The following is a 53912-nucleotide window of genomic DNA, read 5'->3' as shown; positions in this document are numbered from 1 at the left end:
ATATACAGTATCTCTACCATATACAGACACCAACTAGTATCCCCTTTATGATATAGCCAGGTCATTACAGTATATACAGTATCTCTACCATATAGAGACACCAACTAGTATCCCCTTTATGATATAGCCAGGTCATTACAGTATATACAGTATCTCTACCATATACAGACACCAACTAGTATCCCCTTTATGATATAGCCAGGTCATTACAGTATATACAGTATCTCTACCATATACAGACACCAACTAGTATCCCCTTTATGATATAGCCAGGTCATTACAGTATATACAGTATCTCTACCATATAGAGACACCAACTAGTATCCCCTTTATGATCTAGCCAGGTCATTACAGTATATACAGTATCTCTACCATATACAAACAGCCTTCCATCTGACAGACACCAACTAGTATCCCCCCTTTCATTATATTACATTCATATTATTACTATTACAAGGCAATACTCTGTAAAAGGAGGTACTTGCCGCTGGTCTGTTGCGCTGTTCTACAATGTGCTCCACATGGCTGCTATCAACACGTGTTGTACAAGCAATGCCTTGTCAAGACAGTCAGCAGGAGAGATTTCATCATGGATCTGGCATGTGAGCTTCATGAGAACCACATGAACGCAGAGAAAGAAGCTACAGTCACCAAACAGGCAGCAGGCCCTGTTCTCCCTCTTCCCCGAGCACCACAGCACCAAGCAGGCAGCAGGTCCTGCTCTCCCTCTTCCCCAAGCACCACAGCACCAAGCAGGCAGCAGGTCCTGCTCTCCCTCTTCCCCAAGCACCACAGCACCAAGCAGGCATCAGGTACTGCTCTCCCTCTTCCCCAAGCACCACAGCACCAAGCAGGCAGCAGGTCCTGCTCTCCCTCTTCCCCAAGCACCACAGCACCAAGCAGGCATCAGGTACTGCTCTCCCTCTTCCCCAAGCACCACAGCACCAAGCAGGCAGCAGGTCCTGCTCTCCCTCTTCCCCAAGCACCACAGCTCCAAGCAGGCAGCAGGTCCTGCTCTCCCTCTCCCCCAAGCACCACAGCACCAAGCAGGCAGCAGGTCCTGCTCTCCCTCTTCCCCAAGCACCACAGCACCAAGCAGGCATCAGGTACTGCTCTCCCTCTTCCCCAAGCACCACAGCACCAAGCAGGCAGCAGGTCCTGCTCTCCCTCTTCCCCAAGCACCACAGCTCCAAGCAGGCAGCAGGTCCTGCTCTCCCTCTCCCCCAAGCACCACAGCACCAAGCAGACAACAGGTCCTGCTCTCCCTCTCCCCCAAGCATCACAGCACCAAGCAGGCAGCAGGTCCTGCTCTCCCTCTTCCCCAACCACCACATCTCCCACTGGGGAGAAAGGAGAAACAATGTCAAGTCGGCAGATTCACACCAAACAAGGCCGATGAAAACTGTGTGCAGGGCAACCGATTTGACTTGTTTGTGGACCTGAAGCATAAAGAGAAGAGGGGATTGATTCATGTGTAAAGGAGCTACAGTGTCTGATAGCATAAAGAGAAGAGGGGATTGATTCATGTGTAAATGAGCTACAGTGTCTGATAGCATAAAGAGAAGAGGGGATTGATTCTATGTCTGATAGCATAAAGAGAAGAGGGGATGAGCTACAGTGTCTGATAGCATAAAGAGAAGAGGGGATTGATTCATGTGTAAAGGAGCTACAGTGTCTGATAGCATAAAGAGAAGAGGTGATCTACAGTGTCTGATAGCATAAAGAGAAGAGGGGATTGATTCATGTGTAAAGGAGCTACAGTGTCTGATAGCATAAAGAGAAGAGGTGATCTACAGTGTCTGATAGCATAAAGAGAAGAGGGGATTGATTCATGTGTAAAGGAGCTACAGTGTCTGATAGCATAAAGAGAAGAGGGGATTGATTCATGTGTAAAGGATCTACAGTGTCTGATAGCATAAAGAGAAGAGGGGATTGATTCATGTGTGAAGGAGCTACAGTGTCTGATAGCATAAAGAGAAGAGGTGATCTACAGTGTCTGATAGCATAAAGAGAAGAGGTGATTGATTCATGTGTAAAGGAGCTACAGTGTCTGATAGCATAAAGAGAAGAGGTGATCTACAGTGTCTGATAGCATGAAGAGAAGAGGTGATCTACAGTGTCTGATAGCATAAAGAGAAGAGGGGATTGATTCATGTGTAAAGGAGCTACAGTGTCTGATAGCATACAGAGAAGAGGTGATCTACAGTGTCTGATAGCATAAAGAGAAGAGGTGATCTACAGTGTCTGATAGCATAAAGAGAAGAGGTGATCTACAGTGTCTGATAGCATACAGAGAAGAGGTGATCTAGAGTGTCTGATAGCATAAAGAGAAGAGGTGATCTACAGTGTCTGATACAATCAACACATTATTGTTTTAATATCTTGTCATAAATATTTTTCCACAAATATTTATTTATGCAATTCATCCTTTACAATTGTTCATGCACTGGTGCTTTTGTTTAGGAATACATAATACATTCCTCCTGTGCACCTGGCTGGTTATATTATTCAAATATGATATATTTTTGTTTCTAATTTGTCAAAATAAAGTAAATGGACTTATTAAGTACTATAACTGTATTACTAATCAAATATACAAATAAAGTTGATCAAATGGATTACACTGTAATGTTTTTATTGTCAGGGAAACAGAAATAGGCTGTAGGACGATTTATTTTCTACTTTGTAGAATTAACAATTGTTATTTTATTGATATATTTCCACTAATATGTCTTCATGTAATTAATCCTTTACAATAGTTTATACACTATTTATTAAGTGTTTATTTAACAAACCATGCCTTCACACCTGGCACCTTGCTGGTTGATATGCATCTGATGCATGTGATAAAGTGGACGCCTGGCAACTTTCTCTAGCGTGGACTTATATGCTGAAAGACCAGGTGGTTGTAGTGTTATTAAGGACTGGTAGATGGGTGTTCTGATAGGCTGAAAGACCAGGTGGTTGTAGTGTTATTAAGGACTGGTAGATGGGTGTTCTGATAGGCTGAAGACCAGGTGGTTCTAGTGTTATTAAGGACTGGTAGATGGGTGTTCTGATAGGCTGAAGACCAGGTGGTTCTAGTGTTATTAAGGACTGGTAGATGGGTGTTCTGATAGGCTGAAAGACCAGGTGGTTCTAGTGTTATTAAGGACTGGTAGATGGGTGTTCTGATAGGCTGAAAGACCAGGTGGTTCTAGTGTTAAGGACTGGTAGATGGGTGTTCTGATAGGCTGAAAGACCAGGTGGTTCTAGTGTTAAGGAAAGGTAGATGAGTGTTGGTCATGCATTCACTCATGCTGACCGGCTCCAGTACTTTGTTCTTGACTAATGCCTCCAAGTCAGCATTGACTTTTGGTCGTGGTAAAGACTTATACAGGTGAATCTGTCGCTGTGAGAGGCATCACTGATGTCACAGTTCAGGTAAACAGACAAACTCTATGTTGTGAAAGGAGACTATCCATCACTACTGGGATGTTCATAGTTGAACTGTGTGCAGGGCAGGTCCTGCTTTCAGAACCTTTGGTTTGCTGTCTGACTTAATGCCAAGCTTCCCTGTAATGTCATTCATACTACCTATACCCATTCATACTACCTATACCCATTCATACTACCTATACCTATTCATACTACCTATACCCATTCATACTACCTATACCTATTCATACTACCTATACCTATTCATACTACCTATACCCATTCATACTACCTATACCTATTCATACTACCTATACCCATTCATACTACCCATACCTATTCATACTACCTATACCCATTCATACTACCTATACCTATTCATACTACCTATACCTATTCATACTACCTATACCTATTCATACTACCCATACCTATTCATACTACCTATACCTATTCATACTACCTATACCTATTCATACTACCTATACCTATTCATACTACCTATACCCATTCATACTACCTATACCTATTCATACTACCTATACTATATCTATACCTATTCATACTACCTATACCCATTCATACTACCTATACCCGTTCATACTACCTATACCTATTCATACTACCTATACCCATTCATACTACCTATACCCATTCATACTACCTATACCTATTCATACTACCTATACCTATTCATACTACCTATACCCATTCATACTACCTATACCCATTCATACTACCTATACGTATTCATACTACCTATACCCATTCATACTGCCTATACCTATTCATACTACCTATACCCATTCATACTACCTATACCCATTCATACTACCTATACTATATCTATACCTATTCATACTACCTATACCTATTCATACTACCTATACCTATTCATTCTACCTATACCCATTCATACTACCTATACCCATTCATACTACCTATACCCATTCATACTACCTATACCTATTCATACTACCTATACCTATTCATACTATCTATACCTATTCATACTACCTATACCTATTCATACTACCTATACTATATCTATACCTATTCATACTACCTATACCTATTCATACTACCTATACCCATTCATACTACCTATACCCATTCATACTACCTATATCTATTCATTCTACCTATACCCATTCATACTACCTATACTATATCTATACCCATTCATACTACCTATACCCATTCATACTACCTATACCCATTCATACTACCTATTCATTCTACCTATACCCATTCATACTACCTATACCCATTCATACTACCTATACCCATTCATATTACCTATACCTATTCATACTACCTATTCCTATTCATACTACCTAGACCCAGTCATGCTACCTATACCTATTCATACTACCTATACCCATTCATACTACCTATACCTATTCATACTACCTATACCCATTCATACTACCTATACCCATTCATACTACCTATACCCATTCATACTACCTATACCCATTCATACTACCTATACCTATTCATACTACCTATACCCATTCATACTACCTATACCTATTCATACTACCTATACCTATTCATACTACCTATACCTATTCATACTACCTATACCCATTCATACTACCTATACCCATTCATACTACCTATACCCATTCATACTACCTATACCCATTCATACTACCTATACCCATTCATACTACCTATACCCATTCATACTACCTATACCTATTCATACTACCTATACCCATTCATACTACCTATACCCATTCATACTACCTATACCTATTCATACTACCTATACCCATTCATACTACCTATACCCATTCATACTACCTATAACTGTTCATACTACCTATACCTATTCATACTACCTATACCTATTCATACTACCTATACCTATTCATACTACCTATACCCATTCATACTACCTAAACCTATCCATACTACCTATACCTATTCATACTACCTATACCCATTCATACTACCTATACCCATTCAAACTACCTATACTATATCTATACCTATTCATACTACCTATACCCATTCATACTACCTATTCCCATTAATACTACCTTTACCCATTCATACTACCTATACCTATTCATTCTACCTATACCCATTCATACTACCTATACTATATCTATACCCATTCATACTACCTATACCTATTCATACTACCTATACCCATTCATACTACCTATACCCATTCATACTACCTATACCTATTCACACTACCTATACCTATTCATACTATCTATACCTATTCATACTACCTATACCTATTCATACTACCTATACTATATCTATACCTATTCATACTACCTATACCTATTCATACTACCTATACCCATTCATACTACCTATACCCATTCATACTACCTATATCTATTCATTCTACCTATACCCATTCATACTACCTATACTATATCTATACCCATTCATACTACCTATACCCATTCATACTACCTATACCCATTCATACTACCTATTCATTCTACCTATACCCATTCATACTACCTATACCCATTCATCCTACCTATACCCATTCATATTACCTATACCTATTCATACTACCTATTCCTATTCATACTACCTATACCCGTTCATACTACCTATACCTATTCATACTACCTATACCCATTCATACTACCTATACCTATTCATACTACCTATACCCATTCATACTACCTATACCTATTCATACTACCTATACCCATTCATACTACCTATACCCATTCATACTACCTATACCCATTCATACTACCCATACCTATTCATACTACCTATACCCATTCATACTACCTATACCTATTCATACTACCTATACCCATTCATACTACCTATACCCATTCATACTACCTATACCCATTCATACTACCTATACCTATTCATACTACCTATACCTATTCATACTACCTATACCTATTCATACTACCTATACCTATTCATACTACCTATACCCATTCATACTACCTATACCTATTCATACTACCTATACCCATTCATACTACCTATACCTATTCATACTACCTATACCCATTCATACTACCTATACCTATTCATACTACCTATACCTATTCATACTACCTATACCTATTCATACTACCTATACCCATTCATACTACCTATACCCATTCATACTACCTATACCCATTCATACTACCTATACCCATTCATACTACCTATACCCATTCATACTACCTATACCCATTCATACTGCCTATACCTATTCATACTACCTATACCCATTCATACTACCTATACCCATTCATACTACCTATACCTATTCATACTACCTATACCCATTCATACTACCTATACCCATTCATACTACCTATAACTGTTCATACTACCTATACCTATTCATACTACCTATACCCATTCACACTACCTATACCTATTCATACTACCTATACCCATTCATACTACCTAAACCTATCCATACTACCTATACCTATTCATACTACCTATACCCATTCATACTACCTATACCCATTCAAACTACCTATACTATATCTATACCTATTCATACTACCTATACCCATTCATACTACCTATTCCCATTAATACTACCTTTACCCATTCATACTACCTATACCTATTCATTCTACCTATACCCATTCATACTACCTATACTATATCTATACCCATTCATACTACCTATACCTATTCATACTACCTATACCTATACATACTACCTATACCCATTCATACTACCTATACCCATTCATACTACCTATACCCATTCATACTACCTATACCTATTCATACTACCTATACCCATTCATACTACCTATACCAATTCATACTACCTATACCCATTCATACTACCCATACCCATTCATACTACCTATACCTATTCATACTACCTATACCTATTCATACTACCTATACCCATTCATACTACCTATACCTATTCATACTACCTATACCCATTCATACTACCTATACCTATTCATACTACCTATACCCATTCATACTACCTATACCCATTCATACTACCTATACCCATTCATACTACTACTATACCTATTCATACTACCTATACCTATTCATACTACCTATACCTATTCATACTGCCTATACCTATACTCCTATACCTATACTACCTATACCATTCATACTACCTATACCCATTCATACTACCTATACCTATTCATACTACCTATACTTATGCATACTACCTAAACCCATTCATACTACCTATACCCATCCATACTACCTATACCTATTCATACTACCTATACCTATTCATACTACCTATACCCATTCATACTACCTATACCCATTCATACTACCTATACCCATTCATACTACCTATACCTATTCATACTACCTATACCTATTCATACTACCTATACCTATTCATACTACCTATACCTATTCATACTACCTATACCCATTCATACTGCATATACCTATTCATACTACCTATACCCATTCATACTACCTATACCTATTCATACTACCTATACCTATTCATACTACCTATACCTATTCATACTACCTATATCTATTCATACTACCTATACCTATTCATACTACCTATATCCATTCATACTACCTATACCCATTCATACTACCTATACCCATTCATACTACCTATACCCATTCATACTACCTATACCTATTCATACTACCTATACCTATTCATACTACCTATACCCATTCATACTACCTATACCCATTCATACTACCTATACCCATTCATACTACCTATACCTATTCATACTACCTATACCTATTCATACTATCTATACCTATTCATACTACCTATACCTATTCATACTACCTATACCTATTCATACTGCCTATACCTATTCATACTACCTATACCCATTCATACTACCTATACCCATTCATACTACCTATACCTATTCATACTACCTATACTTATGCATACTACCTATACCCATTCATACTACCTATACCCATCCATACTACCTATACCTATTCATACTACCTATACCTATTCATACTACCTATACCCATTCATACTACCTATACCCATTCATACTACCTATACCCATTCATACTACCTATACCTATTCATACTACCTATACCTATTCATACTATACCTATACCTATTCATACTACCTACTACCTATACCTATACCTATTCATACTACCTATACTATATCTATACCTATTCATACTACCTATACCTATTCATACTACCTATACCCATTCATACTACCTATACCCATTCATACTACCTATATCTATTCATTCTACCTATACCCATTCATACTACCTATACTATATCTATACCCATTCATACTACCTATACCCATTCATACTACCTATACCCATTCATACTACCTATTCATTCTACCTATACCCATTCATACTACCTATACCCATTCATCCTACCTATACCCATTCATATTACCTATACCTATTCATACTACCTATACCTATTCATACTACCTAGACCCAGTCATACTACCTATACCTATTCATACAACCTATACCCATTCATACTACCTATACCTCTTCATACTACCTATACCCATTCATACTACCTATACCTATTCATACTACCTATACCCATTCATACTACCTATACCCATTCATTCTACCTATACCCATTCATACTACCCAAACCTATTCATACTACCTATACTACCTATACCATTCATACTACCTATACCTATATTCCTATACCTATTATACCTATTCATACTACCTATTCACCTATTCATACTACCTATACCCATTCATACTACCTATACCCATTCATACTACCTATACCCATTCATACTACCTATACCATACTATTCATACTACCTATACCCATTCATACTACCTATACCCATACTACATACCCATTCATACTACCTACCTATATACCCATTCATACTACCTATACCCATTCATACTACCTTCATACCCTATACCTATTCATACTACCTATACCTATTCATACTACCTATCATACCCTATTCATACTACCTATACCCATTCATACTACCTATACCCATTCATACTTATACCCATTCATACTACCTATACCTATTCATACTACCTATACCCATTCATACTACCTATACCTATACCTATTCATACTACCTATACCCATTCATACTACCTAAACATACTATCCATACTACCTATACCTATTCATACTACCTATACCCATTCATACTACCTATACCCATTCATAACCTATACCTTCATACTATATCTATACCTACTACCTCTACCTATACCTATTCATACTACCTATACCCATTCATACTACCTATTCCCATTAATACTACCTTTACCCATTCATACTACCTATACCTATTCATTCTATACCTATTCACCCATTCTACCTATACATACTACCTATACTATATCTATACCCATTCATACTACCTATACCTATTCATACTACCTATACCTATTCATACTACCTATACCTTCATACTACCTATACCATACTACCTATACCCATTCATACTACCTATACCCATTCATACTACCTATACCCATTCATACTACCTATATATCATACTACCTATTCCCATTCATACCTATACCCATTCATACTACCTATACCATTCATACTACTACCTTCATACTACCTATACCCATTCATACTACCTATACCATTCATACTACCTATACCCATTCATACTACCTATACCTATTCATACTACCTATACCTATTCATACTACCTATACCTATTCATACTACCTATACCTATTCATACTACCTATACCTATTCATACTACCTATACCTATTCATACTACCTATACCTATTCATACTACATTCATACTACCTATACCCATTCATACTACCTATTTCATACTACCTATACCCATTCATACTACCTATACCTATTCATACTACCTATACCTATTCATACTACCTATACCTATTCATACTGCCTATACCTATTCATACTACCTATACCCATTCATACTACCTATACCCATTCATACTACCTATACCTATTCATACTACCTATACTTATGCATACTACCTAAACCCATTCATACTACCTATACCCATCCATACTACCTATACCTATTCATACTACCTATACCCATTCATACTACCTATACCCATTCATACTACCTATACCTATTCATACTACCTATACCTATTCATACTACCTATACTATATCCTTACCTATTCATACTACCTATACCTATTCATACTACCTATACCTATTCATACTACCTATACCCATTCATACTACCTATACCTATTCATACTACCTATACCCATTCATACTACCTATACCTATTCATACTACCTATACCCATTCATACTACCTATACCTATTCATACTACCTATACCTATTCATACTACCTATACCTATTCATACTACCTATATCCATTCATACTACCTATACCCATTCATACTACCTATACCTATTCATACTACCTATACCCATTCATACTACCTATACCTATTCATACTACCTATACCTATTCATACTACCTATACCCATTCATACTACCTATACCCATCCATACTACCTATACCCATTCATACTACCTATACCTATTCATACTATCTATACCTATTCATACTACCTATACCTATTCATACTACCTATACCTATTCATACTACCTATATACCATTCATACTACCTATACCTATTCATACTGCCTATACCTATTCATACTACCTATACCCATACTCATACTATTCATACTACCTATACCCATTCATACTACCTATACCTATTCATACTACCTATACTTATGCATACTACCTATACCCATTCATACTACCTATACCCATCCATACTACCTATACCTATTCATACTACCTATACCTATTCATACTACCTATGCCCATTCATACTACCTATACCCATTCATACTACCTATACCCATTCATACTACCTATACCTATTCATACTACCTATACCTATTCATACTACCTATACCTATTCATACTACCTATACCTATTCATACTACCTATATCCATTCATACTACCTATACCCATTCATACTACCTATACCCATCCATACTACCTATACCCATTCATACTACCTATACCCATTCATACTACCTATAGCCATCCATACTACCTATACCCATTCATACTACCTATACCTATTCATACTACCCTGCTGTCCATTAAATATGTTTCTTTAAGATGGCAGGTAGGTCTGTCATTGACTGCACTGATGGCCAGTCCAGTATGATTCTTTAAGATGGCATGTAGGTCTGTCATTGACTGCACTGATGACCAGTCCAGTGTGATTCTTTAGGTTGGCAGGTAGGTCTGTCATTGTCTGCACTGATGGCCAGTCCAGTGTGATTCTTTAAGATGGCAGGTAGGTCTGTCATTGTCTTCACTGATGACCAGTCCAGTGTGATTCTTTAAGATGGCAGGTAGGTCTGTCATTGTCTTCACTGATGACCAGTCCAGTGTGATTCTTTAAGATGACAGGTAGGTCTGTGTCTCCATGTGTCATTGTCTACTGGTCTTTTCTGTCATTGTCTTCACTGATGATGACCAGTCCAGTGTGATTCTTTAAGATGACAGGTAGGTCTGTGTCTCCACTGTGACCAGTCCAGTGTGTTCTTTAAGATGGCAGGTAGGTCTGCACTGATGACCAGTCCAGTGTGATTATTCATTTTCTGTTCTCTTTTTGTTTCTAGAGGTTTTGTCAAATGTGCATTTTCTTACCACAGGCTGGACCATGTCCTTACCTCAGCATGTAGAAGGCTGATGTCCCACCTTGCCACAGTGGAAGCATGTCCTTACCTCAGCATGTAGAAGGCTGATGTCCCACCTTGCCACAGTGGAAGCATGTCCTTACCTCAGCATGTAGAAGGCTGATGTCCCACCTTGCCACAGGCTGGACCATGTCCTTACCTCAGCATGTAGAAGGCTGATGTCCCACCTTGCCACAGTGGAAGCATGTGACTGACACTCTCTGATTTTCAGTTGAAACTCTTTTCCTTTTTTTGTGATCAACTTATTATTTATTTTAAAGGAACAAAGACAAGAACAAATAGCAGCAGGAATGGTTATACAGCTAGAGACACAATACTGTTAATATATATATATATATATATATATCAGAACAAATAGCAGCAGGAATGATTATACATCTAGAGACACAATACTGTTAATATATATATATATATATATATATATATCAGAACAAATAGCAGCAGGAATGGTTATACAGCTAGAGACACAATACTGTTAATATATAAATATATATATGTATTTTTATATATGATGTATATATATATATTTTTTTTTTTTTTGGGGGAGTATATATATATCAGTGTGTTATGTAAACCAGTTATTTTGGGGAAATACAAAAATATAATTAACCACATATACAATCACTCACCTGGGACCAAACCAACCCACCCTCCAACCCCTCCTGGGACCACCCCTACCCACCCTCCAACCCCTCCTGGGACCAACCCAACCCACCCTCCAACCCCTCCTGGGACCACCCCAACCCACCATCCAACCCCTCCTGGGACCACTCCAACCCTACTGGAATCACTTCAACCCTACTGGGACCACTCCAACCTACTGGGACCACTCCAACCCTACTGGGACCACTCCAAGCCTACTGGGACCACTCCGATCCTACTGGGACCACTCCAATCCTACTGGGACCACTCCAATCCTACTGGGACCACTCCAACCCACCCTCCAACCCCTCCTGGGACCACCCCAACCCACCATCCAACCCCTCCTGGGACCACTCCAACCCTACTGGAATCACTTCAACCCTACTGGGACCACTCCAATCCTACTGGGACCACTCCAACCCTACTGGGACCACTCCAAGCCTACTGGGACCACTCCGATCCTACTGGGACCACTCCAATCCTACTGGGACCACTCCAATCCTACTGGGACCACTCCAACCCACCCTCCAACCCCTCCTGGGACCACCCCAACCCACCCAACCATTAAAATAAATACTAAATGAAGATGTGATAAAATCAGTTAGGCCACATTTGGATTAAAATTATAATGAAGGTCAATCTGTTGAATAAAAAACACTTTATGGTTTCAGCTGCAGAGAACCAGCTGTCAATTGTTGTTTGGCCGCAAAGATCCCAGCAGTGGATGGTTGTTAATAAATTATATGTATAAAGTGCTGATCCAATGAGGTGTGGTGGTAGACCCATGGATCCTAACAGTGGATAAATGGATCCTAACCATGGATCCTAACAGTGTATGAAGTGCTGATCCAATGAGGTGTGGTGGTAGACCCATGGATCCTAACAGTGTATAAAGTGCTGATCCAATGAGGTGTGGTGGTAGACCCATGGATCCTAACAGTGTAGAAAGTGCTGATCCAATGAGGTGAGGTGGTGGACCCATGGATCCTAGCAGTGTATAAAGTGCTGATCCAATGAGGTGTGGTCGTGGACCCATGGATCCTAACAGTGTATAAAGTGCTGATCCAATGAGGTGTGGTGGTAGACCCATGGATCCTAACAGTGTAGAAAGTGCTGATCCAATGAGGTGAGGTGGTGCCATCTTAGTTCCAACATCATTTTAGCTGTTGTCAAACCTGACAACAATAATCTTATTTTCTGTAGTGATAGTGGTGAATTATCATTAATTCATGTAATTCATTAAATAATAAGAGACAATAGATGCAAAGCTGCTGCAGTATAGCTATTTTATTGTTATTTAACAAGGCCACATCATGGCCTGACCTGGTCTGTGGGTATGTCCCAATTATATCACCTTCCTCCTGAACAAGGCCACATCATGGCCTGACCTGGTCTGTGGGTGTGTCCCAATTATATCACCTTCCTCCTGAACAAGGCCACATCATGGCCTGACCTAGTCTGTGGGTGTGTCCCAATTATATCACCTTCCTCCTGAACAAGGCCACATCATGGCCTGTCCTAGTCTGTGGGTATGTCCCAATTATATCACCTTCCTTCTGAACAAGGCCACATCATGGCCTGACCTAGTCTGTGGGTGTGTCCCAATTTTATCACCTTCGTCCTGAACTGTACACTCGTTCACTACTTTACCCACAAATCTAAAAGAATTGGATTAATATTTTATATTGGTAAAATAATCTAGCCAGCTATCTAACCTTGTAGTAATCATGCTCAAATTACCGACTGGGGGGCCCCCATTTACTTTCGTAGGTCACTTTCAGATACTGAGAAGAGGACAGAACAGCCTCCTGACTGGTATTAAGGATTCCAATGTGTCCTACTATCAATTAGGGATGTAGAATTCAAATATAGATGGAAGATAAGCCTAGAAGTAGTGGCAGACAGTGGCAGGCAGCACTACTTGTTCTTTGTCAGATGTTCCAATAATGACGACCTCCTCTGTGCTAATTTCTTCTTCTTGTCTTGTGTGGAGGTGACCCAGGCGTCCAGCAGCTTCTTGTCTTGTGTGGAGGTGACCAGGCGTCCAGCAGCTTCTTGTCTTGTGTGGAGGTGAACCAGGCGTCCAGCAGCTTCTTGTCTTGTGTGGAGGTGACCCAGGCGTCCAGCAGCTTCTTGTCTTGTGTGGAGGTGACCCAGGCGTCCAGCAGCTTCTTGTCTTGTGTGGAGGTGACCCAGGCGTCCAGCAGCTTCTTGTCTTGTGTGGAGGTGACCCAGGCGTCCAGCAGCTTCTTGTCTTGTGTGGAGGTGACCCAGGCGTCCAGCAGCTTCTTGTCTTGTGTGGAGGTGACCCAGGCGTCCAGCAGCTTCTTGTCTTGTGTGGAGGTGACCCAGGCGTCCAGCAGCTTCTTGTCTTGTGTGGAGGTGAACCAGGCGTCCAGCAGCTTCTTGTCTTGTGTGGAGGTGAACCAGGCGTCCAGCAGCTTCTTGTCTTGTGTGGAGGTGACCCAGGCGTCCAGCAGCTTCTTGTCTTGTGTGGAGGTGACCCAGGCGTCCAGCAGCTTCTTGTCTTGTGTGGAGGTGACCCAGGCGTCCAGCAGCTTCTTGCTGTAGTAGATCTGCCAGCCGTGCACCTGCACCACCATCACCAGGTACATGATGGACACAGCAGAGAAGACGAAGATGAAGCGGTACAGCTGTTTGGCCTCCGGGAACGTCTCCATACCCCCGTAGATGAGCGGCACTATGCAGAAGAGGCCTAATCATGGAGATCACCAGGAAGCTGATGCTGTTTCTGGGCAGGGCCATGAAGCTGCAGATGGGGGGATGATACTGAGCAGATAGGGGTACTCCCACTGGCAGGGAGCAGCCACCACGCTGTGGGACACCAGGTAGATGAAGAGGGAGGGATGGTACTGAGCAGATAGAGGTACTCCCACTGGTAGGGAGCAGCCACCAGGCTGTGGGACACCAGGTAGATGAAGAGGGAGGGATGGTACTGAGCAGATAGAGGTACTCCCACTGGTAGGGAGCAGCCACCACGCTGTGGGACACCAGGTAGATGAAGAGGGAGGGGATGATACTGAGCAGATAGAGGTACTCCCACTGGTAGGGAGCAGCCACCAGGCTGTGGGACACCAGGTAGATGAAGAGGGAGGGGATGATACTGAGCAGATAGGGGTACTCCCACTGGTAGGGAGCAGTCACCACGCTGTGGGACACCAGGTAGATGAAGAGGGAGGGGATGATACTGAGCAGATAGGGGTACTCCCACTGGTAGGGAGCAGACACCACGCTGTGGGACACCAGGTAGATGAAGAGGGAGGGGATGATACTGAGCAGATAGAGGTACTCCCACTGGTAGGGAGCAGTCACCACGCTGTGGGACACCAGGTAGATGAAGAGGGAGGGGATGATACTGAACAGATAGGGGTACTCCCACTGGTAGGGAGCAGTCACCACGCTGTGGGACACCAGGTAGATGAAGAGGGAGGGGATGGTACTGAGCAGATAGGGGTACTCCCACTGGTAGGGAGCAGACACCACGCTGTGGGACACCAGGTAGATGAAGAGGGAGGGGATGATACTGAGCAGATAGGGGTACTCCCACTGGTAGGGAGCAGACACCACGCTGTGGGACACCAGGTAGATGAAGAGGGAGGGGATGATACTGAGCAGATAGGGGTACTCCCACTGGTAGGGAGCAGACACCACGCTGTGGGACACCAGGTAGATGAAGAGGGAGGGGATGATACTGAGCAGATAGGGGTACTCCCACTGGTAGGGAGCAGCCACCACGCTGTGGGACACCAGGTTCAGCTGGCTCACCGTCAACTGGGCAGCTTAGAGGAGCCAGATCATGTGCACATTAAAAAGGGCTGAAGCACCACGTCAGCCCTTCTCTCACTGTTACCAGTCAGTGTATATCCAGAGACCCTCCACTAATGTTAAACATCTGACTGAGATGTGATCTCTGACTCTAACTGAGACCCCTCCACTAATGTTAAACATCTGACTGAGATGTGATCTCTGACTCTAACTGAGACCCCTCCACTAATGTTAAACATCTGACTGAGATGTGATCTCTGACTCTAACTGAGACCCTCCACTAATGTTAAACATCTGACTGAGATGTGATCTCTGACTCTAACTGAGACCCCTCCACTAATGTTAAACATCTGACTGAGATATGATCTCTGACTCTAACTGACTCATGTATAATAGAAGTATACAGTCTGTCTCTATGTTCAGTCCAACCAAGGTGCACGGCCCTAATGAAAGCTCCAAGGCTGAACTCATTGTTTTTAATTCTAAATAAACACTTTTTATTGAAATGTCACTTGTTTCCCTATAATAGAGGGCAGAATGTATAGCAGTTCTCTAGGAAGGAACCCCCTATAGGAACCTTATGAAACAAATGAACTTTGAATTATTTTAATTAGACATAAGTGAATATGCTAAATGTGTTTTCATAAACATCTCTACCTATCTAAATGTTTTCATAAACATCTGCACATTAATGAGGAAGACTGGTGAACAGTTTGGATGGAAAGTTAAACCTCCATCAGAAACACCCTTCAGAGGAAGACTACTGGCTCCACCACATGGTAGTAGAAGGTCGACACAGAGGAAGACTACTGGCTCCACCACATGGTAGTAGAAGGTCGACACAGAGGAAGACTACTGGCTCCACTACATGGTAGTAGAAGGTCGACACAGAGGAAGACTACTGGCTCCACTACATGGTAGTAGAAGGTCGACACAGAGGAAGACTACTGGCTCCACCACATGGTAGTAGAAGGTCAACACAGAGGAAGACTACTGGCTCCACTACATGGTAGTAGAAGGTCAGAGGAAGACTACTGGCTCCACCACATGGTCAACACAGAGGAAGACTACTGGCTCCACCACATGGTAGTAGAAGGTCAACACAGAGGAAGACTACTGGCTCACATACTGGCTCCACCACATGGTAGTAGAAGGTCAACACAGAGGAAGACTACTGGCTCCACCACATGGTAGTAGAAGGTCAACACAGAGGAAGACTACTGGCTCCACCACATGGTAGTAGAAGGTCAACACAGAGGAAGACTACTGGCTCCACCACATGGTAGTAGAAGGTCAACACAGAGGAAGACTACTGGCTCCACCACATGGTAGTAGAAGGTCAACACAGAGGAAGACTACTGGCTCCACCACATGGTAGTCAGAAGGTCAACACAGAGGAAGACTACTGGCTCCACCACATGGTAGTAGAAGGTCAACACAGAGGAAGACTACTGGCTCCACCACATGGTAGTAGAAGGTCGACACAGAGGAAGACTACTGGCTCCACCACATGGTAGTAGAAGGTCGACACAGAGGAAGACTACTGGCTCCACCACATGGTAGTAGAAGGTCGACACAGAGGAAGACTACTGGCTCCACCACATGGTAGTAGAAGGTCAACACAGAGGAAGACTACTGGCTCCACCACATGGTAGTAGAAGGTCAACACAGAGGAAGACTACTGGCTCCACCACATGGTAGTAGAAGGTCAACACAGAGGAAGACTACTGGCTCCACCACATGGTAGTAGAAGGTCGACACAGAGGAAGACTACTGGCTCCACCACATGGTAGTAGAAGGTCAGAGGAAGACTACTGGCTCCACTACATGGTAGTAGAAGGTTGACACAGAGGAAGACTACTGGCTCCACCACATGGTAGTAGAAGGTCGACACAGAGGAAGACTACTGGCTCCACTACATGGTAGTAGAAGGTCGACACAGATGAAGACTACTGGCTCCACCACATGGTAGTAGAAGGTCGACACAGAGGAAGACTACTGGCTCCACCACATGGCAGTTGAAGGTTGACACAGAGGAAGACTACTGGCTCCACCACATGGCAGTTGAAGGTCGACACAGAGGAAGACTACTGGCTCCACTACATGGCAGTTGAAGGTTGACACAGAGGAAGACTACTGGCTCCACCACATGGCAGTTGAAGGTCAACACCTAGGACACTGCCATCAGAAACACCCCTCAGAGGAAGACTACTGGCTCCACTACATGGTAGTAGAAGGTCAACACAGAGGAGTGTCCTGTTAGGGAGTGTCCTGTTAGGGAGTGTCCTGTTAGGGACTGTAATGTTAGGGAGTGTCCTGTATACTTCAATGCATTGAGTCTTACTAACGGAGGGAATGTCCTGCTAGGGAGTGTCCTGTTAGGGAGTGTCCTGTATACTTCAATGCATTGAGACTTACTAACAGTGGGAGTGTCCTGTTAGGGAGTGTCCTGTTAGGGAGTGTCCTGCTAGGGAGTGTCCTGTATACTTCAATGCATTGAGTCTTACTAACGGTGGGAATGTCCTGTTAGGGAGTGTCCTGTTAGGGAGTGTCCTGTTAGGGAGTGTCCTGTTAGGGAATGTCCTGTTAGGGAGTGTCCTGTATACTTCAATGCATTGAGACTTACTAACAGTGGGAATGTCCTGTTAGGGAGTGTCCTGCTAGGGAGTGTCCTGTTCGGGAGTGTCCTGTTAGGGAGTGTCCTGTTTACTTCAATGCATTGAGACTTACTAACGGTGGGAGTGTCCTGTTAGGGAGTGTCCTGCTAGGGAGTGTCCTGTTAGGGAGTGTCCTGTATACTTCAATGCATTGAGACTTACTAACGGTGGGAATGTCCTGTTAGGGAGTGTCCTGTTAGGGAGTGTCCTGTATACTTCAATGCATTGAGACTTACTAACGGTGGGAATGTGCTACTTCGCTGGGTACCAGAGGATTGCAAAAAGCCGTGAACTTTCAATAAAAACCCTGTTTTTAGATATTAACTGTCATATACAGTGACAATACCTGTTGAGGTAGAGATGAACCACATCAATATGTAAATAAGAATTAGTATAAACTGCACACAGTGGCGACACGACATTCAGGGCAGGTGGGGTCACACATTTCTAGCAAACAAAAAAATATTATTTTATTTTTGGGGTATACTGTTTTGCATGTTATTTTAGCATTATCACATATCAGTTTGCAAACAAATAAAACATCATTGAGTTCATAAAGCCTCCATACAAACCAGGTCTCTTTAATGCTTTCTCCAGTAAGGCAGCTCTAAAATGCAGGTGTTTCAGCCTAACTCAGTGCTTTCTGTAGTGGTGGGGCAGCCGGCGGGAAATATGGAGTGTAGGGGTTGGTAATGTTCTGTAGTGGTGGGGCAGCCGGCGGGAAATATGGAGTGTAGGGGTTGGTAATGTTCTGTAGTGGTGGGGCAGCCGGGGGAAATATGGAGTGTAGGGGTTGGTAATGTTCTGTAGTGGTGGGGCAGCCGGCGGGAAATATGGAGTGTAGGGGTTGGTAATGTTCTGTAGTGGTGGGGCAGCCGGCGGGATATATGGAGTGTAGGGGTTGGTAATGTTCTGTAGTGGTGGGGCAGCCAGTGGGAAATATGGAGTGTAGGGGTTGGTAATGTTCTGGTGGTGGGGCAGCCAGTGGAAATATGGAGTGTAGGGGTTGGTAATGTTCTGTAGTGGTGGGGCAGCCAGTGGAAATATGGAGTGTAGGGGTTGGTAATGTTCTGTAGTGGTGGGGCAGCCAGTGGAAATATGGAGTGTAGGGGTTGGTAATGTTCTGTAGTGGTGGGGCAGCCAGTGGAAATATGGAGTGTAGGGGTTGGTAATGTTCTGTAGTGGTGGGGCAGCCAGTGGAAATATGGAGTGTAGGGGTTGGTAATGTTCTGTAGTGGTGGGGCAGCCAGCGGGAAATATGGAGTGTAGGGGTTGGTAATGTTCTGTAGTGGTGGGGCAGCCAGTGGAAATATGGAGTGTAGGGGTTGGTAATGTTCTCTAGTTGCGCTGTGATTGGCTCAGTGTTCTGTCACTCATGGTCACACTATGTCACTGCCAAATCTAAGAGTAGAGCTAGAAAAATTCAAGCCCCTTGGGTGCTGCCATAGTTACATTAGAATTGCCCATCCAAGAAGGCTCAAGGTCATTGGCCATAGATAAAATGACATCAAATCACGTTATATCTACAGCCGCTTTGATTGGACTGATCATGTCACCATCATACCTTCACAATCTTAGCTAGTTGTCATCATCATTAATCACGTCGACAATCTACTGGCAAATCCTTTTTAATCTTTGTCATATGAAGAGAAATCATAGATACAACGTGTCGGTGCTCATCGGCCATTGGACAGAAAGATTACACAACAATTTGGAAATCGCAAATTCAGCAATGAGTGGTTGGAAGAAATCAGTGTCTATCTGCAAGCATTGCAAAGCAATCACTCAGTGGAGTGGGTGTGGTCACAATTCTCAGTTTTCAGGGTCTCTTTTCCAAGCTGCTTGTTCAGATGATCAGATCAATGGAGCTGCTTGTTCAGATGGGTGATCAGATCAATGGAGCTGCTTGTTCAGATGGGTGATCAGATCAATGGAGCTGCTTGTGCAGATGGGTGATCAAACCAATGGAGCTGCTTGTAAAGATGGGTGAACAAATCAATGGAGCTGCTTGTGCAGATGGGTGATCAGATCAATGGAGCTGCTTGTTCAGATGGGTGATCAAATCAATGGAGCTGCTTGTGCAGATGGGTGATCAAATCAATGGAGCTGCTTGTGCAGATGGGTGATCAAATCAATGGAGCTGCTTGTTCAGATGCGTGAACGTTGCAACGTTCTGATATGCTAAAGAGAACACCCAGCAACATTCTCTAGTGGTTCTGATATGCTAAAGAGAACACCCAGCAACATTCTCTAGTGGTTCTGATATGCTAAAGAGAACACCCAGCAACATTCTCTAGTGGTTCTGATATGCTAAAGAGAACACCTGGCAACATTCTCTAGTGGTTCTGATATGCTGAAAGACAATTCAAACAGATCTAGATTAGAACCCATTCTCTACTGGGTTCTGATATGCTGAAAGACAATTCAAACTGATCTAGATTAGAATCCATGATCTAGTGGTTTCTGATATGCTGAAAGGCAATTCAAACTGATCTAGATTAGAATCCATTTTACCCTTGTTCCCTGAACAACAGCCGACACTATTGTCCCCAGATGGTACTAGTTGGTCGGAACTTGGATGTGGTGTGAGAACAGGTGGCCTCAGTAGGTGATATAAACACGTATGTGTGTGTGTTGAGTGTGTGTGAACGTGTGAACGTGTGTTTCCAATGTGTCAGTGTGTATGTGTGTGTGTGTGTGTGTGTGTGTATGTATCACTGACACAGGGACACTGAGGAAATCCCAAATAAATCATCCTCAATCCTAAACCCTGGATAGAGGGGCTCAGTGAATGTGGAGGTGAATGTGATCAGGTGGGTCAGTGTGTCAGAGGAGGCTCTGTAGAAGGACAGAGTGCCGGCTGGCCAGTCCAGATACACTCCTACTCTGTGGGAGCTGGAGGAGGGGACGTCTATGGTATTGTCGTTATTATTGTGCCTGGCAGCGTAACTGTTGTCAGAGCAGGTCAGACTCCAGGACTTGTCATTGTATCCAAGACAACAGTCCTTATCCCTTCCTCTCCTGTTGATTCCTTTATATGTCACTCCTATATCAGCCCCCATTATCCCACTCCACTCTACCTCCCAGTAACAGCGCCCAGTCAGACCCTCTCTACACAGCACCTGTCTACAGTCCTCAAATCTCTCTGGGTGATCAGGATACGGCTGCTCCTCTATCCTCCATGTGACCTTTCTGTTCTCCTCAGACAGAAAGAGGTGTCTGTTTACTGTGTTTGGGTCCAGTATGAGATCACAGACATCTGATGGATGAAACCAGACACAATATTAGAAATCATCATCATTCACATTAGAATGTTAACTCACTATTCACTAATTAATTTAATTTTTAATGTAGATGTTTGTAGGTATCAAAATTTGAGACTTGTAACTTGAGACTTGTTGAATGATCATATGTAATACTGTATGGTAATATAAACACACTTTTTCCATTAATTACACACACACACACACACACACACACACACACACACACACACACACACACACACACACACACACACACACACACACACACACACACAAAGCAACTCTTTGTAAACGTTGGTGTCCCTGATTTCTGCTTCTGTAGAACTACAGCTGATATTTAATATGACCAAGTAAGTAATGATGGTGGTCTTTGACTTTGACTTAACTTGAATTAAGACTTATTCTTAGTCATATTCTTCACAGCAGTCAACACTCACATTTTCTAAGCCCAGGTTTCATTCTGTTCTCTCCACCATGTTCCACACTGTAGCGGTAAGCAGAAGAACAGACAGTCATTGAGGGATACACCTGAACTCACACACACACACACACACACACACACACACACACACACACACACACACACACACACACACACAAGAATGGTCTGCAAATAACTAAGAATGGTTGTCTGTGGGTGTGTGTGCGTGTACAGTGTGACACACACACACAATGAACACACACTGGAGACAACCTGGACACACACACACGGGATAAACACACACAATGGACACACACAGTCAGTCATAAGTTGTCCAAGTGGTGGTAAGAATGTTTGTCTTAACTAGCCTGATGAGTCAAACATGTCTGATATGAACATTGACATAAACCCTCTACCTACTTGAGTTTCTCCAGTCTGCAGTGTGGATCCTCCAGTCCAGCAGAGAGCAGTCTGACTCCTGACTCTCCTGGGTGATTGTAGCTCAGGTCCAGCTCTCTCAGGTGTGAGGGGTTTGACCTCAGAGCTGAGACCAGAGAAGCACAGCCTTCCTCTGTGACTAGACAGCCTGACAGCCTGCAAAGAGTCAAATCATATTAAAATCACACTGCTATTCTTTGGTGGTGAAAATAGTTGCAAGAGATTTTTTCAACATATTCAGATACATCAGTGTTTTGAAACCGATATCTACTCATAAATGAATGTTGCATTATTAGAAATGACAAATGATCAAAGTATTGTTGTAGATAGAAAAATATATAGTACAAATATTTGAGTAGACTGAATAGTCCAGTTTAAAAAGCAGTATCAGTCAAAAGACAGACAGTGAGGTATCATATTTAGATTGTATTGAGTATACAGTCCACACCATATCTATTTAGACAGTGAGGGATCAGATTTAGATTGTATTGAGTATACAGTCCACACCATATCTATTTAGACAGTGAGGTATCAGATTTAGATTGTATTGAGTATATAGTCCACACCATATCTATTTTGACAGTGAAGCTAACATTTTAAATGTGGCTCTATTCTCCAACATTTTGGATTTCAGATCAAATGTTTCATATGAGGTGACCGTATATAATGTCACCTTTAATTTGAGGGTATTTTAATAAATATCTGTTTCACCTTTTAGAAAAATAAGATTTTATATATCTAGTCCCCCCATTTGAAGAAGTCATAAGTATTCTGACAAATTCACTGATTAGTAAAAAGTTTAGTATTTGGTTGCTTTTGCAGTTTGTTTTGTGTTATGTTTTGCCGAATATTAAAATGACGACTGGAGAAAAAACATGAATGATGAGTGAGTAAGTTAGAGGCTACAACAAAACATGCTCACCTCTCACCATTACCAATAACAGAGGCTACAACAAAACATGCTAACCTCTCACCATTACCAATAACAGAGGCTACAACAAAACATGCTAACCTCTCACCATTACCAATAACAGAGGCTACAACAAATACTAACCTCTCACCATTACCTATAACAGAGGATACAACAAAACATGCTAACCTCTCATCATTACCAATAACAGAGACTACAACAAACATACTAACCTCTCACCATTACCAATAACAGAGACTACAACAAAACATGCTAACCTCTCACCAATACCAATAACAGAGGATACAACAAAACATGCTAACCTCTCATCATTACCAATAACAGAGGCTACAACAAAACATACTAACCCCTCACCATTACCAATAACAGAGGCTACAACAAAACATGCTAACCTCTCACCATTACCAATAACAGAGGCTACAACAAAACATGCTAACCTCTCACCATTACCAATAACAGAGGCTACAACAAAACATGCTAACCTCTCACCATTACCAATAACAGAGGCTACAACAAAACATGCTAACCTCTCACCATTACCAATAACAGAGGCTACAACAAAACATGCTAACCTCTCACCATTACCAATAACAGAGGCTACAACAAAACATACTAACCTCTCACCATTACCAATAACAGAGGCTACAACAAAACATACTAACCTCTCACCATTAACCTCAAATAAAAGGTGACATTCTGTACTGTCTCCTAATATGAAACATTGTATCTCAAATCCAAAATGCTGGAGCAAAGCACCACATTTAAAACTGTAAGCTTCACTGTCCAAACACATATGGTGTGGACTATGTGTGTCTGGTAAACACATGTGGATCTGGTGAACAGTTATCACTTGTTGACCAACTACAGGAATACTGACCTCAGAGTCTCCAGTTTACAGTGGGGATTCCCCAGTCCAGCAGAGAGCAGCTTCACTCCTGAATCCTTCAGGTCATTGTTACTCAGATCCAGCTCTCTCAGGTGTGAGGGGTTTGACATCAGAGCTGAGACCAGAGAAGCACAGCCTTCCTCTGTGACTCCACAGCCTGACAGCCTGACAAAGAGATCATCATGACTTCACAAACACACTGTTGATTTAACGAGTAGTGTAGAAGGACAATGGCAGATGCATTTGGTTTATTCTCTCAAACAACATATAGATTCATCTTCTGTCTCGTATGGTCAATATGTTAAACTGTTGTGAAAATCAATGCACTGATATAATATAATTATCACGGGAGACTAGGTGTGTGAGGAATCAGGTGCAGAGAGCAGGGAGTACCAAGGGAGAAGTGCACTTTAATGTCACACCAAAAGCAATGCCCAAAACACCGGGTCCTTGAGCACGAACACAGCCAACAACACAAACACGTAACATAAGGACAATCCCACACAAAACAAGGGCGGGAATACTAGGTTTAAATAAGGAAGCCCATCAGGCAAACACAAAAGACACAGGTGCAACTAACAAGACAAAACAAACAGAAAACGGAAAAGGGTGGCGGCTAGTAGGCCGGTGACGACCGCCGAGAACAGGCAGGGGAGTCGTGACAATAATATTATATCCAAATTTGAGTACATATTTTTCTCTTAACGTAATATTTCTGCCCGATGATTAGTTCTTGAATGTCATTTTATGTACTCACAGAGCAGCTCTGGAGGCTTTGACCACTGGCAGCAGCCTCAGAAGACCTTCATCTGATCTGGAGAATTTCTTCAGGTCAAACACATCCAGCTCCTTTTCTGAAGTCAGCAACACAAAGACCAGAGCTGACCACTGTGCAGGTGACAGGTTGTCTCTAGAGAGACTTCCTGAGCTCAGGTATCTTTGGATCTCCTCCACTAGAGAATGGTCATTCAGTTCATTCAGACAGTGGAACAGATTGATGCTCCTCTCTGGAGAGGGATTCTCCCCGATCTTCTCCTTGATGTACTTGACTGTTTCTTCATGGCTCTGTGAGCTGCTTCTTGTCTTTGTCAGTAGACCTCGTAAGTGCTTCTGATTGGACTCCAGTGAGAGGCCCAGAAGGAAGCGGAGAAAAAGGTCCAGGTTTCCCGTCTCACTTTGTAAGGCTTTATCCACAGCACTCTTGTAGAAAGTAACTTCAGTAACTTTAGGCTTCTCTCTGAAGAGCGACGAAAAGTATCTGAACATTGATTGAGGTTCGTCCATTAGATTCTCATTGTTGTTGATGAATGAGAGGAACACATATACAGCAGCCAGAAACTCCTGAATGCTCAGATGAACAAAGCAGTACACCGTGTCCTGGTACAGCACACATTCCTCTTTAAAGAGCTGTGTGCACAATCCTGAGTACACTGAGGCTTCACTGACATCAATGACAGCCTCTTTCAGGTCTCCTTCATAGAAAATCTGATTGCCCTTCACAAGCTGTTGAAAAGCCAGTTTTCCCAGTGACAGAATGCTCTCTTTATTCCAGTGTGGACCTGTCTCTTCTTTCCCAAGATACTTTTCATTATTCTGTTTGGTATGAAACACCACAAGGTGTGTGTACATCTCCGTCAGAGTCTTGGGCATCTCTTCTCTCTTGAGTTTCAGCATGTGTTCAAGGACTGTTGCAGAAATCCAACAGAAGACTGGAATGTGGCACATTATGTGGAGGCTCCTTGATGTCTTTATGTGTGAGATGATTCTGCTGGCCAGGTCCTCGTCACTGCATCTCTTCCTGAAGTACTCCTCCTTCTGTGGGTCATTGAACCCTCGTACCTCTGTCACCTGGTCAACACACCCTGAAGGGATCTTATTGGCTGCTGCAGGTCGGGTAGTTATCCAGAGGAGAGCAGAGGGAAGCAGATTTCCCTTGATGAGATTTGTCAACAGAACATCAACTGAGGTTGACTCTGTGACGTCCCAACAGATCTTGTTATTCTTGAAGTCTAGATGCAGTCGGCACTCATCCAGACCATCAAAGATGAACAGAACTTTGTACTTGTCGTAGTTGGAGATTCTTGATTCTTTGGTTTCCATTGAGAAGTGATTGAGAAGTTCAATGAAAGTGTGTTTGTTCTCTTTCATCAAATTCAGCTCCCGGAAAGGGAATGAAAATACAAATTGGACATCCTGATTTGCTTTTCCTTCAGCCCAGTCCAGAATGAACTTCTGCACAGAGACTGTTTTTCCAATGCCAGCGACTCCCTTTGTCAGCACAGTTCTGATAGGTTTGTCTTGTCCAGTTAAGGGTTTGAAGATGTCGTTACATTTGATTGCAGTCTCTGGTCTTGCTTGTTTCCTGGTTGTTGTCTCAATCTGTCTCAGCTCATGTTCATTATTGACCTCTCCTGTTCCACCCTCTGTGATGTAGAGCTCTGTGTAGATCTTATTGAGAAGTGTTGGGTTTCCTTGTTTAGCGATCCCCTCAAATACACATTGAAACTTCTTCTTTAGATTAGATTTGAGTTCACGTTGGCAAATCAAAGCAAGCTCATCTGAATGAAGAAATAACACAGACGATATTAATATTATGTCTGTTTTAATGCCTACAGTATTGTAGGACTGTTATAACGTTTTACATTATAATAATTTATTCTCTTAAATGACTGTATAAATGTGTAAATATTTTCATAATGCATTACAGACTGGTGTGACTGATTATATCATTACCTGTATTATTGATGGTATTATTAATGTTCTCTCTCTCTCTCTAAATGAATCAACACAACACATCCCTGCTGCTACTTGACGAGGTCACTGGGTCTTGTGTTAAGGCTGACTACAATATCATTGAGTTACACAGCTACTTTAGCTGTACTTTAGCTACAGCTTTTAAATGTTATAAAACATCATTCAACATGAGGCAGACAGATCTTACTTTTCTCCAGTGTGTCAGCAAGCTCCTTCTGGTTCATTTTCCTCAGGATGTGCAGTGTGATCTTCAGAGCCCCCTCTCTGGCACTGCTCTCCTGCTTTTCATCTTCAGCATCCACCACTTCCTTATCCTGCTTCTGACTCTCAAAGCCTTCTGGGAGTTCTGGACTAAGAATCCTCTTGAACATCTTCAGCTCGTTCTTCACAAAGTCATAATATTCTCTTCAAGCAACTGAAATAAATCAAGTAAATAAGTTAAGCAAGAGAAGAAATGCTTTCTCATTAACACATTAACGAATGATTGACAGATCAACTTTACTTGAGGTAAACAGAAACAAATGTACATAACAGGACCACATACACTGAATATGGAGGCCAGGTCTGTTTGATGACTCTGGGAAGACTGACCACTGAGAATCTCTGACTCTGATCTCTCCTGTTGGTTTCTGTGGACAAAACATGAGATTACATCTCCTCATCCAGGGAGTAAAACACACACACAGACACACACACACACACATACACATACACACACACAGAGAGGGAATGTTGTGTTTGTTTAATATTGTTTTAGGACTATGAAAATGGACAAAAGGATTAGCCTATGGATTATGAAAACAACAACAATAAATGGGAAAATGGGAGAGGAGAAATGACTAGAGACAGTGTTGTTTAACTCACTGACCAGGACCCATGAGTTCTTCTTACCTTTGTTCAGTAGAAAAGTCTCCCTCTCTAAACAGTATAGGTAGACCCATAGACCGGTCACTCTTCATGGACACACAGCTGGGAACAGGGGAGGCTGGTCTCTCCTGCTGGATTGGACTTCAACACAACAGAGACAAACATTACATCTCTCATCTCCTCTGAGCTCAGATGGGGAAACATAAGAAGAGTTTCATTACAAAAAGCTATATATCCATTTTCAGAAATGTTCATAAATTAGCTTTTATTGTTTACAGAATTTATGAATGATATTGGTGTGTTTTTTCACTATGTAATCATGACATGGGGTTCTTCAATGACAGACATGTATTTGTTTAAAATCTATCACTTGAAGACAAAACATTATGTTTCTTTGCAAAATTATATATATCTGCCTTAATCTCAGATAAATAAATAGTACTGCTATGTTTTACACAGTCAAATGTGATCGACAGGCTCGATTCGTAGCACAATTTGAAGTGGTGTTTTTCACTGAAGCAGAGGCCATTTGCAGTTATCCCCTCTCAGCTAGGGCTCAGTCACCTGGGGCCCAGAGAGGGGTTGGCCATTTGCAGTTATCCCCTCTCAGCTAGGGCTCAGTCACCTGGGGCCCAGAGAGGGGTTGGCCATTTGCAGTTATCCCCTCTCAGCTAGGGCTCAGTCACCTGGGGCCCAGAGAGGGGTTGGCCATTTGCAGTTATCCCCTCTCAGCTAGGGCTCAGTCACCTGGGGCCCAGAGAGGGGTTGGCTTTGCAGTTATCCCCTCTCAGCTAGGGCTCAGTCACCTGGGGCCCAGAGAGGGGTTGGCCATTTGCAGTTATCCCCTCTCAGCTAGGGCTCAGTCACCTGGGGCCCAGAGAGGGGTTGGCCATTTGCAGTTATCCCCTCTCAGCTAGGGCTCAGTCACCTGGGGCCCAGAGAGGGGTTGGCCATTTGCAGTTATCCCCTCTCAGCTAGGGCTCAGTCACCTGGGGCCCAGAGAGGGGTTGGCCATTTGCAGTTATCCCCTCTCAGCTAGGGCTCAGTCACCTGGGGCCCAGAGAGGGGTTGGCCATTTGCAGTTATCCCCTCTCAGCTAGGGCTCAGTCACCTGGGGCCCAGAGAGGGCCATTGGCCATTCAGTCACCTGCAGTTATCCCCTCTCAGCTAGGGCTCAGTCACCTGGGGCCCAGAGAGGGGTTGGCCATTTGCAGTTATCCCCTCTCAGCTAGGGCTCAGTCACCTGGGGCCCAGAGAGGGCTTGGCCATTTGCAGTTATCCCCTCTCAGCTAGGGCTCAGTCACCTGGGGCCCAGAGAGGGGTTGGCCATTTGCAGTTATCCCCTCTCAGCTAGGGCTCAGTCACCTGGGGCCCAGGGGCCCAGAGGGGTTGGCCATTTGCAGTTATCCCCTCTCAGCTAGGGCTCAGTCACCTGGGGCCCAGAGAGGGGCCATTTGCAGTTATCCCCTGGCCATTTGCAGTTATCCCCTCTCAGCTAGGGCTCAGTCACCTGGGGCCCAGAGAGGGGTTGGCCATTTGCAGTTATCCCCTCTCAGCTAGGGCTCAGTCACCTGGGGCCCAGAGAGGGGTTGGCCATTTGCAGTTATCCCCTCTCAGCTAGGGCTCAGTCACCTGGGGCCCAGAGAGGGCTTGGCCATTTGCAGTTATCCCCTCTCAGCTAGGGCTCAGTCACCTGGGGCCCAGAGAGGGCTTGGCCATTTGCAGTTATCCCCTCTCAGCTAGGGCTCAGTCACCTGGGGCCCAGAGAGGGGTTGGCCATTTGCAGTTATCCCCTCTCAGCTAGGGCTCAGTCACCTGGGGCCCAGAGAGGGCTTGGCCATTTGCAGTTATCCCCTCTCAGCTAGGGCTCAGTCACCTGGGGCCCAGAGAGGGGTTGGCCATTTGCAGTTATCCCCTCTCAGCTAGGGCTCAGTCACCTGGGGCCCAGAGAGGGCTTGGCCATTTGCAGTTATCCCCTCTCAGCTAGGGCTCAGTCACCTGGGGCCCAGAGAGGGCTTGGCCATTTGCAGTTATCCCCTCTCAGCTAGGGCTCAGTCACCTGGGGCCCAGAGAGGGCTTGGCCATTTGCAGTTATCCCCTCTCAGCTAGGGCTCAGTCACCTGGGGCCCAGAGAGGGGTTGGCCATTTGCAGTTATCCCCTCTCAGCTAGGGCTCAGTCACCTGGGGCCCAGAGAGGGCTTGGCCATTTGCAGTTATCCCCTCTCAGCTAGGGCTCAGTCACCTGGGGCCCAGAGAGGGGTTGGCCATTTGCAGTTATCCCCTCTCAGCTAGGGCTCAGTCACCTGGGGCCCAGAGAGGGGTTGGCCATTTGCAGTTATCCCCTCTCAGCTAGGGCTCAGTCACCTGGGGCCCAGAGAGGGCTTGGCCATTTGCAGTTATCCCCTCTCAGCTAGGGCTCAGTCACCTGGGGCCCAGAGAGGGGTTGGCCATTTGCAGTTATCCCCTCTCAGCTAGGGCTCAGTCACCTGGGGCCCAGAGAGGGGTTGGCCATTTGCAGTTATCCCCTCTCAGCTAGGGCTCAGTCACCTGGGGCCCAGAGAGGGGAGAGGTCAGGCTTGTCTTCATATGTGAATGTATCTTTTAAACCATGTGAAGGGATGATTGAGGGGGAACCAACTATCTATTGGCTCCACAATGTCTGTGTGCCAGTCACTCCCTCCTTTTCTCATTGGGGGGAGGAGTATAGCAGTGTCTGGAACCATTGTATGTCTGACACGTGTTTTATGTACAGGACTGTTCCGGTTTCTTTTCGTTCTCTTTATTGTTTTATTATTTAGTGCTCTGAGTTATAAATAAATATAATGAACACTTACAATGCTGCGCATTGGTCCTCCGATCCTTCTTACTACTCCTCCTCAGAAGTGGAGGACGAGAATCGTTACAATGTCCCTCTGATGTTGCTCTAGTATATGACCTAAGAGGCTAACTGTCTCCGTGAGCTTGTCCAGGAGGGATTGTAATTTGAGATGGGAGTATCTAGAATTGACAATTGATATATGCCATTGGATGAGGTAATGGTTTGGTAATATGAATTACCAAGAACAAGAAGTAGAACCTCGTCTAAGAGAGCAAACTGAATGATAGTGTATAGCTAATGCTGTCTGGCTATGGGATACTCCTCTCTCAAGTAAAGTCTTCCTTTGTAATGTTCCTAAGATCTGTTATTTGAGTTGAGAGGGGTGTGTCTTGGATATAAATGATACTGAGTTTTTTTTAAAGAAAGAGGTGAGCGAACCACACACACTTGAAGTCAAGTTTAAAAAAAAAAATATGCCTCTGTTACGTATACTCTGAGTGTGAATTCCTGTGTGGGGGGGCCCCTTGGAGGCGTAAGCAGGGCCGAGTCAGAGGAGAGTAATCTGAGAGTTTGTGGACTCAAAGATACTCTGCCACTGGTTGGTTACAGGTGACCTAGAGCCGTCCTGATACTGAATTGATCACAGTGTGGATTGGTGCTGTCTGTCGGGGTGAGGGGCCAGGGGACTGTGTGTTCTGAGTGAAACATGGTACTTGGTGAAGCCCTATTGGAAGAAGGACCTCATTCTGTGTGTCTGTGTGACTGTCTAAGTGACTCGCAGAGGTGGTGACTTCCAATTATTTTAAATGTGCTAGCCAGGTATGCCCTGGGTTACTCTGTGCGAGTATTTTGTTATGAGATCACTAGGTAATATTTGTAGGAGTTTTCTGTTTGAGCGTGGTAGGTTGACTCTGTGTGGGTAACCTTTTAATTATGTTCTGATGTTCTGTGTGGACGTCTGACCAGTTTTATGTGAACATCTGACCAATCCTGTGTGGGTGATCTTTAAAGTTCTATGTGAACATCTGACCAATCCTGTGTGGGTGATCTTTAAAGTTCTATGTGAACATCTGACCAATCCTGTGTGGGTGATCTTTAAAGTTCTATGTGAACATCTGACCAATCCTGTGTAGGTGATCTTTAAAGTTCTGTCTGAACATCTGACCAATCCTGTGTGGGTGATCTTTAAAGTTCTGTCTGAACATCTGACCAATCCTGTGTGGGTGATCTTTAAAGTTCTGTCTGAGTACCTAAGATTTTCTTACGTTTTATATGGATTCTGTGAATATTTTAAAATATGATAAATTGTATGTGTGTATAATCAATTACTAGAGATTTGATAAAGTAATGCTGAGAATATAATTAGATACAATTTAAACCACCCATTTGTAGACAAAGCCACCCATTCATTTGATAAAGATGAGGTTTTAACCTTTTGTGTGTAGGGGGCAGTACCCATTTGAAACTGCCATTTCTCAGCCCCAGAAACTAGAATATGCATATAATTGTCAGATTAGGATAGAAAACACTCTAAAGTTTCCAAAACTGTAAAAATATTGTCTGTGAGTATAACAGAACTGATATTGCAGGCGAAAGCCTGAGGAAAATCCAATCAGGAAGTGCCTCTTATTTTGAAACCTCTCTGTTCCTATGCATACCTATCCTCCATTTAAAGGGATATCAACCAGATTCCTTTTTCTATGGCTTCCCCAATGTGTCAACAGTCTTTAGACATAGTTTCAGGCTTTTATTTTGAAAAATGAGCGTGAAGGATCACATTGCGTAAGTGGATAGGTGGGGGCTCTCAGAGTGAGTTTTTGCGCAACTGAGTAAAGCCGTCATTGTTCCTCCCGCTGTTATTGAAAAACCTACACACTCGGTTGATATATTATCGAATATATATTTTAAAAACAACATGAGGATTGATTATAAAAAACGTTCGACATGTTTCTGTGGACATTATGGATTTTATTTGTAATATACGTCTGCGTTGTAGTGACCGCTCTTTCCTGTGGATTTCTGAATATAACGCGACAAACAAACGTCGGTATTTTGGGTATAAAAATAATCTTTATGGAACAAAAGGAACATTTGTTGTGTAACTGGGAGTCTCGTGAGTGAAAACATCCGAAGATCATCAAAGGTAAACCATTTTTTTGATTGCTTTTCTGATTTTCGTGACCAAGCTATTAAATGCTTAGTGTACATAATGTTATGTTATGCTATCGATAAACTTACACAAATGCTTGGATTGCTTTCGCTGTAAAGCATAATTTCAAAAATCTGAGACGACAGGTAGATTAACAAAAAGCTAAACTGTGTTTTCCTATATTGCACTTGTGATTTCATGAATATGAAAATATTTTAATAATATTATTTGACTGTGGCCCTATGCTATTCAGCGGTTAGTGATGACAATTATCCCGCTACCGGGATGGATAGCATCAACAAGTTAAGCTGAAAGTCATTCAGGTGTGAGTAAGGAAATATTGTGATAATGTATTCTGATTCTTGGTTTGATTGTTTAGGTAACACCAGTTAATTTGAGCAGGAAAGTTCATGTAGTCTAACATAATAATCTGTTTCCATTACGTGGAACAATGTCAGATCATTAAACTTGATTGCAGGTTGAGTAGTTTTTATTTTTTACAGGGACAGTGCATCATTCATCACAGTTGTGTGTGTCTAATGGCAGGGTATTCCAGACATGGGAAGCTGATTGACTAAGGGTACTTTTCTTTAAAGGAACGAAACAGTCATTTCTCATGGCGGATCTTGTAGATCTGTTGCCATGAGTATTATAGATTTTAATTATTGTTTTGTTACCTCTATAGTAAAAACAATTGCATATGTTTTGGGAAATTAGCTAGGTTGAATTTGGTTATTTGAGTTACCTTTTTTATTTGCTTTTTAAAAGAGAGGTTGGAATCAAGTAAGATGCCGTGGTACTTAATAAAATCATATTCCACCTGAAGCTTTTCCCCTGATGCATATACATTTGTCTCCATTGTTTTCTTTGTGAGAAACATGCTCACTGTGTTTTTTTTATTGAGATGCAAACAGTCTCTGAGCAAGTTTGTCATCTGAACCATTACAGTAGTGAGTTCTTGTGAACTTTGTTTGTTGTATGTTATTTGCATGCATTTATCAATGTATCATCTGCATACATTGGAACTTCAGACCCTGTACAGACAGAAGGAAGATCATTAATGTACGAGCTGAACAGTATTGACCTTTGGGGAAGGAAAACTTTGTGGATATGAGTGGAAAAAAGTTTGTTTAGATTTTTATGCTGATGAGACAGCGCCAACTTTTGAAAGAGTTTAGATTCGTTACAAATCAGTATAGTTTTTACTAAATTTATATCAACAGGTTGAAAATGATTAGATTGCATTAAAGGGGTTATGGGTTTGTTTATTTGTTTACTGTTTAAACATTGTATTATCTGATGTGTTTGAGTAGGATTCTTTCTTCTGGGACGGATGGAAAAAAAGTATGTAAATTAAAAGAGACATGGGAGAAAACATTTTTATTAAATGGATTAAATTACTGATTCCTTACGCTGAGAAATGTACTACATCTGGGATTAAATTACTGATTCCTTACGCTGAGAAATGTACTACATCTGGGATTAAATTACTGATTCCTTACGCTGAGAAATGTACTACATCTGGGATTAAATTACTGATTCCTTTTGCTGAAAACATCTACATTTTTATTAAATGCCTGGGATTAAATTACTGATTCCTTACGCTGAGAAATGTACTACATTTGCGACAGAGGATTTAAAAAAAACATTTAAATAGATACAATTATCATTACTAAGGGTAGCATGTTCACTTAAGCATACATATATGTTGATGTGGATAAAAATGTATGATTAATGATTAGAGGTACAGTGGAATTATCATTATTATTAGGTTTTATTTATAGTTAACTTTTGAGTTTCTGAATTGGTGTTAGATAATGAATGCTAACGAAGTGTTTTGTGGGTTTTTTCTGGGAAAATGGTGTTTCATTGTCTCTCTTTGAAATGTTTCCTGGGATTATAATCTTGGGGAGAGTGAGTGAGTTTGAGTCTGTAAACTACCAAATTGAAAAGGGCATGGAAGTCTTTGTGTGTTGTTATCTTAAGGTTTCACAGTGTAGTGATTTTTATTTTGATTAGGTTATTTGAAATTTTGTTTTATCTTTTGTAGTTTTGTTTTATACACACTCATGTGGGGGGGGGGATTCAGTTATTTGAGGTTTTGAATTTAAGTTTATACACCTTGAGTGATATGTGAACGAGTGTATTGTTGAGTGTATTGTATTGTGGTGTTTGTTCTGTTCTATTCCCGAGGGGATATAGGTCTAACTTCTTGATCCTTGGCTCTACGATGGAGTTGACAGTATGATGGGGAGTATAAGCCAATTTGAATGAATAGTTTCAATAGAATGTGTGGATATTCTCTTTGAAATATGTTTGGATATGTGTATTAAAAATAAGAATAATTGGTAAAAGTTATGATTTATCATGTAGTTAATTAACTGAACTAAACTGTTGTTCTGATCTTTTCTTTCGAGGTTATCATGAAAAGTGACATCAGATGGTATCTTAATGTATGGAAGACATCATTGGACTGAATAGTGTGTGTACCTCAAAACCCCCTCTAACAGGCCCTGTCTGGACCACTTCTTCTGGGAGAAAGGTACCAAGCCAGAAATCGGTGTACAGTATCAGATCTAAGTTATCAACTGCTTTTCTCTCATGTTTCTCTCAGGAGTGTGAGAGGAGTCCACGTGGAGGGATCATGGAGCATGGAGAGAGATGTGTTCTAAACTTCTCTTATGTTACTGGTATACGAATTTATAGGTGGTTGACGAATGGACAAGAAATAATAATGACTGGTAAATGTGATGGTGTAAGGATGAGACATTGAAATCAGGATCACTTTGAACGGTAAAGTTGTCTGAAGAAGAAGGAAAGGGACGCCAGAAGAATCCGTGCCTGAGAGGGGGTGTCGGTCAACTGTGCCACTAAAATTGTTTTAGACTTTTGTGGTATCAGGTTGATTGAAGAGGTCTACACCATGTAAATTGTAGTAATTTAGATTAAGAATGCATTGAGACACTGATCTGTATTATAATCGTGATTAAAAAAAGTTAATAGTAGAATTATGGGATAATTATACTGAATGAATGTAAATCTGCTAATATTGATGTGTGTTAAATTGAGGTTTTTACTTTGAGTGATAAGACAAATTTGAATCACTGAGGAATTATGGGATAATTATACATATATATATGTCAGTTTCATTGTTTGTTATGCAATAAATGGTTATTTTATGCTTGTGTGATAAAATTAACTAGAACCTATTTTTTTTGTGAAATGTTATTTTTTTTCTCAATAAAATAAGGTCTTCTGTATGTTTAAATCATTCACATCTTGAAAAAGAGGACAGGGACATGGGTTTTGTTTAGGTTGTATACCTTTTTCTGAAAGCAAATATAAGCAAGACCAGAAAATGTTTAACCTCTCTAGGATAGGGGACGCTTGCGTCCCGCTTGGCCAATAACCAGGGAAAATGCAGCGTGGCAAATTCAAATAAAATGATATAAAAATCTAACTTTCATTAAATACACACGTAAGATACTAAATTCACTCGTTGTGAATCTTTAAAAAGCTTTTCGGCAAAAGCATAAGAAGCTATTATCTGATCGCCTGCACCCATCTGCACCAGCACAACTGTAAACAACCCTGCAGGCACTACACCAAACGCAGAAATAAAATATAAAACCTGCCTTACCTTTGATTAGCTTCTTTTGTTGTTGGCACTTCAATATGTCCCGTAAACATCACAATTGGTCCTTTTGTTCAATTAATTCCATCCAAAATGTTCATTTATTTGGCGCGTTTGATCCAGAAAAAAACTGCTTCCAATTTCGCAACGTCACTACAAAATATCTCAAATGTTACCTGTAAACTTTGCTAAAACATTTCAAACTACTTTTGTAATCGAACTTTAGGTATTTTTAAACGTTAAAAATCGATCAAATTGAAGACGGATCTGTGTTCAATAGAGGAAGACAACAAACAACGCTACTTTTCAAGTCTTGCGCAACTCTCAACAGTATTACCCATTTCCAAGATGGCCGTACCTCTTCATTTCTCAAAGGAATAACCTCAACCAAATTCCAAAGACTGCTGACATCTAGTGGGAGCGGTAGGAACTGAAAACAAACTCCTAATTAATCTGTCCCAATGAACTCACTGAACAGAAAGAAAAAATAATAATTCTGAACGGTTAGTACTCAGGGTTTTGCCTACTACATAAGTTCTGTTATATTCACAGACATGTTTTGGGTCTACTGGGATCCGATTCATTGTCCTGGGTGGTGGTCCATACAGAGGATCTGATCCATTGTCCTGGGTGGTGGTCCATACAGAGGATCTGATCCATTGTCCTGGGTGGTGGTCCATACAGAGGATCTGATCCATTGTCCTGGGTGGTGGTCCATACAGAGGATCTGATCCATTGTCCTGGGTGGTGGTCCATACAGAGGATCTGATCCATTGTCCTGGGTGGTGGTCCATACAGAGGATCTGATCCATTGTCCTGGGTGGTGGTCCAAACAGAGGATCTGATCCATTGTCCTGGGTGGTGGTCCAAACAGAGGATCTGATCCATTGTCCTGGGCGGTGGTCCAAACAGAGGATCTGATCCATTGTCCTGGGTGGTGGTCCATACAGAGGATCTGATCCATTGTCCTGGGCGGTGGTCCAAACAGAGGATCTGATCCATTGTCCTGGGTGGTGGTCCAAACAGAGGATCGGATCCATTGTCCTGGGTGGTGGTCCATACAGAGGATCTGATCCATTGTCCTGGGTGGTGGTCCAAACAGAGGATCTGATCCATTGTCCTGGGTGGTGGTCCATACAGAGGATCTGATCCATTGTCCTGGGTGGTGGTCCATACAGAGGATCTGATCCATTGTCCTGGGTGGTGGTCCAAACAGAGGATCGGATCCATTGTCCTGGGTGGTGGTCCATACAGAGGATCTGATCCATTGTCCTGGGCGGTGGTCCAAACAGAGGATCTGATCCATTGTCCTGGGTGGTGGTCCAAACAGAGGATCGGATCCATTGTCCTGGGTGGTGGTCCATACAGAGGATCTGATCCATTGTCCTGGGTGGTGGTCCAAACAGAGGATCTGATCCATTGTCCTGGGTGGTGGTCCATACAGAGGATCTGATCCATTGTCCTGGGTGGTGGTCCATACAGAGGATCTGATCCATTGTCCTGGGTGGTGGTCCATACAGAGGATCTGATCCATTGTCCTGGGTGGTGGTCCATACAGAGGATCTGATCCATTGTCCTGGGTGGTGGTCCATACAGAGGATCTGATCCATTGTCCTGGGTGGTGGTCCAAACAGAGGATCTGATCCATTGTCCTGGGTGGTGGTCCAAACAGAGGATCCGCTTTGGGAAAGTCGTATTTCTAGTCGTAATATTGGTAAGTTGACGATGCTCTTATATTCAATAGTTATTTATGGCTGTATGTAATAAGACTTAAGATTCCCTGGGGTAACAGCGTAAAAAATAATACTTAAAAAAAAAACTAAATACCTCATAGTTTCCTAAGAACGCGAAGTGAGGCGACCATCTCTGTCGTGTAATTTATCAGAGCTGGCAGGGAGAAAGATTACCTAAGATAAGGCCTTTTTTCACAATTACTTCATAACCAGGGACATAATGGAATATTATGAAACTGGGCTCCATGGCGGATGCAATGAACTAGTTTTTATCAGGAAAAAAAGCATTAAAAATGTAATGTGTTCAGCCTACTTGAGGCGCCTCAAAAATAATATTCAAAAGTTCAGTCCTTGGAAACAGAGAGGTTAAATACTAAAGTTACCGTCCATCTAGTGAAGAAAGGAGAATCGGACAGAGGTATCCTGCATCCGTCAACAAGAGAGGGAAAAACCCTCCATGGATTTGACAGGTTGAGGAAACAAATGGGGAGCTCCATCTGTCCACAAGAAATGCAGACAGCCTGGCAGTGGTAGCTAGGTAACTAGGATGCTGCTGGTAGAGTAGCTTGCATAACATTTATGTAGTGTTGTGTTGTCTCTCTTGTCGTGAAGTGTGTTTTGTATTTATATTTGATTTATTTTTAATCCCAGCCCCCGTCCAGCAGGAGGCCATCATTGAAAATAAGAATTTGTTCTTAACTGGCTTGCCTAGTGAAATAAAGGTTAAATAAACAAATAATGACCTAGCTGTACCGTGGGATTCGAAATGGTCGGTGATCTGTTTGATAACTACGATGCTGCTGGTAGAGTCGCTAGCCAGCTTACCTATCTGTACCAACTAACCTGGTTAGCTAGCAGCTCGTTCGTCTGTCCTAATGACGAATCTGGTGAACTACAAAATGAAACTTGGATAGAGAGTGAAAAGGATCTGGCTACACTCATACTGTCCCTGACTGTAAAGCAAAAAGCAAATTGAACAATGAACTTCGGACATGTGCAACATCACGTTGTTAATAAATAATCCTAAATTGGGCAATTGAAGACAACTAGGACGCAATATGAGTTTGATGAAAATGAACATTGTATGCAACGTTGTAGGCAACATTATTGGCAAGGGACTTTGCCAAAGATATTTAGAGTTGTTAAACGGGTGTGAAGAGTGTTGATATAACGGTAATATTGTCAAAACCTCACTTGTAAGAACCATCAGAATGGGTAAAAAATATATATGCATGCCAACATATTAGTCAATATTTAGGAGTTTTTATTAGTCAATAATTAAGAGTAGGCAAAGTGGTCGTGTCGTGTGAAAATTCTATCAAATGTCTAACATTGCAACGAGTACAATCAGGGAGCCATGGAACCCCTGCAGTACCTCCACAGACCCCGGATTGAGAACCCCTGCAGTACCTCCACAGACCCCGGATTGAGAACTCCTGCAGTACCTCCACAGACCCCGGATTGAGAACCCCTGCAATACCTCCACAGACCCCGGATTGAGAACCCCTGCAGTACCTCCGCAGACCCCGGATTGAGAACCCCTGCAGTTCCTCCACAGACCCCGGATTGAGAACCCCTGCAATACCTCCACAGACCCCAGATTGAGAATCCCTGCAGTACCTCCACAGACCCCGGATTGAGAACCCCTGCAGTACCTCCACAGACCCCGGATTGAGAACCCCTGCAGTACCTCCACAGACCCCGGATTGAGAACCCCTGCAGTACCTCCACAGACCCCGGATTGAGAACCCCTGCAGTACCACCACAGACCCCGGATTGAGAACCCCTGATTTAGCAGATGCTCTTATCCAGAACGCTTTACAGTAAGTGCATTCATCTTAAGATAGCTCCGTGAGACATCCACATATCACAGTCAGATATACAGGATACAAACTTTACATTTCAGCTAAACAATGGATATATAGTGTTTTGCTAAAAAAACACATTTTCATACACATCTAAAATCTATTAATTAGAGATCTGAGAACAGTAGTTTTGAAGGTACCTAAGATCAACTATGTATGAATAAAATGTATGATTAAAAAAACAAATGTGAAAAATTGTAAATAGCATTTGGAAATAAACTCTTAATAATTCTTAAACAAAATTGTCATCTCACCTCTTCGCTTTGGTGTCATGTTCCCCAGAGAGACTCATTTTAGAGGCAGGGCCCCCCTCCTCTCTCTCCCCAGAGAGACTCATTTTAGAGGCAGGGCCCCCCTCCTCTCTCTCCCCAGTGAGACTCATTTTAGAGGCAGGGCCCCCCTCCTCTCTCTCCCCAGTGAGACTCATTTTAGAGAACAGACCCCTAAACAGAGATCCAACATGTCGATTGTGGTAAACACAGTAATTATTAATGTCAATTGTTATCATTTATTAATGATCTCTTATAATACATTTACTAATATACACATCGAAGCAGTCGGGTGATTTAATGCAATCACATGAATATTTGTGAATATTTGTGAAATGACATCTCCATGGTAACTGTCAATAATAATAATAAGTCACTGTTTGTTAAGGTAGTTCTAGACAGTACAGCAACAATAACAATAACAACAATAATAATAATAACAATAATAATATTAATAAGTCACTGTTTGTTAAGGTAGTTCTAGACAGTACAGCAACAGTAATAATAATAATAATAATAATAATAATAATAAGTCACTGTTTGTTAAGGTAGTTATAGACAGTACAGCAACAATAATAATAATAATAATAATAATAATAATAAGTCACTGTTTGTTAAGGTAGTTCTATACAGCAACAGTAATAATAATAATAATAATAATAATAAGTCACTGTTTGTTAAGGTAGTTATAGACAGTACAGCAACAATAATAATAATAATAATAATAATAATAAGTCACTGTTTGTTAAGGTAGTTCTAGACAGTACAGCAACAGTAATAATAATAATAATAATAATAATAATAAGTCACTGTTTGTTAAGGTAGTTATAGACAGTACAGCAACACCAGGCCATGTCTCACAATTATTTGTATTAATTAAAGTAGAATACTTTCAATCTGTTATTTTCTAAATGTATCTGAGAATAAAGGCAGAAGGGCTAAAAATGGGCATACATCATCTGAGGGGGAAATCATTGATCCATTCTGAAAGTGTATTTGCCATAAGTAAGAGATGTTATATTACGTATAGTGACTAGGTTATAATGTATACTAGCAATTTGTTAGTGATGTGCATATCAAGGTCTACCTCAGCTATAGCCTACATATCATAGATGACCAGCCTAAACCTGTTCAAATCAATTCACATAATGTTATAGGCCTACCAGTAGCAGGACAGAGAATGTACTGTATATAACCTACACATCATAGATGACCAGTCTAAACCTGTTCAGATCAGTTCACATAATGTTATAGTCCTACCAGTAGCAGGACAGAGAATGTACTGTATATAACCTACATATCATAGATGACCAGCCTAAACCTGTTCAGATCAGTTCACATAATGTTATAGTCCTACCAGTAGCAGGACAGAGAATGTACTGTGTATAACCTACATATCATAGATGACCAGCCTAAACCTGTTCAGATCAGTTCACATAACATTACAGGCCTACCAGTAGCAGGACAGAGAATGTAGCCTAGGCCTGATATTTTTCACAACATTTCCAACGGAAACGACCTAGCCTAGACCTAACCTTATAATAGTTTGTAGGTAGCCTCGACCTAACCTTATTATAGTTTGTAGGTAGCCTAGACCTAACCTTATAATAGTTTGTAGGTAGCCTAGACATAACCTTATAATAGTTTGTAGGTAACCTAGACCTAACCTTATAATAGTTTGTAGGTAGCCTAGACCTAACCTTATAATAGTTTGTAGGTAACCTAGACCTAACCTTATAATAGTTTGTAGGTAACCTAGACCTAACCTTATAATAGTTTGTAGGTAACCTAGACCTAACCTTATAATAGTTTGTAGGTAACCTAGACCTAACCTTATAATAGTTTGTAGGTAGCCTAGACCTGACCTTACTATTCATTCTCTATACTGATCAGTATCAGTATCAATAGTGTTAACCCAGTATCAGTATAAATAGTGTTAACCCAGTATCAGTATAAATAGTGTTAATCCAGTATCAGTATCAATAGGGTTAACCCAGTATCAGTATAAACAAAGTTAACCCAGTATCAGTATCAATAGTGTTAATCCAGTATCAGTATCAATAGGGTTAACCCAGTATCAGTATAAACAAAGTTAACCCAGTATCAGTGTCAGGATTCTCCCCTTGTAACCTGAATTCACAACCAGAACATGACAAGTCATTGAGATATGTTCCGTTCTGCTGAGAGAGCACCTTCCTGTTGACTAGCACTTTGTATATTCTGATGGGTGAGGCCTGAGCTGGAATGTGAAGCTAACTGAATCTGGCTAACTTAAGAAAACCAGAATATCTAGCTAGTATCATAGTTTACCCCTCAGGCTACGTTCAGGTTTCAACATCAGGCAGGTATCAACATGCCGAGTCGTAGGCTACAACCTGGGATGTATTCATTAGTTTACTCCACAGCCAACAGTTTTAAAATGTTGCTGTCACGCCCTGACCACAGAGAGCCCTTGGTTCTCTATGGTGTTGTAGATCAGGGCATGACTAGGGGGGTGTTCTAGTTTTCCTATTTCTATGTTGGTGTTTTTGGTATGGTTCCGTGATTATCGTTGTCTCTAATTGGGGATCATACTTAAGTTCTCCATTGTAGTTTTGTGTAGTCACGTTTTGTTTATTTGGTTATTGTTTTGTTATAGTGAATACACTTAAACTGTTTTGAGGAAGTGTAATTTGTTGTTAGGTTTTCCACCATATATATTTGTCTCTCTTTCACACAACAAACCTTCCTGAGTGAAAAGAGTTAACTGTAGATTAGAATTATAAAATGTTTGTTTGTTGCTTGTTGTGTTTTAAGCCTGTTTTAAGAAGACAAGCCCATAGGCCTATGATACAGTAGGAGATCACCCTGGTCTACAGACCTATGATACAGTAGGAGATCACCCTGGTCTACAGACCTATGATACAGTAGGAGATCACCCTGGTCTATAGACCTATGATACAGTAGGAGATCACCCTGGTCTATAGACCTATGATACAGTAGGAGATCACCCTGGTCTATAGACCTATGATACAGTACACTCTTAGACTAAAGGGTTCCAAACAGGTCCTCCGTCTGTCCCCATAGGAGAACGCTTTTGGGTTCCAGGTAGAACCGTTCTGGCTTCCATGTAGAACCCTCTGTGGTTAGTACCAAAAATGGTTCTACAAAGGGTTCTCCTATGGGGACAGCCAAATAACCCTTTTACATTCTAGATAGTGCAGGAGCGATCACCCTGGGGCACACAGATGGGCACAGACCAAATTCATCTAATTTGTATTGAAAACATTTTAAGGAGAGTAGGACTATTATAATACTGTCCACCAACAATATCATCAACTACATGAATACCCATAACAATATCATCAACTATATGAATACACATAACAATATCATCAACTATATGAATACCCAAAACAATATCATCAACTATATGAATACCCATAACAATATCATCAACTATATGAAAACACATAACAATATAATCAACTATATGACACATAACAATATCATCAACTATATGAATACACATAACAATATCATCAACTATATGAATACACATAACAATATCATCAACTATATGAATACACATAACAATATCATCAACTATATGAATACACACAACAATATCATCAACTATATGAATACACACAACACTATCATCAACTATATGAATACACATAACAATATCATCAACGATATGAACACACATTACAATATCATCAACTATATGACACATAACAATCGTCGTCTTACCTTTTATCTCTCAATAGAAACAGAGTCTGAATGATCATTCGGTCGTGGAAAGTTACTTTTGTTTGCTCTGCTCAATTTCATATCAGGTTCTGCCTGTTCTCTCTCCCTCTTTCTTAACAGCTCTTACAATGTGCCTTGGAATACATTCTCCAACTGTCTGGAACTCTATTGGAGGGATGTGACACCATTCCTCCACAAGAAATTCCATCATTTGGTGTTTTGTTGATGGTTGTGTTCAATTGTGTTGAGACCTGGTGACTGACACGGCCATGGCATATTGTGAAACATCAGCAAGTTCAGCAGTCTTCATCACTGAAGTTTAGCAGTCTTCATCACTGAAGTTCAGCAGTCTTCATCACTGAAGCTCCTGCTAAATGTGCCCCAACACTCACCAATCGTTAAGCTCTTCCCGAGCAGGGTCGCAGTCTCTCCTGGTAGCAGCTCCCCTCTCCCCAGGGGTAGCACCTCCTTTCTCCCCAGGGGTAGCACCTCCTTTCTCCCCAGGGGTAGTAGCTCCTCTCTCTCCCCAGCGGTAGCAGCTCCTCTCTCTCCCCAGGAGTAGCAGCTCCTCTTTCCCCAGGGGTAGGAGCTCCTCTCTCACCCCAGGGGTAGCATCTCCTCTCCCCTAGGATTTGAAGATATTGGGGGCTACTTGTGAACACATACATCTACAGTGTATTGCCAAAAACCACTCCACATCTTCAAACATAGAATCTGACCTGTCTAATGAGCCAAAACGATTAAATAATCCCAGAATACCTTTCTCTCTCTCTCTCTCTCTCTCTCTCTCTCTCCCTCTCTCTCTGTGTCTGTCTGTCTCTCTCTCTCTCTCTCTCTGTCTCTCTCTCTCTCTCTGTCTCTCTCTCTGTCTCTCTCTCTCTCTCTCTGTCTCTCTCTCTCTCTCTCTCTCTCTCTCAATTCAATTCAATTAAATTCAAGGGCTTTATTGGCATGGGAAACATGTGTTAACATTGCCAAAGCAAGTGAGGTAGACAACATACAAAGTGAATATATAAAGTGAAAAACAACAAAAATTAACAGTAAACATTACACATACAGAAGTTTCAAAACAGTAAATACATTACAAATGTCATATTATATATATATATATATACAGTGTTTTAAAAACTTCTTATGGACTTGGTTCCTGTGTCGGGATCAAAATCAGCGGAAATTTTAGAGCGCCACCTATTGTTTTCGATAAAACTCAAACTTTCATTAAAACACAAATGCAAGGTAGTGAATTAAAGCTACGCTCGTTGTGAATCTAGCCACCAAGTCAGATTTGTAAAATGCTTTTCGGCGAAAGCATGAGAAGCTATTATCTGATAGCAATCACCCCCCCAAAATACCAGACCGTCAACAAAACAACAGATTTTGCGGTAGCCGGCGCTACCCAAAACGCAGAAATAAAATAGAAAACATTCATTACCTCTGACGAGATTCTTTCTTGGCACTCCTACATGTCACATAAACATCACAATTGGGTCTTTTTCTCGATTAAATTCGTCATTGTATACCCAAAATGTGATTTGCTGAAGACCGGTCTGATACAGAAAAATTCCCCTTTACAAGACGCAACGTCACTTTTTAAAATTACAAAAGTTGCCTATATACTTTTACAAATCACTTCAAATTACTTTTCTAAACCAACTTTAGGTATTAATAAACGTTAATAATCTATCAATTTGATCACGGGGCGATCTGTATTCGATAGCAGCAAGTCTTGAAATCATACTCCATGTTTTCACTTTCATAACATCCTGTGGTGAGCCTCAAGAAAGGAAATGACTGTACGTCACCAAACCAAGGATAAAGCAGCCCCAAAATGACAGCACTGGCGACATCGTGTGGAAGCTGTAGGCGTTTACAGGGGATTCCCATGTATTTTTTTCAGCCTTAGACAATACATTGACTGGCGGATGGATATTTTTTTTGTGTTTTTGGGAACAGTTTTTCGACGGATTTTGACTCCTAAACACGTTCTGTTCTAGCCACAGACACGATTTAACTAGTTTTAGAGACTTCAGAGTGTTTTCTATACACACACACTTATCATATGCAAATACTATATTCCTGGCATGAGTAGCAGGACGCTGAAATGTTGCGCGATTTTTAACAAAAAGCTGCGAAAATTCGCATCATCCCTAAGTGGTTGTACAAATGGTTAAAGGAAACAAGATAAAATAAATAAGCATAAATATGGGTTGTATTTACAATGGTGTTTGTTCTTCACTGGTTTCCCTTTTCTCGTGGCAACAGGTCACAAATCTTGCTGCTGTGAAGGCACACTGTGGAATTTCACCCAGTAGATATGGGAGTTTTTCAAAATTGGATTTGTTTTCGAATTCTTTGTGGATCTGTGTAATCTGAGGGAAATATGTCTCTCTAATATGGTCATACATTGGGCAGGAGATTAGGAAGTGCAGCTCAGTTTCCACCTAATTTTGTGGGCAGTGAGAACATAGCCTGTCTTCTCTTGAGAGCCATGTCTGCCTACGGCGGCCTTTCTCAATAGCAAGGTTATGCTCACTGAGTCTGTACATAGTCAAAGCTTTTCTTAATTTTGGGTCAGTCACAGTGGTCAGGTATTCTGCCGCTGTGTACTCTCTGTGTAGGGCCAAATAGCATTCTAGTTTGCTCTGTTTTTTTGTTAATTCTTTCCAAAGTAATTATCTTTTTGTTTTCTCATGATTTGGTTGGGTCTAATTGTGCTGTTGTCCTGGGGCTCTGTAGGGTGTGTTTGTGTTTGTGAACAGAGCCCCAGGACCAGCTTGCTTAGGGGACTCTTCTCCAGGTTCATCTCTCTGTAGGTGATGGCTTTGTTATGGAAGGTTTGTGAATCGCTTCCTTTTAGGTGGTTGTAGAATTTAACGGCTCTTTTCTGGATTTTGATAATTAGTGGGTATCGGCCTAATTCTGCTCTGCAAGCATTATTTGTTCTACGTTGTACACGGAGGATATTTTTGCAGAATTCTGCGTGCAGAGTCTCAATTTGGTGTTTGTCCCATTTTGTGAAGTCTTGGTTGGTGAGCGGACCCCAGACCTCACAACCATAAAGGGCAATGGGCACTATGACTGATTCAAGTATTTTTAGCCAAATCCTAATTGGTATGTTGAAATGTATGTTTCTTTTGATGGCATAGAATGCCCTTCTTGCCTTGTCTCTCAGATCGTTCATAGCTTTGTGGAAGTTACCTGTGGCGCTGATGTTTAGGCCAAGGTAGGTATAGTTTTTTGTGTGCTCTAAGGCAACAGTGTCTAGATGGAATTTGTATTTGTGGTCCTGGTGACTGGACCTTTTTTGGAACACCATTATTCTGGTCTTACTGAGATTTACTGTCAGGGCCCAGGTCTGACAGAATCTGTGCATAAGATCTAGGTGCTGCTGTAGGCCCTCCTTGGTTGGTGACAGAAGCACCAGATCATCAGCAAACAGCAGACATTTGACTTCGGATTCTAGCAGGGGGAGGCCGGGTGCTGCAGACTTTTCTAGTGCCCGCGCCAATTTGTTGATATACAGTGCCTTGCGAAAGTATTCGGCCACCTTGAACTTTGCGACCTTTTGCCACATTTCAGGCTTCAAACATAAAGATATAAAAGTGTATTTTTTGTGAAGAATCAACAACAAGTGGGACACAATCATGAAGTGGAACGACATTTATTGGATATTTCAAACTTTTTTAACAAATCAAAAACTGAAAAATTGGGTGTGCAAAATTATTCAGCCCCCTTAAGTTAATACTTTGTAGCGCCACCTTTTGCTGCGATTACAGCTGTAAGTTGCTTGGGGTATGTCTCTATCAGTTTTGCACATCGAGAGACTGAAATTTTTTCCCATTCCTCCTTGCAAAACAGCTCGAGCTGTGAACAGCAGTTTTCAGTTCTTTCCACAGATTCTCGATTGGATTCAGGTCTGGACTTTGACTTGGCCATTCTAACACCTGGATATGTTTATTTTTGAACCATTCCATTGTAGATTTTGTTTTATGTTTTGGATCATTGTCTTGTTGGAAGACAAATCTCCGTCCCAGTCTCAGGTCTTTTGCAGACTCCATCAGGTTTTCTTCCAGAATGGTCCTGTATTTGGCTCCATCCATCTTCCCATCAATTTTAACCATCTTCCCTGTCCCTGCTGAAGAAAAGCAGGCCCAAACCATGATGCTGCCACCACCATGTTTGACAGTGGGGATGGTGTGGTCAGGGTGATGAGCTGTGTTGCTTTTACGCCAAACATAACGTTTTGCATTGTTGCCAAAAAGTTCAATTTTGGTTTCATCTGACCAGAGCACCTTCTTCCACATGTTTGGTGTGTCTCCCAGGTGGCTTGTGGCAAACTTTAAACAACACTTTTTATGGATATCTTTAAGAAATGGCTTTCTTCTTGCCACTCTTCCATAAAGGCCAGATTTGTGCAATATACGACTGATTGTTGTCCTATGGACAGAGTCTCCCACCTCAGCTGTAGATCTCTGCAGTTCATCCAGAGTGATCATGGGCCTCTTGGCTGCATCTCTGATCAGTCTTCTCCTTGTATGAGCTGAAAGTTTATAGGGACGGCCAGGTCTTGGTAGATTTGCAGTGGTCTGATACTCCTTCCATTTCAATATTATCGCTTGCACAGTGCTCCTTGGGATGTTTAAAGCTTGGGAAATCTTTTTGTATCCAAATCCGGCTTTAAACTTCTTCACAACAGTATCTCGGACCTGCCTGGTGTGTTCCTTGTTCTTCATGATGCTCTCTGCGCTTTTAACGGACCTCTGAGACTATCACAGTGCAGGTGCATTTATACGGAGACTTGATTACACACAGGTGTATTTATCATCATTAGTCATTTAGGTCAACATTGGATCATTCAGAGATCCTCACTGAACTTCTGGAGAGAGTTTGCTGCACTGAAAGTAAAGGGGCTGAATAATTTTGCACGCCCAATTTTTCAGATTTTGATTGGTTAAAAAAGTTTGAAATATCCAATAAATGTCGTTCCACTTCATGATTGTGTCCCACTTGTTGTTGATTCTTCACAAAAAATACACTTTTATATCTTTATGTTTGAAGCCTGAAATGTGGCAAAAGGTCGCATAGTTCAAGGGGGCCAAATACCTTCGCAAGGCACTGTATATGTTGAAGAGGGTGGGGCTTAAGCTGCATCCCTGTCTAACCCCACGACCCTGTGTGAAGAAATGTGTGTGTTTTTTGCCAATTTTAACCGCACACTTGTTGTTTGTGTACATGGATTTTATGATGTCGTATGTTTTACCCCCAACACCACTTTCCATCAGTTTGTATAGCAGACCCTCATGCCAAATTGAGTCGAAGGCTTTTTTGAAATCAACAAAGCATGAGAAGACTTTGCCTTTGTTTCGGTTTGTTTGGTGGTCAATTAGGGTGTGCAGGGTGAATACATGGTCTGTTGTACGGTAATTTGGTAAAAAGCCAATTTGACATTTGCTCAGTACATTGTTTTCATTGAGGAAGTGTACGAGTCTGCTGTTAATTATAATGCAGAGGATTTTCCCAAGGTTACTGTTGACGCATATGCCACGGTAGTTATTGGGGTCAAATTTGTCTCCATTTTTGTGGATTGGGGTGATCAGTCCTTGGTTCCAAATATTGGGGAAGATGCCAGAGCTAAGGATGATGTTAAAGAGTTTTAGTATAGCCAATTGGAATTTGTTGTCTGTATATTTGATCATTTCATTGAGGATACCATCAACACCACAGGCCTTTTTGGGTTGGAGGGTTTTTATTTTGTCCTGTAACTCATTCTATGTAATTGGAGAATCGAGTGGGTGCTGGTAGTCTTTAATAGTTGATTCTAAGATCTGTATTTGATCATGTATATGTTTTTGCTCTTTATTCTTTGTTATAGAGCCAAAAAGATTGGAGAAGTGGTTTACCCATACATCTCCATTTTGGATAGATAATTCTTCGTGTTGTTGTTTGTTTAGTGTTTTCCAATTTTCACAGAAGTGGTTAGAGTCTATGGATTCTTCAATTACATTGAGCTGATTTCTGACATGCTGTTCCTTCTTTTTCCGTAGTGTATTTCTGTATTGTTTTAGTGATTCACCATAGTGAAGGCGTAGACTCAGGTTTTCCGGGTCTCTATGTTTTTGGTTGGACAGGTTTCTCAATTTCTTTCTTAGATTTTTTCATTCTTCATCAAACCATGTGTCATTGTTGTTAATTTTCTTAGGTTTTCTATTTGAGATTTTTAGATTTGATAGGGAGGCTGAGAGGTCAAATATACTGTTAAGATTTTCTACTGCTAAGTTTACACCTTCAGTATTACAGTGGAACGTTTTACCCAGGAAATTGTCTGAAGGGGATTGAATTTGTTGTTGCCTAATTGTTTTTTGGTAGGTTTCCAAACTGCATTCCTTCCATCTATAGCATTTCTTAATGTTACTCAGTTCCTTTGGCTTTGATGCCTCATGATTGAGTATTGCTCTGTTTAAGTAGACTGTGATTTTGCTGTGGTCTGATAGGGGTGTCAGTGGGCTGACTGTGAACGCTCTGAGAGACTCTGGGTTGAGGTCAGTGATAAAGTAGTCTACAGTACTACTGCCAAGAGATGAGCTATAGGTGTACCTACCATAGGAGTCCCCTCGAAGCCTACCATTGACTATGTACATACCCAGCGTGCGACAGAGCTGCAGGAGTTGTGACCCGTTTTTGTTGGTTATGTTGTCATAGTTGTGCCTAGGGGGCATATGTGGGAGGGAATGCTGTCACCTCCAGGCAGGTGTTTGTCCCCCTGTGTGCTGAGGGTGTCAGGTTCTTGTCCGGTTCTGGCATTTAGGTCACCACAGACTAGTACATGTCCCTGGGCTTGGAAATGATTGATTTCCCCCTCCAGGGTGGAGAAGCTGTCTTCATTAAAATATGGGGATTCTAGTGGGGGATATAGGTAGCACACAGGAGGACATTTTTCTCTGTTAGGATAATTTCCTTTTGAATTTCTAGCCAAATGTAAAATGTTCCTGTTTTGATTAATTTAATGGAGTGAGTAAGGTCTGCTCTATACCAAATTAGCATACCCCCTGAGTCCCTTCCCTGTTTCACACCTGATAGTTTGCTGGATGGGACTACCAGCTCTCTGTAACCTAGAGGGCAACCAGTGGGTCTGTCTCCTCTATACCAGGTTTCTTGCAGGATGACAATGTCTGTATTTCCGATTTCTTTGGTGAAGTCCGGGTTTCTGCTCTTTAGGCCAAAGGCAGATGACCTCAGGCCTTGGATATTCCAGGATGATATAGTGAATGCTTTTTGTTCCATAGAGTGTCCAATGTTGTTGGTCGTGGTTTGGCCTCAGGCCAGTAAGTGTGAGCAGAGCCTGCTGAGCATCTGGTACATGCCATTGGCTTGGGCGAGTGTGAGAGTGGGGGTTGGGACTGTTTGCCCACTCACTACCTGGGCGTATGTGTGGCTTCCATGTTGAGGCCCTCTTTGCGGGGGTGGGGTGCATGGGGTGGGCAGGAGTGGCATAGGTCTGATCTGAGGGGGCCTAAATGGGTTGTGGGCATGGTTGACGTGGGGGTGTTGATTGGTTGGGGTGGGGGTGTGGATGTGTCTGGGTGTGCGGTGGTCTGGATGTAATTCCTCTTGGCGTGGGTCCTCTATGTGTAGGTCCAGGGGGTCCTGCAGGTCTGGGAGGGTGTCTCGCTGGTCTGGGTGGGGTGTCTATTGATCTGTTGCTCCTGTGTGAAGTGTTGGTGATACGTTTGAGAGCGATGTCCTTTAGAGTTCGGGCAAAGGTGGGCACTGCTGCCTTGTAGAGGTGGACCTGGTCATAGAGGCTGTTCAAGTCCAGGGTGGAGTGGTGGGCCAGGAAAACGTTTGGTTTTGAGGCACAGTCACGGGAAATACTTGCGTTTACCCACTGTATTGTGGCAGGGTGGAAGTCTTTTCGTGGTAGCAGGGTGGAGATAACCACTTGTGCGTTGGGGAAAGTAGAAGAAGCCTTTTCAATCACTCCCTTCAGTGCTGTGGCCACTCTTTCTTGCTGTGCTCTCAGGTCGTTTGTGCCTGTGTGTATTATTATGTGGCTGGGTGAGCCTAGTTTGGCCTCAGACAGAAGGTCTAGGGCGCGCTGGGTGTTTGGACACACTGTGTTTGGGAAAAAGTTTTTTTTCTTCTATATATTTCCCATTTGAGTCCATAACTAGTACAATCTGTGTCTTGTGTTTGTCCTCAGTGGGTGTGGGGGGGTTGTCAGAAGTGCTATCAGGCAGGCTGACAGGGGGGGTGCTCAGAGGGGGTGAGAGCCGCTGGGCTTGGGGTTCTTCATTTGTCTGTTCTGCTGTGATGTCGACTCTATGGTCAGGGTCTGGTGTGGACTGTTCTGCTGTGGTGTCGAGACTTTTGTTGGGTGCTGAGGTGGGCTGTTCTGCTGGCTTCTCTGTGGGGGTGGCCACCTCTCTAGTGGGTTGTTCTCTGTTGCACGCCGTCCCCCTCAACCTCTCCTCCATCCCCCTCACCCTCTCCTCCATCCCCCTCAACCTCTCCTCCACCAGCAGTCTGACACTCTCCTCTAGTGCTCTGTTCTGCTCCTCTTACTCCTGTTGTATTTGTCTCACCACTGTCCAAAGTGCAGATATGTCTCTGTCCACCTCCAGCTCTCCGGGTCTGGTTAAGGGGCTGTTGTGGTGCTGGACTGTTGTCTGGGTCTGTGCTGACTGAAGTGTAATTACCTGCTGTTCCAGCTCCACCTGCCTTATCTCCAGCTGGGTGAATTTGTCCTTCATTTCAATGAGGGAGTGGTAATCTGTGCTGGGAGGTTGACTCTCTGCTGGGGGTTGCTCGTCTGTGGGGTTACATAATGAAGAGGTCTGGTCTGACCCGCTCGGTGTGGGGGTATCTTTATCAAGGGAGAGCTTCTCCTGCTGGGCTAATTCTTTGATTAGGTGAAAGTCCAGCTGAAACTTTTTGGGGTTACCCTGTACCATTACTGTTCCGGACT

General features: G+C 42.0%; 1 protein-coding gene and 1 pseudogene across 1 annotated transcript; both read right to left on the bottom strand.

Moving 5' to 3' along the window:
* Window positions 1–15239: 15239 nt before the first annotated feature.
* Window positions 15240–16911, bottom strand: LOC121844606 (annotated as a pseudogene).
* Window positions 16912–21862: 4951 nt separating this feature from the next.
* Window positions 21863–28817, bottom strand: LOC121844604 (NLR family CARD domain-containing protein 3-like). Its single transcript, XM_042314884.1, has 8 exons — window positions 28769–28817; window positions 28422–28506; window positions 28065–28292; window positions 25881–27681; window positions 25115–25288; window positions 23289–23462; window positions 22885–22931; window positions 21863–22440 (listed from the first exon to the last, which is right to left on the bottom strand). Exons 3-8 carry the CDS (start codon window positions 28246–28248, stop codon window positions 21896–21898), a joined length of 2925 nt encoding a protein of 974 aa, XP_042170818.1. The 5' UTR covers window positions 28249–28292; window positions 28422–28506; window positions 28769–28817; the 3' UTR covers window positions 21863–21895.
* Window positions 28818–53912: the final 25095 nt, after the last annotated feature.

This window comes from Oncorhynchus tshawytscha, unplaced genomic scaffold (assembly GCF_018296145.1).
Source record: "Oncorhynchus tshawytscha isolate Ot180627B unplaced genomic scaffold, Otsh_v2.0 Un_contig_3886_pilon_pilon, whole genome shotgun sequence".
Taxonomy (NCBI): Eukaryota; Metazoa; Chordata; class Actinopteri; order Salmoniformes; family Salmonidae; genus Oncorhynchus; species Oncorhynchus tshawytscha.
The sequence above is the reverse complement of the archived record's forward strand: the minus strand, read 5'-3'. Positions and strand labels throughout refer to the sequence as shown.

Excerpts from the sequence above, each read along its gene's own strand:
- LOC121844604 (XM_042314884.1), bottom strand. The coding sequence starts at position 28,248 with ATGTTCAAGAGGATTCTTAGTCCAGAACTCCCAGAAGGCTTTGAGAGT. Across the intron at positions 23,463-25,114 it reads TGTAAACTGGAGACTCTGAG|GCTGTCAGGCTGTCTAGTCA; the intron begins GTCAGTATTCCT and ends GACTCTTTGCAG. Across the intron at positions 22,932-23,288 it reads TGCAGACTGGAGAAACTCAA|TGTGGAACATGGTGGAGAGA; the intron begins GTAGGTAGAGGG and ends TTACCGCTACAG.